Source organism: Oryx dammah, unplaced genomic scaffold (genome assembly GCF_014754425.2).
Source record: "Oryx dammah isolate SB20612 unplaced genomic scaffold, SCBI_Odam_1.1 HiC_scaffold_3, whole genome shotgun sequence".
Classification (NCBI taxonomy): Eukaryota; Metazoa; Chordata; class Mammalia; order Artiodactyla; family Bovidae; genus Oryx; species Oryx dammah.
This window is the reverse complement of record NW_024070187.1, coordinates 40,329,098-40,401,186: the sequence shown is the minus strand read 5'-3', so window position 1 is coordinate 40,401,186 and position 72,089 is coordinate 40,329,098. Positions and strand designations below refer to the sequence as shown.

The window sequence follows — 72,089 nt, the reverse complement described above, 5'->3', positions numbered from 1 at the left end:
TCAAGGTGGAGTGCTCCAGAGAGAAATAAAACTGCTCTCTCCCTGGAGACATTTGATTACATCCCAGGATGCTGAAGTAGAGACCTTCCCCTTTCCCTCCACAAATATCAATTTTTACTTTGCAGAACAAAAGTTGCTTTTTCTGTCACCAGAGGGCAGAGGGACAGATGAGAAAGCCACCCTATATGAGCTCTAAGTTCATAATTTTAGGCTTCCTTTTTAAAGTTACAAACCCCAACATATGCTCAGGGCACGCCTGGCTCTCACTGCAATACTTGGGCATGAAGAACTGATGTAAGCTGCTCTGTGAGTAAATAAAAAAGCCCAATTCCCGACCCAGTGGTCCTGTGTTCCTACTGGTGTGTGTGTGTGTACATATACACCTAGAAAGATGCAGATTACAACATCACAGACCCTTCATAGTTTTAGCAACTATCCAGATAAATCATGGCTAAAAAACATGTTCTTATTTCTATATTCTAGAGGAATTTCTTTGTTCTCCTAGTCTTTGAGTTTCTGTATGGAGGTTCATGGAGAAGGCAATGGCACCCCACTCCAGTACTCTTGCCTGGAAAATCCTACGGACGGAGGAACCTAGTAGGCTGCAGTCCATGGGGTTGCTAAGAGTCGGACACGACTGAGCGACTTCACTTTCACTTTTCACTTTCATGCACTGGAGAAGGAAATGGCAACCCACTCCAGTGTTCTTGCCTGGAGAATCCCAGGGATGGGGGAGCCTGGTGGGCTGCCATCTCTGGGGTTGCACAGAGTTGGACATGACTGAAGTGACTTAGCAGCAGCAGCAGCAGCATGGAGGTTCAAAAATTACAAGGGCTAACTCTTGGGGCTTCCCTGGTGGTTCATCAGTAAATAGTCTGCCTGCCAATGCAGGAGACACAGGTTTGATCCTTGGGTTAGAAGAATCCTTGGAGTAGGAATCGGCAACCTGCTCCACAATTCTTGCCTGGGAAATCCCATGGACAGAGGAGCCAGGTGGGCTAGAGTACACAGGGTTGAAAAGAGTCAGACATGACTTAGCAACTAAACAAGAACTAACTCTGCCATTAAAGGGTATTGGTTCCTGCCTCTGCCTTCACTTTTAAATATTCACTTCCACCATCTGTTCTAATGTTTAACTTAGGTCACACTGAGAAACAGTTTTCTGGAAAGGAAAGAAAATCTCAGAAACATATGTCCTGGTCTAATGGCTCCATCATTATCTGTGAGCAGATACAGAAAGAACTTACTTGCCTCCCTAAAGACAGAAGAAAAACTGGAAAGCTGCTTCATGACCTCTCTTGCTAAGGAAGGACTTGCTGTTCTGAGGCTGTGTCACAGAATGGGTCAGTGTGACCTGACTAGATCCTGCTCTGATTGGGTCCCTCAGGAGATCATGAGCTCTTCTATGTCCCCTTTTCACACCGAAGAGGGAAGGAGGACTTGGGAATGTTATTATATTTATTTCTTAATTCCACAAAACTAAGAAGTCAGTCACACATTTCAAATCCTTAGAGACAGTCCCAGCATTTTGTCTTACCGCAATCTCTGTTCAAGTCCCTTGTCTGGTGTCCTGTCCTTCTGCTACATCTTAAGGAACTCTAATGCAGGTCTCAGGCTCTCAACTTCCTTGCGCTCTGCAAGTGCTTCCCTAAATGTTTAGGCAGGATGTTAGACAAGGTTTCCTTGCATATAGACTTTGATGAGAGGGAGTGTGGGCCTGATCTCTTGAGGGACAAAGTCTTGATAGGTGCTATGTTTCGAGCTCAGACTTTTAAAGAGAGGAAGCTGCCATCTGTTTCCTTATGAAATACCAAAGGCAAAAGCACTTCACTGTAGCAAATATGGTTCATTTTTCTAAAGGCAACACATTTTCACATGGGAAAACCAAATTCCTCCTATTAGTATGACTTTGACCTACTCGTTTCAAAGTAGTCACCTTGGCATCACTGTTTAAGGAACATGTGATTTTGTCCTCTATACAGCAGATGTGGAATTCTTCCCAAATCAACTCTCCTCAAATAGGATTGACATATATTCCCCTGAGGGGGTGGGAAAGAGGACTATATATTGCAAATCACTCTCGGTGAACTTACATGTTTTGCAGAATTCCTCCCTTACTCCTGCATTTGAAGTTAGCCAGGGGCCTTCCCCAGAGAAGGCAATGGCACCCCACTCCAGTACTCTTGCCTGGAAAATCCCATGGATGGAGGAGCCTGGTGGGCTGAAGTCCATGGGGTCGCGAAGAGTCAGACACGACTGAGAGACTTCACTTTTACTTTCGACTTTCATGCATTAGAGAAAGAAATGGCAACCCACTCCAGTGTTCTTGCCTGGAGAATCCCAGGGACAGGGGAGCCTGGTGGGCTGCTGTCTATGGGGTTGCACAGAATCGGACACGACTGAAGCGACTTAGCAGCAGCAGCAGCGGGGGCCTTCCCTGGTGGTCCAGTGGCTGAGACTCCATGCTCCCAATGCAGGGACCTGGGTTTGATCCCCAATCAGGGAACTATATGGAGAAAGAAATGACAGCCCACTCCTGAATACTTGCCTGAAGAATCCCATAGAGAGAGGAGCCTGGCGGGCTATGTCCATGGGGTTGCAAAGAGTCAGACATGACCGAAGCGACTTAACACACACACACACGCACACACTCACACACACACACACACACACACACTCACACACGGAACTAGATTCCACATGCTCAACTAAGAGACTGAGTGTAGCGAAATAAATATTAAAAATAAGTAAAAAGGACAAGAATGTTTTATGCTCATGTTAGCTTATATTTGTAGATTTGGGGAGCTTTAAATGTGTTTAATGCTCAGTGCACTTCATTCATTTTCCCTTTTTCCTGTCTTCAAACCATTTTCCTTTGCATATGTAAATGATGGTTAACTATGAAGAAGACCAAAATAGACAAAGTAATTGCCACTTGTTCCTTTGTCTCTCAGTGGCTTGCTGTGCTATAAATGTATTTAATCTCGACCAAACTGGGGAGGTAAAACCTAATTTAATAGCTATCAATCACAGGCAGCAGGCCTGCAAGAGGAGAAAATAGAAAGGTGGTTCTATTATGCTGTCCTCTCCCAGGAAAAACAAAGTGAAATATTAGACACTCTATCTCTTTACAAGATGCCTTCTAAAGCCTCTATCATGTTACACATAATTTGAAACTCTGTGTATTTCATTTCCACTTATACGCCACCACCCTTATATTAAAAAGTGTATGACTGACATGTTAGCTAAAATATTTAATAAGAATTAAATATGCTGGGCTTCGTTAGAAGGAAACAGAGCAACTTGATACCAAATTCAAATACTAATTAGATAAAGCCTCCCTACATGGAGCTAGGCAGATGCTTCTTTGAGCCTCAGAATAATACTCATGGCTACGCCTTCCAGCCTTCCAATGGTGATACTGTCATCCTGTGTTGTCTGTTAAATCCTTCCAGAAGCTTCTCAATTTATTCTGATTAAAAAGTCAGTGAGACAAGTTCAGTGGCTTACCAACCGGCATGATTTCTCTGATATTATCATTCCCTACATTCCTTAGTGATTTCCTCTGGGCTCATTCTGCCCCCACCTCCCTGGCTTCCTGGTTTCTCCTCTCATATACCAGGTATCCACTTGGAATCTTCACACTGAACATTTCCTGTCCTTGAACACTTTTCTGTGAGATGTGCAGGTGTCTCCCTCACCTCCTTCTGTTGTCACCATCTCAGTGAGGCTATTCTGATCACTCTGCTTAAAATTGAGATCCAACTACCTTCACCGTTCCCTGTCCCATTTCCTTTGCTTTTTCTCTACAGACCTTATCACCATCTAACATACCATATTTTATTTATACACTTTTTTAGAGTTTGCTTCCCTATGCTAGAATTCTAAGGGAAATTACTTTGTTTACTATTGTATCCCCAGACCAGTGACCGATACAAGGTACGCTTGAAATAAACACTTGTTGAATAAATAAATGAATGTACATGAAAGCAATCTGTTCTGCAGAGGCTGTAAGTAATTTCAAAATGAAATTGAGCTTAACAGGATTGGTATAAAGGTGACTTGGGGCAGAGACTAATAACTCTGTGATAAGTAGGTTGAATCACTGCAGGCTGCATTATGCTAGTCCAGACACTTTACTTAACATTCTAATTTTCCCCAACTATTGAACATACTGGTTTTTTCTCAGAAGCTGACATAAGGAACAAGGAAAAGGAGCCAAAGATTCATTCATTCACATATTGATAACTTCTAAGGCAAGGAACAGGGCAGTATGCAAGGCTCTGTGGATATGCTGAATAGGATCTGGTCTCTGTTCTTAATAAGCTCATAGTGTACCCAGGAAACAGATAATAAAACAGTTCATTACAATTCAACACTTTCAATAGTATGAGTGCTATATAAACAAAGTTCTGGGAAAGAAAAGGGTTGATAAGTTGACCTGCCTATAGAGACTTGGGAAAGCCTTACAAAGGAAGCTAAATTTTTGTCTAGTTTTTGTTTAGGATAGTTTCATTTATAAGTAATGGGAAACTCAATTAGGCTTAAGCAATTAAAGAAATATCTTGACTCAAGCAGTAAAAAAGAGCCAGGGGTAGAGAGGATTCAGAGCTACAGATCAGATCTCCACGGCCATCTCTCTGTTCCTCAGGTCTACTCTTTTCCCCATGGCAGCTTCAGCCCCAGGCTGGCTTCTCTCACGAGTTGAAAATAACACTACCAGCACCACCTCTCATATCTGCCTACCCTCCCCCCATGTTATCCACATCAATAGTTGGTTCTTCCCCAACTGCTGAATAAAACTGCAGTGGTTAATCTACCTGGTTCATCTAAAGCCACTGCCCACTGTTTCCCCAGTTATTGTACCCAGGAAATGTCATGGATTAACTGACCTATGTATGAATTCCCTACCCAGCCCTATACCCACTGTCAGAGCAAGGATAATGAAACTAGGGTCTCTGGCTTTTAACAATGAAGATCCATCTTTGAAGCAGTGTTGCGGCTGTTGCTACCCAAACTCGGAGCAGCTACACAAAGCAGAAACCTTGCATAGCAACTTCAACATGCCCTGTGATCTTAAAGGATGAGTAAGGACTTTCCAGGGAGATGGAGAAAAATAATGTTAAAGTTAGAAGGAACAGAATCATCATATGAAAAATGATGAAAATAGAAAACAGCATTCGCCATTATGGGTAAACTGTGTTGGATGCAGGGGAAGATGAAGTGTCTGGAAATTTTGGAAAAACCAAAAATGAGGCTATAGACAGATCAGAATGGCTCCTTTGTGATTTTTAAAATCAAATAAATATATGACAATGATTGATTACCAATAATCAACAAGATATGGAGGCAGTCACAGAAGCAGCAATTAGAGCCCCTATTCTCCAAAAACCATGGAGACAATCAAGTTGTTAACCGGAATCTGAAGTGCTTCATTGCACAAGAAACTGCAGTCAATATCCTGGGATAAGCCATAGTGGAAAAGAATAGCAAAAGAATGTGTGTGTGTACATATACATATGATTCACATTGCTGTACAGGAGAAATTAACAACATTGTAAATCATCCATACTTCAATAAAAAAAAGTGAAGTGCTTCATTGTCAAGCCATAGGTCACTAACTCTCATATAGAGGTCAGATAAAGTTCTTTAGGAACTGGCATATAGAGAAAGATATCAAGGAAGAGGCAAGAATGTGGAGAAACTATGGAAAGTGAATCCGTGTGGAATAAGTGGAAAAGAGCAGAAGACATTCTTTGTGAGAGTGTATCAGGATATTCAGGAGATAAGGTTAGGTAAGCACATTTTATGAACAAAAAAGAAGAGAAAAGGTGCTGGTTGTGTATATAATGCTGCTGCTGCTGCTAAGTCGCTTCAGTTGTGTCTGACTCTGTGCGACCCCATAGATGGCAGCCAATTGGGCTCCCCCATCCCTGGAATTCTCCAGGCAAGAACACTGGAGTGGGTTGCCATTTCCTTCTCCAATGCGTGAAAGTGAAGTTGCTCAGTCGTGTCTGACTCTTCGCGACCCCATGGACTGCAGCCTACCAGGCTCCTCCATCCACGGGATTTTCCAGGCAAGAGTACTGGAGTGGATTGCCACTGCCTTCTCCAGTGTATATAATGAGCAATCATTTAAGAGCTACAGAATGGTAAGACCAAGGGCTTTAGTGTCTTCAGCCCAGACTCTGGACACTTAGTTTCTTTTATACTCAGTTCTCTCATTTACACATGATAACAAGCATTTTCTTCTTCGACAGTCACACAATTAAGAGCTAAGAAAAGCTGAGTATATAAAATGCTCCATGAAGTGAAGTGAAGTGAAAGTCACTCAGTTGTGTCTGACTCTTTGCGACCTCATGGACTATACAATTTATGGAATTCTCCAGGCTAGAATACTGGAGTGGGTAGCCTTTCCCTTCTCCAGGGGATCTTCCCAACCCAGGGATCAAACCCAGGTCTCCTGCATTGCAGGCGGATTCTTTACCAGCTGAGCCACAAGGGAAGCCTCCATACAAATTCTCTATACACAGAGGTAATTTGTGATCAACACATAGAGCTCTTCTGATTTCTCCTCTAATGAAGATGAAAAGAAGGAGGAGGCCCATGATGACAATGAATTAATAGAGACAGGACTTAATTACTCAATCAAATATTGATAGATTTTCCTCACTTCCAAAAGTTAACTTTTCTGCTTTTTTTAATTTGAAAGTTTTATTAAAGTTCACTTTTCACTACCATAGACTCTTTACCCTCTTCCAGCCTCAAGTCATTTGCAACCCTGAATTTTACTCTGTCCAAAACTGAACCCATCTCCCTAAACACCTATGGATTTTAACCTAAGGAAGTGTCAATCACTAAGGTACTCTAGCTCAAAAATGTGGTGTCATCTTTGAATGAATAATTTCTGACAATTGTAGGTTCCACCTTTCATTCCTCTCTCTGTTCTACTGCTGCCCTTCTCGAGGTCACCTCTACTCTGGGAGACTAAAATAGACCCAAGTCACCTCTCAATGTGGTCTGTCTCTTGGCCATCTGATCTTTTTGTCAATGTTACCAAACTGGTACAGCCAAGATGACACCATCATCGTGACATTCCCTATTGCACATACCTACAGGGTATCTGAAAGGTCAGAAAACATAGGATCTATTTATAAACAGTATGCTTTCATTGGTTATTTAGTGCTACATAAATAAGTACCACAAAACTTTGTTGTTCAGTCACTCAGTTGTGTCTGACTCTTTGGGACCCTAAGGACTGCAGCATGCCAGGCTTCCTTGCCCTCATCATCTCCTGGAGTTTGCACAAACTCATGTCCATTGGGTTGATGATGCCATTCAATCATCTCATTCTCTGTCACGCCCTTCTCCTGCACACAACTTATTGGCTTATGATTGTCAACATTAATTATAATTCAGTTTCCTGGGTGTCAAGAATTTGAAAGCAGCTTGGCTGAATGATTTTGGTTCCGTATTTCATGAGGTGGTAGTCAAAATGTTGGTTCAGGCTCCTGTCACCTAAAGGCTTAACTATGAATAAATGACCCACTTTGAAGGTAGTTTACCTATGTGGCTGGTAAGGTAGTACTGGCTTTGAGCAGCAGGGTCCAGTTCCTCTCCATGTGGCTTCTCCATGGAGCAACTTGTGTGTCTTCACAACATGAAAGCCAGCTTCCCTCAGAGATTTGGATGCAAGAGAGAGACAGGCAGAAGCTGTATCCTCTTGACAACTTTGCAAGTCACATAGCAAGTCACTTCTACATTCTGTGGTTAGAAAGGAATCAGTAAGTCCAACCTACATTCCCAGGGAGAGGAATTAAGTATTGCCTTTGGAAGGGAGAACTGTCAAAGAATTTGCAGACCTCTTTTAAAACCACTACCAGGAATATGGTCAATATAATTCTATTCAATCTCCAGCATACCTTTTTAGGTAAAATACCTCTAAATGTAAAGAAATAAGTTCCATTGTTAATCTGAACAAAGTATAGTAAGTATATTATTTTCTTCATGTTTCCTGGCTTATTGAACATGCTATAGTATATTTAGTGTATTTTGGGCTTCCCCAGAAACTCAGATGGTAAAGCATCTGCCTGCAATGCAGGAGACCTGGTTCAATCCCTGGCTTGGGAAGATCCCCTGGGGAAGGAAATGGCAACCCACTCCAGTATGCTTGCCTGGAGAATTTCATGGACAGAGGAGCCTGGCGGGCTACAGTCCATGGGGTTGCAGAGAGTCGGACACGACTGAACAATTAACACACATAGTGTATTTAATGTACTCCAATAAAAGGAGTCACATCAACCACATTTCATGTTACAAGTGTGCTTCATTACTTTTTGTTTCACTCCTGAAAAATATATTCCAGTTCAACCAAGGCTGGTCTTCTCACTCTTACCGTGCTTGTGATTTTTATTGCTGTCTTCAGGGTTTTACTGAGACTATTCTTTCTTCTTCTGTTCTGTCCTTTATACCCTCTTAGGACAAATTTGAGTCTCATTTTTTCTATGACTATCTTTGCCATGTCTCTTTCTATAACAATGCCTGCTCATGGCAAATACTCACTAAATATTTGTTGAATGAACCAATCAATATTAGATTAAAAGATTTTGTTTAATCATTATTCAATGTTTTATCAACTTGTAGTCATTATAAAAAAGCTATTTTACATTATTTTTGTGCTAAGTTTTCAAAAACCCTGTGTCTTTTATATGTCTGTTGTTCATATGCTAAATTTTCATCACAAATACCTGATCTGTATATAGAATTCATAAAATATATACATCAAAAAAGTAGATCCACATACACATTATTGTAAAAATACTTAAAAGTTTTCCAAGAACTAAATTTAGTATCCATTTTAAAGTTTAAATGAAGTAACATAAAAATTAAGTTTCTTGATCTCAATAACCATATTTAAGGTGGTCAATAATAGTATAGGACAAATGACTACCATATTGGGCAGTGCAACTCTAAAATCATAGAAGAAAGAAGCAAATTTGGCATGTTCATGGGCTGTAAACTAATCCTTACTTAGATAAGTGAAAATGTGAAAAGAAATATAGCGCATATCAATACTTTATATGACCAAACTCCAAAAATTAAATATGGTTAGCAACTTCCTATAGCAATAATTAGACTGAGTTTCCTTATGGAAAGATCCATATCTTGCTTGTTACATATAAAATATAATAATTCCAGGTGTAAAATAGAATAGCAAAGTAATTTGGCTTTCATAACATTTCTCAGAAAAAGGATCTAAAGGATTAAATTACATTGTATGGAAACAAATGAATTGAAACACTTGCACCCAAAACAATTATGTTGCAATGAACACAGCAAAACATCTCTTCCAGATACCTTTAAACATCTCTTTTCATGAGAGAGATGAGAACTACAAACCTTCACACCATGAGAGCTATACCTAAAGTCTCCTCCTGAAGCCCTGCTCAAAAATCCTTAGCTTATACTCCGCCAGTTTCTCCTCCTCTCTGCTCTCTTCCAGAAGCTTTATAAAGTTAGTCAATTCAAATACCATTCTTGTACTTGGTCTCTTCACACATTCTCATGGTTAGCAAAACAAGCTATTTCCCCAAACCTGAACAGATCAACACTCAATTTTACCTGCATAGGGAAGACAGAAATCAAGACAAAGGATTTGAGAAGCCTCTGAATGGCAATAGTTTTACACTATCATATTAGTATATAAGGCACATCCTAACTTGTGTTGTTATTAGGTCTGAAAGACACTCATTGCCCTTTAATGAAAAATTTGTATTAAAAATTGCTAAAGATTTTGAAATGGACCAAAACAATTACTGGATATCTTTGATGTCTAAAGATGTTGTCTTATTTTGTTTTGTTTTTTGATTCTATGAGGTTTCTGTGACTCTGTGTTTTGAGTATTTTAAAATTCTGTGAATTATCCATAGAAAACCAAAATCATATCCCAGGGAGATTCTGTTGCTTTTTTTCCTGTGAATATTGATCAGTTTTGCAAGTTTTTCTCTACTAAATAGCTTTATTCCAACATTCTGGATGGCCTATGTATGTATAGTCTGAAAGTCTTCTTATAACTGACTATACATTTTACTCTTTCTCTCCTTAATTAAATTACTTGAAAGAGGAACAGCTTCCTAACAAAAAAATATGGTCTTTTAAAATTAAGTTGTATTATATTGCCTAAAATAAATGGCTGCAAGGGAAATGGAGAGATAAGTACTTGTAAATTTAGAGAACCCAAAATGTAGAAAATGGTACTATTTAAGACTTTCAATTCTGGCATTAAGCTGATATAAACTCTAGCTTTGTCACCAAAAATCTATGTGGGTCTGTTCCAAGTATTTACTCTTCTGACCCTGAGAATAAAAAAACTTTAAAATGTTTATTCACTCGTTGATCCATTCATTTAACCAACAGTTACTGAGTACATAATTTACCCTAGACATTGTTATTGTTAAAGTCTCTGGCTAACATTAGTGAAAAAGACAAGTTTGCTGCTGCTTAGAGCTTGCATCCCCTTGGACAAGACCGGAAACACTTGGTTAAGTTGTTAGGGAATGGCTAGTAGTTATTAACTATTACAATGAGGAAATCTGAACATAGGGAGGGAAGCTGAATTGAATAGGGCGATTATAGATGATTTCTTTATAAAAATGGACATTTGTGGAAAGATCTGAAATAAAGTTCCAGCTGAGCTATTTCAAATTCTAAAAGATGATGCTGTTAAAGTGCTGCACTCAAAAGGCCAGCAAAATCTGAAAAACTTACCAGTGGCCACAGGACTGGAAAAGATCAGTTCTCATTCCAATACCAAGAAAGGCAAAGCCAAAAATGTTCAAACTACTGTATAATTGTGCTCATTTCACATGCTAGCAAGGCAATGCTCAAGTTCCTTCAAGCTAGGCTTCAACAGTATGTAAAACAAGTACTTCAGATGTACAAGCTGGATTTAGATAAGGGAGAGGAACTAGAGGTCAAATTGCCAACATCCATTGGATCATAGAAAAACCAAGGGAATTCCAGAAAAACTTCTGCTTCACTGACTACGCTAAAGCCTTTGACTGTATGGATCACAAAAAAATGTGGAAAATTTTAAAGGAGATGGGAATACCAGACCACCTTACTTGCCTTCTGGGAAGCCTGTATCAGGTCAAGAAGCCACAGTTAGAACTGGACGTGGAACAAAGGACAGTTTCAAAGTTGGGAAAGGAGTGTGTTAAGGCTGTATACTGTCACCCTGCTTATTTAACTTATATGCAGTATACGTCATGCAAAATGTCAGGCTGGACGAATCACAAGCTGAAATCAAGATTGCCAGGAGAAATGTCAATAACCTCAGGCATGCAGATGATACCACCCTAATGGTAAAGAGGGAAGAGAAACTAAAGAGCCCCTTGATGAAGGTGAAAGAGGAGAGTGAAAAAGCTGGCTTAAAACTCAACATTCAAAAAACTAAGATCATGGCATCTGGTCCCATCATTTCATATCAAATAGATGGGGAAAAATGGAAACGGTGACAGACTTTATTTTCTTGAGCTCCAAAATTACTGTGGACGGTGACAATATGCTTGCTCCTTGGAAGAAAAGCTATGACAAATCTAGACAGAATATTAAAAAGCAGAGACATCTCTTTTCTGAAAAAATTCTGAATAGTCAAAGCTATGGTTTTTCCAGTAGTCATGTACAGATGTGAAAACTGGACCATAAAGAAGGCTGAGTGCCAAAGAATTGATGCTTTTGAACTGTGGTGTTGGAGAAGATTCTTGAAAGTCCCTTGGATGATCAAGCCAGTCAACCCTAAAGGGAATCAACCCTGAATATTCATTGGAAGGACGAAGGACTGATGCTAAAGCTCCAATACTTTGGCTACTTGATGCAAAGAGCTGACTCACTGGAAAAGACCCTGATGCTTGGGAAAGACTGAGGGCAGAAGAAGGTTATGACAGAGGATAAGATGGTTGGATGGCATCACCAACTCACATGGAGATAAGTTTGAGCAAACTCTGGAAGACGGGAAATGAGAGGGAAGTCTGGTTCTGCAGTCCATGGGGATGCAAAGAGTCAAACATGACTCAGCAACTGAACAACTAAATAAAGTTAAGATCTGCTATGTAACTGTTCTCCAGGCAGAGGATGTACCATGAGCAGAGCCCAGAGACATGTTAATGAAAAAAAATATATATAAGGAGTTCAGCTTTGTTAGAAAGCAGTGAACAAAGAGTAGGTGAGAGGATCGATTTGTCACAACTGTAGAATTGCAGTCACTCTAAAAATCTACTAGATGCACCTTGAACCAGGGATCTTTTACTCATGCATGGTATTGTAACATCATGCACTGGTCATTTGGAAAATACTGGGTCACAAGAGCTATATTCATTTTTCAAAAGTTGTCACATTTTATTCAGTTCAGTTCAGTTCAGTCGCTCAGTCGTGTCCGACTCTTTGCGACCCCATGAATCGCAGCATGCCAGGCCTCCCTGTCCACCACCAACTCCCAGAGTTCACTCAGACTCACGTCCACCAAGTCAGAGATGCCATCCAGCCATCTTATCCTCTGTTGTCCCCGTCTCCTCCTGCCCACAATTCCTCCCAGCATCAAAGTCTTTTCCAATGAGTCAACTCTTCACATGAGGTGGCCAAAGTACTGGAGTTTCAGCTTTAGCATCATTCCTTCCAAAGAAATCCCAGGGCTGATCTTCAGAATGGACTGGTTGGATCTCCTTGCAGTCCTAGGGACTCTCAAGAGTCTTCTCCAACACCACAGTTCAAAAGCATCTATTCTTCAGCGCTCAGCCTTCTTCACAGTCCAACTCTCACATCCATACATGACCAATGGAAAAACCATAGCCTTGACTAGACAGACCTTAGTCGGCAAAGTAATGTCTCTGCTTTTGAATATGCTATCTAGGTTGGTCATAACTTTCCTTCCAAGGAGTAAGCATCTTTTAATTTCATGGCTGCAGTTATACAATATAAAAAATCACATTCATTAATATTACCACCAATCTCATCGGAAAAGATAGAAGTATTGCAGAACTGCCAAGCTCAGGGTGGAAAATTGGAGTTTTCTGAAATTCTAATTTCTGCTTGAAAACTCAAATTTTATCATTAACTTCAGATACAGTCAGCTGTTTCCTGAAGGATTAGGCCCACTGATCATTCCCAAGAATAATGATAGTTTCTCAGTTGTTCTCTCAAGTAAAAACACTGGCCCTTGTAAAAAGGTGACTAATTAAGCTCACAATTCAATTATACAAGTACCATTTCTTGTGATAAATATACTTAGGTAGGCAACAGAAGTACGGTGTGTGTGTGTGTGTCTGCACGGTCATGTCCCATACTATGGACTACACAGCCCACCAGGCTCCTCTTTCCATGGAATTTTTCAGGGAAGAACACTGGAGTGGGTTGCCATTTCCTCTTCCACAGGATCTTCCTAACCCAGGAGATTGAACATAGTATGCTCAAGAGTTGAGATTTAATAAGTGTACTTATTGCTCATTCAGTACATTATAAACTGAAACTGGCCCACTAGTTCTCTGCCAATGTATGATGGTGAAGAACACAGTGACTACTAAAATGCTTGATGCCATGGCTGAAACAGTTGTTTTACCCACCTCTGACTTTCTACTATTAGTACAAACATCAGCTCAGTCGAAAAAAGCCAGTAACATTTAACATAACTACGAAAACATTTTTGTCTATTTTGTTAATGATAATATTTACATACTCTGTATCTTGGATTAGGAGGAAAAGGCAAAAGAAGGTCTCAGTGTGCCCTTTTATGGAAGTTTTTCTAACCAAAAAAAGTATCTTCACAAAGTTCTCTAAGTTTTCATCTCCTCAGCCACTTATCTGCAAGAGAGGTTGAGAAATGTTGACTTTTGCATAGAGAGCAAGGCCTTTTATCTTTAAGACTTAAAAGATGACAGACAGTAGCTGTGATGGACTAAGACTTCCCTGATAATTAGGTGATGGGATCTTGGGCTGGCCCAACAAACTGTAAGCAGTTTACATGTTTTCAGCTAATACTTGGACTGAGAGTAATTAGAATAATAAAGATAGTGACTAACATTTACTGGCTCTTTTCATGTGTTATACATGATGCTTAGTGCTTTATAGACATTTCATTTTAATTCTCTTGAAGCACAGAAAAGAAAGAAGTTGCTGAGCTAGTAGGTGGCAAAGTAAAGATCTGAATTTGTGTTTGTGCAGCTTCAGAAACTGATCGCTTTACCCTACCACCCCAAGCACTTCCTTGCCTAAGACACTGGGCCCCAGTATTAGAAAAGAAATAACTCCTGGTGTTTCATTAAAACGTTCTAGCTTAGAGGATATAATATCAAAAGTTTCTATTTTTATTTATGAAATTATACCAAAAATTTAATATCTTAAAGTTATTTCATAGTTCAGTTACCAATGAGTTCTGATGTTTGATAAATCAACTGCAATTACCATACGTACTGATCTAATGTTTTACACTAAATCTAAAAATGTTTTCCCTTCAAACAATGTGTATAATTAACTTATTGTTTGGTCTGTACACAATAGCTAGAAATTGCTCTAACACTTTTAAAATATGTGTAACACCTTTTCATATTAGATGGTTTGATCATCAGAAAATTGTTTATATTTTATATATGTGTGCATGTATAGAAACTAAAATTTATTTGTTCAATTGTGTATGAGATTAGGATATTTGGAAATAAAATCATTACTCAAAATCTGAATGAGATTCACAAGTATTTTGAGTTAGGAAGTGAGACAGATACAGATGATATTATACAGCAGGAATACAGAGTCATTCAACCAGAGATATTTACTAAGTAGCTGCTAAGTGACTAGCATTGTTCTAGACTCTGCAGGAACAGAAGAGAATAAACAAATTCCTGCTGTCATGGAGCTTATAATCTCCATGGAGGCAGAAAAGAGTACTAAACAATTTTTTGTTATAGTAAGTACTTTAAAAAAATGAAGAAGGTTGAGGGGGACAGAGAGTGATGGGGCAGGAGGTATAAATTTATTGGGTGATATCTGAATTATCTGGTCCCATCATTTCATGGCAAATAGAAGCAGAAAGAGTGACAGACTTTATTCTCTTGGGCTCCAAAATCTCCGAAGATGGTGATTGCAGCTATGAAATTAAAAGACACTTGCTCCTTGCAAGGAAATCTATGACAAACCTCCATAGCATATTAAAAATCAAAGACATTATTTTGCCAACAAAGATCCATATACTCAAAGCTATGGTTTTCCCAGTAATCATGTACAGATGTAAGAGTTGGACCATTAAGAAGGCTGTGGCATTCTTAAGAAAGTGGCAGCGTGGTGACTTCTTAGAACAACACTTCAGTTGTACAGAGGTGAGAAGACAAGGTTATGGACTAGAGTGACAGCAGTGAGAATCCTGAGTCATAGTCAGCTCCTGGATATATCTTAAATGCAGAGCCAACATAATTCTGGTTGAATGTACATAGACAATAACAGTGGCGTACAGAACCCTGGGGCCTTCCAGTGTCTAAAGATCAATAAACTGTTTAAAAATGGAGCCTGAGAAGGAACAGCCTGGAGGTAGAGTCAAGAACATCTTAGTGAAGCCAAAGGAAGAAAATGTTTCGAGGAGGAGAAAATTATCAATTGTGTCAAATGCTGCTGATCCATCAAGGTGAGAACCAGAAAAGACCACTGGATTTGACAAAGGGGTTTTGTGCATAACCATAGCAATGGAGTGGTACAGACTAAATTCTGATTGGAATGGGCTTATGCATTCATGAATGAGTAACAAGGGATATTGAAGCAAAGGGTTTCATTTCAAAGGGGCACAGGAAACCTCTAAAAGCAATGAGGGGCCTAAGGAAGGCTTTATTAAAAGTAGGATTTGTTATGAAAAGTGAAAGCATTAGTTGCTTAGTCATGTCTGACTCTCTGCAACCCCATGGATTGTAGCCCACCAGGCTCCTCTGTCTATGGAATTCTCCAGGCAAGAATACTGAGGTGGGTCTCCATTCTTGTCTCCAGGGGATCTTCCTGACCCAGGGATCGAACCTGGGTCTCCTACATTGCAGGCAGATTCTTTACCACCTGATCCACCAGAGAAGCCCTAGGATATGTTGTAGAATGTTCATATGCTAATAATCTAGTGAAGAGGGGAAATGATGATGTAAGAGAGAATAGGTACTTCCTGGAGAGCTAAGGGGATCCACAGAATGGGTAGAAGAGTAGCTCTAAGATCCAAGCCTGGCTGTGTTTTATCTGAAACTAAAGAGAGAGCCCCGCATAAATGGATGCAGGGGAGAGACTGGCAGGTGGGACTGTGTGTGCATTTCATTATGAAGTTCCACTGCAGGGCTAAAGACTTTTAGAAACAGCAGCAAAGGAAGAGGAAGAGAGTTTTCTTTCTGTCTGCAACGAGCTTTGTTAGGAAACCAGCATAAGAAGCTAGTCAGCCCAGCTACCAGGAGGCGCTGGGGGATTGACAAGGCCTATTAGCCATTTAATGCTTTGGTTTGCTCTATGAACAGAATTCCATGATGAGATATTCCTGTTTGATATGACCATATCATATTCATGACTATGGTAATATGAAGAGACAGAGCAGTGGATGAGAATTTGCTGTGATTCATTTACTTTTCAGGGAGGAAATAACCACATGTGCTTCCATTGAAGAAATATGAATTTGCAACCATGAGAAAACTATCTTTTTTGAATAACTCTGCTTTCTTAAAAAATGTAGCCTTTGGATTTGGGGAAACTGAAGTAAATCCAGAGAATTCATTTAGCCAGTGAATATGAAGATGACATATCATTTTTTTCCCCTCACTCTGCATTCCAGAGCAGTTAAAAAGATTTCCACTGTAAGTAACCTGGAGAATAAAGTATATGCTTTTTAAAAGATGAATTACATCAAAGACCCTTTAATGCCTCATTTTAAATTAACAGGTCATTTCTTGCCTTTTCATCCATGACATGCTACAGGATCCTTTCCATGCATGTGGAAGTGTATACTTTGAGGACAGTAAAAATCTGTACCATTCTTTCATTATTAAGGTATCAGAGGCTGGAGGTATAAATAGCATGAGCTTCTGAAAAACAAAGACCTAAAATCTACCTTCATCAAAGGACTACCCTCATGCCTGTCTAGCACCTTTATTTTCTGGAACTTGCCCTCCCTAGAGAAAGGCCCCAGAATCTTGCTAAATTATATAATGAACCCATGACATAAGTATAGAGAATGAGGTATGAATTAGCACATCAGACTCATTTTCACTGGTAACCTGGTTTTACAGTGTGCATCTCATTGCCATAAGTAAAAGCAGACAGGATCCTGTGTGCCTTAATTCTCTGCTGCCAACCTTTCTTAAGTATACTAGTCTAGTTTTAAGAAACTTAAAATGATTCCTTTTCTTGCTACACTCACATCTGAAATGGGCAAATGGTTTGTCTCAAGTTCAGCAGACCCATATCCAACACAGGCAAGTTCACTTGCTGCTGAGTTTTTTGAACAGTGACACCTTAATAGCTCTGCCCCAGAAAAAGAGAAGTGGATGTGTTTGGGGAGCCCCTTGGGTTTCCCTTTGAGCATGGGCATAGGAGATTTGTAAAATGGGCCAGTCCTCACACATCTTTATTCCTTAAAGAGAAAGTCCATGCTTTTCCTGATTTGATAAAGATCTAAATGAGATCATTCTAAGTTGTTAGAAAATAAAGTGAAAATAAAGCTCAGGTATGTATTTTTACTTGGTAGTCTTTGAGAGGCACTCATATTGGAGCATAGAACCTACTGGTTAAATACCCTCACGTAAGGCAGAACAAGCCTGGATTTTAGAGTCAACCTTACTGAGCCCCAGATCCACAACTGTCATCAGTTGTCTAATTTCCCATGTGTCCTCTCACCTATAAAGTCAGGATTTTGTAAAGGTCTTTTTCAGCTCTTAAATTCTATGGATTTGAGGGCTGCAGATTTATTCATGAGCCCTAATCAAGCCAGAACTACTTGAGCCCACTAGACTCCACCCTAGTGTTTAGCTTTGCCCTTAACAGTGCTAGTTTGCTAAACAACATCATTATTATTAGAAAAGCAGAAGGAAAGGGAGGGGGAAAGGAATGGCAAAGGGAAAACAGAAGGAGAAGGAAGAAAATAGGAATTGTTAAGAGGGAATTTTTCTTTTCCAGATGAGCAGTCCCACCCCACCCCAAAATACCTCTCCACCAAGGTCCAGTTCAAATGCAATCTCCTCCAAAATTGACCTTCTTATTCTCTCTGTACCAATGTTATCATGTTTCCACCTCTGTCTGTTCTTCTGGACAGATTAAGGCCTTGGAAACAGAAGTTTGGAGACCTTCTTACCCACTTTCCCCAAGAATACCTTGCATATCTGAGGCACAGGCAGTCCTCTGAGTGACTGGTGAAACAAAGTGAGTGAAACTGAACTCTGAGAAAAGTCTTGTTTAAAATAACTTAGTGCCTCCTTCCTTAATGGATGAATTCCAGGACCTTGGCTTGAAATCAACAGAGAGATAGGATGGGAAAGAAAGGATTTGGAACATCAGCCTGATAAATACCTTGCCTTCTCTTAACTCCTACACAATACCCCGCCTTGCAGTTGTTTGTCTCTGTGCTGTGGTCGCAAATGTCTTTCCTTTCTTCTCGGGCTTTGCTCCACGTCTAGAAATAGCTTGCTCTAGGAGTTAGGATTAAAGTTGTCTGATTTCCTAAATATTGCATGGGACATACTTATACTGAAAAGTTATTTGCTGTTTTCTGAAATTCAAATTTAATGAGACCACCTGTATTTTATCTAGTACTCTTAGATAAGACTCAAGTGGCCTAAAATCCAGCTCCACAAGGCTTCCCAACAATTTATTGGTCCACATAACTGAAGCCCAGGTGGTAATTCCAGGCTTCAGGTGGCACTTAATTTAATATGTCATCAGAAATCCATTTAATCTCTCAGCTTCGGCTTCTACCCTAATGGCTTTATTTTCTGGCTTTCCATGGTGCTAGGTGATTTCTAACAATGCTTGCCTCATATCCTGCTAGGGTCAATCGAAGTGGGTAACAGCAGCTGCTTCCTGCCCACTGGGAAGACCCAGAAGATTCCTCATGCCCACTCTGGATCACATGCCACATCCTGAATCTACACTCTGGCGAGGGCAACATCCTACTCCATTTGTTCAGACCTGGGCCACATGCCCCACCCTTAAGCCCCACTGGGTGTGCCTGGCTGACAGCGGGAGTCATTCCTTACAAAGTAAATTGTGGTGACTTGGTTTTCTTTTCTTTTTTTTTTGAAGGAAAATGGATGCTGGGTGACAGAAGCAAAATAAAAACAAACAAAAACCCACGCACCTCATTCATTATAGATTCCTAAGCCACATAATTATTTTTGAAGAAATTTTGAAACAAGAGACAACAGCAGAAGCTCTAAGCATGAATTCTAGTTATTGAACTAACCCATTCAAGTTGCTTTAATTTTGTGGATCAATTTTCACACATGTAGAAGAAGGAGCTGATAGAAGGAGTAGGTGATTTCTAAAATTTTTTCTAGTCTATTTCCCTATACCAGGAATGGTAACAAGAAGATTATGAGAGAAAAATATACAGAGAGAGGGATCCCTGTGCATCTTATGTGTTTAGGATCAAATTGGGATAGTCGGTATAAATAGAATATAAGTTTTTACTATTTACTCTAGTTAGACCGTTCTCTGCTTTTTGTGGGCTTTTTGTGGCAATTAAAAAAATAAATTTAACTCTATGCAAATCTGCGTGTGATGTGTGTATGCATTAAAATTACTGTTCAATCACTGACACTAAGTTGGTTTTTCTTTTCAGATTAATTTATTAAAAAGGGAAAAAGAAACTGAAATGTCAGAAGAATGATCAAAACTTGTGATTTTATTACAACACAGCATACCATTAAAATGACATAGATCACTTTTGTGTTATGGGATTAATAGTAATTTGTGAGCATTTGAAAGCCCTTTGAAATGTTCAGATTAAAGAAATTAAGTCAGATTTTAAAATCAAATCTAATTACTGGTTTTTCTGAACAGTCAAATGAAGAAAAAAGTCAGTTTTCCTCTTTCCTGTCTTCAGATGTCTTTTAATTTGTTCTCTTACCAAAGAGCCTTCAAGTTCAAAGGCAGTTTTCATCATTTTGGTTTAAACTCGGGGAAAACAGACCTGAATAGACTTGGCCAGACTTAACCTTGACAAAAAAAAAAAAAAAAAAATTGAGTCCGAGAGGCCCAGGCCTTAGTTAAAATTGCGGCTACCTGTAATAAACTTGTGAGGTCTGGTTTTTCAGCCTCCCTTTCTCTAACTTCCCAAATCATCCCTGTGGGGAGTGACCCCATGGTGTGTGTGATTGTGTTTGCTTCCAATTTTTGAAAAGTAGCCTAAGTAACAGCAGACTTGGGCTTTTCTGTACCGAGCTGTCTTGAATAACATGTTATTTTTGTGACTTAATCATGTAGTCCAATGCCTCCCTTCAATGGATTCGTGCAAAGCAGAGACCCCTTTATGGAAGAATGACATGCCCAAGGTCAGAGAGCGATGGAAAATAGAAGCTCCCACCCCTATTTAGACTGACAGCCTCTATTCTTTAAGAGTTAAAGTGAACATCGATCTACTGCCATCTTTAGCTTTTCGACAAGAGCATCAAATTCATTAAAGTAACTCGAGATCATTGGGTAAGGCAGAGGCAATGTTGCATTTTAAATATTTAAACTATTTATGAACTCTGATGATATGATTTCATGATAGAAATGTGAATCTCAATGTTTCTCTCATTTCAAGTGTTCCCAAGATCCTTTGTAATAATTGAAACACCAAGGGAGACTTTGAAATAGATACCGCAGAGCCAGATAGGTTGTTTTCCAGAAGTTGTCCCCTAGCTGTTTGGATCAGTTCAGTTCAGTAGCTCAGTCGTGTCCGACTCTTTGCGACCCCATGAATTGCAGCACGCCAGGCCTCCCTGTCCATCACCAACTCCCAGAGTTCACTCAGACTCACGTCCATCGAGTCAGTGATGCTATCCAGCCATCTCATCCTCTGTCATCCCCTTCTCCTCCTGCCCCCAATCCCTCCCAGCATCAGAGTCTTTTCCAATGAGTCAACTCTTCGCATGAAGTGGCCAAAGTACTGGAGTTTCAGCTTTAGCATCATTCCTTCCAAAGAAATCCCAGGGCTGATCTTCAGAATGGACTGGTTGGAACTCCTTGAAGTCCAAGGGACTCTCAAGAGTCTTCTCCAACATCACAGTTCAAAAGCATCAATTCTTCAGTGCTCAGCTTTCTTCATAGTCCAACTCTCACATCCATACATGACTACTGGAAAAACCATAGCCTTGACTAGATGGACCTTTGTTGGCAAAGTTCCTGCTTTTTAATGTGCTATCTAGGTTGGTCATAACTTTCCTTCCAAGGAGTAAGCATCTTTTAATTTCATGGCTGAAGTCACCATCTGCAGTGATTTTGGAGCCCCAAAAAATAAAGTCTGACACTGTATCCACTGTTTCCCCATCTATTTCCCATGAAGTGATGGGACCAGATGCCATGATCTTCGTTTTCTGAAAGTTGAGCTTTAAGCCAACTTTTTCACTCTCCTCTTTCACTTTCATCAAGAGGCTTTTAGTTTCTCTTCACTTTCTGCCATAAGGGTGGTGTCATCTGCATATCTGAGGTCATTGATATTTCTCCCAGCAATCTTGATTCCAGCTTGTGCTTCTTCCAGCCCAGTGTTTCTCATGATATACTCTGGATAGAAGTTAAATAAGCAGGGTGACAATATACAGCCTTGATGTACTCCTTTTCCTATCTGGAACCAGTCTGTGGTTCCATGTCCAGTTCTAACTGTTGCTTCCTGACCTGCATATAGGTTTCTCAAGAGGCAGGTCAGGTGGTCTGGTATTCCCATCTCTTGAAGAATGTTCCACAGTTTATTATGATCCACACAGTCAAAGGCTTTGGCATAGTCAATAAAGCAGAAATAGATGTTTTTCTGGAAGTCTCTTGCTTTTTCCATGATCCAGCAGATGTTGGCAATTTGATCTCTGGTTCCTCTGCCTTTTCTAAAACCAGCTTGAACATCTGGAAGTTCACAGTTCACATATTGCTGAAGCCTGGCTTGGAGAATTTTGAGCATTACTTTACTAGCATGTGAGATGAGTGCAATTTTGTGGTAGTGTGAGCATTCTTTGGCATTGCCTTTCTTTTGAATTGGAATGAAAACTGACCTTTTCTGGTCCTGTGGCCACTGCTGACTTTTCCAAATTTGCTGGCATATTGAGTGCAGCACTTTCACAGCACCATTTTTCACGATTTGAAATAGCTCAACTGGAATTCCATCATCTCCATTAGCTTTGTTCGTAGTGATGCTTTCTAAGGCCCACTTGACTTCACATTCCAAGATGTCTGGCTCTAGATGAGTGGTCACACCATCATGATTATCTGGGTCATGAAGATTTTTTGGACAGTTCTTCTGTGTAATCTTGCCACCTCTTCTTAATATCTTCTACTTCTGTTAGGTCCAGACCATTTCTGTCCTTTATTGAGCCTATCTTTGCGTGAAATGTTCCCTTGGTATCTCTAATTTTCTTGAAGAGATCTCTAGTCTTTCCCATTCTGTTGTTTTCCTTTATTTCTTTGCATTGATCACTGAAGAAGGCTTTCTTATCTCTTCTTGCTATTCTTCGGAATTCTGCATTCAGATGTTTATATCTTTCCTTTTCTCCTTTGCTTTTCACTTCTCTCCTTTTTACAGCTATTTGTAAGGCCTCCCCAGACAGCCATTTTGCTTTTTTGCATTTCTTTTCCATGGGGATGGTCTTGATCTCTGTCTTGTACAATGTCACGAACCTCATTCCATAGTTCATCAGGCACTCTATCTATCAGATCTAGGCCCTTAAATCTATTTCTCACTTCCACTGTATAATCATAAGGGATGTGATTTAGGTCATACCTGAATTGTCTAGTTGTTTTCCCTACTTTCTTCAATTTCAGTCTGAATTTGCAATAAAGAGTTCATGATCTGAGCCACAGTCAGCTCCTTGTCTTGTTTTTGCTGACTGTATAGAGCTTCTTCATCTTTGGCTGCAAAGAATATAATCAATCTGATTTCGGTGTTGACCATCTGGTGATGTCCATGTGTAGAGTCTTCTCTTGTGTTGTTGGAAGAGAGTGTTTGCTATGACCAGGGCATTTTCTTGGCAAAACTCTATTAGTCTGTGCCCTGCTTCATTCCATACTCCACTGCCAAATTTGCCTGTTACTCCAGGTGTTTCTTGACTTCCTACTTTTGCATTCCAGTCCCCTATAATGAAGAGGACATCTCTTTTGGGTGTTAGTTCTAAAAGGTCTTGCAGGTCTTCATAGAACCATTCAACTTCAGCTTATTCAACGTTACTGGTTGGGGCATAGACTTGGATTACTGTGATATTGAATGGTTTACCTTGGAAACAAACAGAGATCATTCTGTCATTTCTGAGATTGCATCCAAGGACTGCATTTCAGACTCTCCTGTTGAGCATGATGGCTACTCCATTTCTTCTGAGGGATTCCTGCCCTCAGTAGTAGATATAATGGTCATCTGAGTTAAATTCACTCATTCCAGTCCATTTTAGTTCGCTGATTCCTAGAATGTTGACATTCACTCTTGCCATCTCCTGTTTGACCACTTCCAATTTGCCTTGATTCATGGACCTGACCTTCCAGGTTCCTATGCAATATTGCTCTTTACAGCATCAGATCTTGCTTCTATCAGCAGTCACATCCACAACTGGGTATTGTTTTTGCTTTGGCTCCATCCCTTCATTCTTTCTGGAGTTATTTCTCCACTGATCTCCAGTAGCATATTGGGCACCTACTGACCTGAGGAGTTCCTCTTTCAGTATCCTATCATTTTGCCTTTTCATACTGTTCATGGGGTTCTCAAGGCAAGAAAACTGAAGTGGTTTGCCATTCTCTTCTCCAGTGGACCATATTGTGTCAGACCTCTCCACCATGACCCACCCATCTTGGGTGGCCCCACATGGCATGGCTTAGTTTCACTGAGTTAGACAAGGCTGTGGTCCCAGTGTGATTAGATTGACTAGTTTTCTGTGATTATGGTTTCAGTGTGTCTGTCCTCTGATGCCCTCTTGCAACACCTACCATCTTACTTGGGTTTCTCTTACCTTGGACGTGGGGTATCTATTGGATTTGGATATAACTTATTAAACAGAGTATCGAGTGTCACCAAGGGCTCAGCAGGTAAAGAATCACTCACAATGCATGAGATGTGGGTTTGATCTTCCCAGGGTTGGGAAGATCCCGTGAAGGAGGAAATGGCAACACACTCCACTATTCTTGCCTGGGAAATCTCATGGACAGAGGAGACTGGAAGACTACAGACCACAGGGTTGGAAGGATTCAGACACAACAGAGCATACATACATACACACATCAAGTGTAAAGTCTTGTTTCAGATTTAATTTTTAATGATTCCTGACTATGAACACTTGGCTTTGTCTTCTACATTCCTGTAATATGTGCATATTTTATTTAGTTGCCTCAGCTAGAGATTCTAAAAGAACACCTTACAGATGCAGAGGCAGATGCCATGTAAATGTTGTGTTTTAGTTCCCTTGCTGGGAAAATATGTGAAGCTGTATTAGTTACCTATTGTCATGGTAATGAATTACCTCGAACTGAGTGGCTTAAAACAACACAAATTTATTTTTTATAGTTCTGTGCATCAGAAGTTCAAATTTGTTTCACTGGACTAAAATCAAATTGTCTGCCAGACTAGGCTCCTTCTGGAATCTCCAGGGGAGAATCTAGTACTGTCTTTTTTCAGCTTCTAATGACCTCCCACATCCCTTAGTTTACACTCCTCATTACTCCAAACCCTGTTCCAACATTCCAGTTCCTTCTCTGACCCTAAGCCCTTCTGCATCCCTCCTGTCAGAACCATGTGATTACTTGGGCCCATCAAGCTGATCCATACAGGGTCACTCATGAATCTGACAAGACCTGGCTCTACACTTTACTATCAATACAGCAACTTTCAATGCAGTGCTGAATCAACTTTGTATCAGAATCCTCACTTTTGAGATTAGGATAATAAGAATGTATCTCATATGGTTTGGGAAAGATGTGCAATAACAGACAGACAGTATTTATCACCAATCTTTTCCATGGAGGGAATGTGGAATATATATATTAGCTATCAACATAAAACAAAATATCAAAATGTAAAAGCATTTTTCCACTTTGAGAAGTTTTGTATAAGAAGGAACTGAAGTGACAGTTTGTGCAAAATAAACTTCATTTAGACTGAATAGGTAGTTTAGAACTTTGAAATGACTTTAAGTGTGAAATTGAGATGCTTTGAAGGTCACTTCCACCCTTGTGGCATTTACAATGAGATTCTTTGATGATGATGACGATGGCAACAACATATGTGTATATGACCTTCTCTATATATGACTCTCTGTAGACGTTTTCTCTGTACACAGTTTCTAACTCTCATTTACAGACTAAAAATACAAAACAAATCTCCATGTTCAGAGAGCATACTGTATATATTTTAGTAGAACACACAAGTTTTTATTATAGTTAATGTTTTATGTGTAGTAAGTTTCTCATAGAGTAAGAACTTCCTAAATATAAAGATTATGGCTTTGGTTTTTGTGAGGCTAGTGCTTGGCATATAGTAGATGCTGAATAAATGTAATTTTAATAAGAGTGTTATAGCACACAAACCAGTCTATTGTAGGAAAGGAGACCCCTTCCAGGGCCCGAAACTGGGCTCTTGTCTAACACTGGGAAATGAATTGTCTGAGGAGATACATCTGCTGACAAAGCAAGAGATTTTATTGGGAAAGGGCACCCGGATGGAGAGAAGTAGGGTAAGGGAAACCCGGAGAACAGCTCTGCCACATGGCTTGTAGTCTTGGGTTTTATGGTGATGGGATTCATTTCTGGGTTTTCTTTAGCCAATCATCTGACTCAGAGTCCTTCCTGGTGGTGCAAGCCTTGTTCAGCCAAGATGGATGCTAGAGAGAAGGATTCTGGGAGGTGGTCAGACACGTGGCATTGCCTTTTGACCTTTCCTGAACTCTTCCGGTTGGTGGTGGCTTATTAGTTCCATGTTCCTTACCAGGACCTCCTGTCATAAAACAACTCATGCACATGGTTACTATGGTGCCTGGGCAGGGTGGGCGGTTTCAGTCAGTGTGCTTCTCCTAACAAGTCTATTCAGCAACATTAAAGAAGTGCAAGCCAGGACTATTTTTTCAGTTATAGGGGAAAAATAAATCACTGAAACAAAGGAGACTGATTGGTCTATACTGCTAGGAAGCACACTGTGGCTGGTTCAAACCCAAGGATGATCTACAGAGATGAGGAATCTAGACACTAGAATTGGGACTCAGAATCAGCAGGATTCTTTCCATCAGTCTCTTATCTTTTGTTTTATCTGCTTCCCATTGCATTTTGGTATCACCCTAGACTACTCTAGTTAGCCTTCTTTAGTAGTATGGAACATAGAAGTCCTATATTCCCAGGTTAGCAGCCTTACAGAGTAGGAAAGGAGATTTACTTGGGGGTCCATATGAGTAATCCCAAAGAAACACACTGATTGAACATGATTTTTAAATATGTTCATGTCTTTTTATGTATCACTGATAGAAGGAAAATGGAATCCTCTGGTCATCTGGGTCACATGATTTCTACAGCTGTGTATGCTGAGATAGGGAGAAGTTGAAGAATTACAGTAGATTTGTCTCCAAAAGAAAAGAGGAAATGGAAAGAAAAAATAATACAGTAGTTACTATGGTCTATTATAAGAGTTAAGGACTAGCAATGTTTTTTAAATTTAAGATATATTTTTCCTTTTCATGTAATAAAAGAGACATTGCTTTTATGCAAATAGTGGTAATGCTGAAATAATCCACTGTCTCTAAGGGACCACAGATTTTTCTTTTTCCTAAATTTGAAGACTCTGAGACTGTCTATAGGTTCATAAATATTGCTCCAAAAACTGCTCAGTAGATTAAAAAAAAAAAAAAAAACTAGAAATTTGTTTTAAGATAAATTAATCACACTTCACAGAGTAGGCAACTCAAATTTCATTATTTGGTGATTAAATGGATTACCCAGACATTTTGATAAGTGGATGTGGGGCCATATAGATTCTGTAGATTCTGGAAATCTAATGACTAATTCAGTTTAACACTATACTAAGATGCCTTTAAAATTAGGCACTTAACTGTAAAAGAGATTATGCATTAATTCAGTGGAAAAATTCAATTATGGTAGTAGGGAACATGAAAATTTCAACTAAAAAATCCTAAAACAACACTGCAAAGTAAAATAATAATAATAATAAAATTAAAAAAAATCCTAAAGCACTCTAAAGATAACATTACAGCATGAGTCAAATAGTTTCAAAAGTTAAGATTTTGATAAAACTATTAATTCTTAATAATTTGAAAGTCTTGGGGTTCAAATCAATAGTCACCATTGGTCTACAGGACCACTCTGTTTTGTATACCAAGTCAGCATAGGATTCAGGGGCTCACTGGATAAAGCGCCTTCTTCTTCACTCTTTGTGACGGAGTTTTTAAAAAAACATTACAATGTTCTAACATCATATTTTGCATGTAGCTGTCCATTTTCACAGCACCATTTATTGAAGATACTATCTTTGGAACATTCTTTAACATCCTACACAAAAATAAACTCAAAATGGATTAAAGACCTTAATGTAAGACCAGATACTATGTGACACTTAGAGTAAACACAGGCAGAATGTTTGACATAAATCTCAGCAATACCTTTTTCAATCCATCTCCCAGAGTAATGGTAATAAAAATAAAAATAAACAAATGGGACATAATTAAACTCAAAAGCTTCTGCACAGCAAAGGAAAGCATAAACAAAATGAAAAGACAACCCACAGAATGGGAGAAAATATTTGCAAACAATACAACAGACAAGGGATTAATCTCCAAAATTTATGAACTCCTACAGCTCAGTAAAAAACAAAATAAGACAAAAAAAATCAATCAAAAAATGAGTAGAAGACCTAAACGGATATTTCTCCAAAGAAGACATACAGGTGGCCAAGAAGCACATGGAAAGATGCTCAGCGTCACAAAGTATTAGAGATATGCAAGTCAAAACTACAATGAGGTAACCCCTCACATCAGTCAGAATTGCCATAATAAAAAAGATCGACAAACAATAATGGTAGGAGGGTATGGAGAAAAGGGAACCTTCCTACACTGCTGACAGGCATGTAAGTTGGTACAGCTATTATTGAGAACAGTATGGAGGTTCCTTAAGAAACTAAAATAGAGCTAGCACATGATCCAACAATCCCACTCCTGGGCATATATCCAGAGAAAAACACTGTTCAAAAGGATTCATGTACCCTACATTCTTTGCAGTGCTGTTTACAATAGCTAAGACATGGAAGCAACCTAAATATCCATTGACAGATGAATGGGTAAAGATGTGATACATATATACAATAAAATATTACTCAGCATTAAAAAGAATAATGTCATTTGCAGCAACATGCATGGGCGTGGAGATTATCATACTGAGTGAAGTAAGTCAGACAGAAAACAGACAAATATATGATATCACTTATATGAGGGATCTGGGCTTCCCTGGTGGCTCAGATGGTAAAGAATCCACCTGCAATGTGGGAGGCCTGGGTTCAGTCCCTGGGTTGGGAAGATCCCCTGGAGGAGAAAATGGCACCCAGCCCAGTGTACTTGCCTGGAGAATCCCCATGGACAGAGGAGCCTGGCAAGATACAGTTTATGGGGTTGCAAAGAGTCAGACATGACTAAGCACAATACAGCATATGAGGAATCTAAACAAAGTTATACAAATGCACTTATTTACAAAATAGAAAGAGATTCACAAACTTAGAAAATGAAGTTATGGTTACTTACTGGGGTGAATGGTGAATAAATGGGGAATTTGGGATGGACAGGTAAACAGTGCTATATTTAATATAGATAACCAGTAAGGACCTATTGTATAGAACAGGGATCTCTGCTCAATATTCTGTAATAACCTAAATGGGAAAATAATCTGAAAAAAAAATGGATATATGTATATTTTGTATAACTGAATCTCTTCGCTGTATACATGAAACTAACACATCACTGTTCATCAACTATACTCCAAATTAAAAAATAAATAAAAACAAGTAGAGCATCTCATATTGTTATAGCATGACTCTGCCCTTTCTTCCTTTGCCTCTCTATACTTGAATTTCTTATGTAATGTGAACTTTGTTATACATTTTGAAGATAAGACTTCAGAGTTACATTAATTGGAAAAGTATCTTCTAAATCTTTAAGGGGGGAAAGAAAGAAATAAACAATGCAGCACTCAAGGTAAACTACTTTTGTCTTGATTTTAGACCCTGTGATGTGCCCTGCCAATGATAAATATCTATCCTAATGGACATTTGAAAGAAGTTTTCTGATAATGATCTGACAATCTTTTCTAACAAACACATCTGGGATACAGTCATATGTCCACCTACTGATTAAATTTTTCCAGGAAGGAGAGACAAATCTTTGAATAATATATCATCACAACAAATTTGATTTCCTTTTATGTTTATATTTCAGTGACAGGCTTAATACCTAAATCAATGTGTTTAAAAAGAAGCCCCCTTAGTTTTCTTTAAATGATTTATTGCCTCAGTTACATTATTGCTTCAGGTGTAATCAGGAATATTTGTCTTCATGTCACTGCAATGGAGATATGGATAGAATATGCTAATGTGCCTGTCTTTGTATATAATGTTTTATTAGTTTTTTGTTTGTTTGTTTCAGTCTCTTAATTACTGACAGTCATTTAAAGCCATCCATCTTTGTTCAAATTTATGCAAATATTGTAAGTTAATGATGAGAGTTTCAAAGGACCCTGTTTATCAGACTTTATTTTGAGTTTATTAGTCTATTAGTTTGTTCAGCTAAACAAAATGTCTTTCTTTAAAGCTATAAAGCTAAAATTCATCTATAAAATAATTATTAAAAGTTCTTAAGGATAACCATGTGTTTCACATCAGAGTACAAATACCACTTGTGAAATCCAATAACTCTTCAGCCTCCCATTATTGCTTCGGCCTCAATGCAGCCCCCACCCATGTCTTAAAGGACTGCTCAGGAAAATGATAAGGTTTTGTTAACATTTACTCCCAAAATGCCATCTGGAATTTACTGACTCATTGCAATTTAAAACAGAATCCTCATAGTTTACTAATGGTAATTGGAGTTAATGGTATAGAGGTTGATTAACATGCTCGTTGGTACTATAAGAAATGCACCCTAATTATGACCTTAGTAGTTAGCTCACACAATCAAGGCAAAAATTATCACTTAGTTTACAGCTTTGCATATTCATTGTGCACTCACACCTTCACATTTGGGTTACATTGTTTTGTCCTAAAACTCACATAGCAAATTGTTGGAAGTGTTGATGTGCACCTCTCAGCAATATGATGCTGGATTCTCTCCCCATTTACTGTCATTAGCCAGAGTCTTTCTTCATATGCAATATATGAGGAACAGTAGCTCCAGTAAAATATTGGAATTATTTTCCTTAAAATCCAGATTTTTCAGGGACTGTGTTTGGTGGTGAGATTAATGGTACCATCCCTGGGGGCGGACCATTTGTAGGACAGTGGTGAAAACAGACACGGATCAGACTTCAGGCTTTCTAGGGTCAGGGACTGGATCATGTCCACTACGATATTTCCACTGCTTTGCATACATCAAGAACATACCAGCTACACAAGCGGTGTTGACTAGATTAAGAAGAGATATATGCACAGAGGAGGGAAAGTAGTGACTGCAGGGGTCAAAATGAATGACGCATTTTGAGCAGATACCCACAGAATGAGTAGAATCTTTCCAGGAAATAAGAGTGCAAATCTCCATTAGGAATCTAGAAATCTTGTGGTTTTCCAGATGTATTATGTGCAGGGCTAAGGGATGGCATAGAGTGAGGCTGGGATGATGGGGTTGCCAAGAATGTGAAGGCTTTTGAGTGGCATGATGAGGGGTTCAAGTGTTATTTACTGTGTTGCAGAAGCCATCAAAATTGTACTTTGAGGGCACATTCTTAATAGAAACAGAAGGACCAGAGAAGGTTGCAGAACAGAGGATGAGCGCACATACCTCAAAAGGCTCAGGTGGCCACCTAGCCTGAGAAAAATAAGCATGCAGGCTTTATGTTAGCTAAATCCAAATTTGCCACTTTTTTAGTGGATAAATACTCCATTCTCTGATCTTTAGTATCCTAACTTAAAGGGATTACAATACTAATTTGAAGGGTTACTTTTTAAATATTCAATTCAGTTCAGTCGCTCAGTCATGTCAAACTCTTTGCGACACCATGAACTGCAGCACGCCAGGCCTCCCTGTCTATCACCAACTCCCGGAGCTTACCCAAACTCATGTCCATTAGTCAGTCAGTGATGCCATCCAACCATCTCATCCTCTGTTGTCCCCTTCTCCTCCTGCCCTCAATCTTTCCCAGCATCAGGGTCTTTTCCAATGACTCAGCTCTTTGCATCAGGTGGCCAAAGTACTGGAGTTTCAGCTTTAGCATCATTCCTTCCAAAGAAATCCCAGGACTGATCTCCTTTAGAATGGACTGGTTGGATCTCCTTGCAGTCCAAGGCACTCCCAAGAGTCTTCTCCAACATCACAGTTCAAAAGCATCAATTCTTCGGCTCTCAGCTTTCCTTATAGTCCAACTCTCACATCCATACATGACCACTGGAAAAACCATAGCCTTGACTGGACGGACCTTTGTTGACAAAGTAATGTCTCTGCTTTTTAATATGCTGTCTAGGTTGGTCATAACTTTTCTTCCAAGGAGTAAGTGTCTTTTAATTTCCTGGCTGCAATCACCATCTGCAGTGATTTTGGAGCCCCCCAAAATAAAGTCAGCTACTGTTTCCCCATCTTTTTGCCATGAAGTGATGGGATTAGAGACTGTAAAGTACACGGAACATAGTAAATGCTCTTTAAATACTGAGAGAGTATAGGAATGAATTCGTATTAGTAAGAGTTGATACATAAATAGTCCAAGTTTAGAAAGGGCAAAGGATCTGAAAGGACATTTTTCCAAAGAAGATATAAAATGACCAGTGTAAACATGAATAGATGCTCAACATCACTATTAGGAAAATGAAAATCAGAACCACATGGAGATGCCACTTCACACCCACTAGGATGGCTATAATGAAAAACATAAAAACAAATGCTGGCAAGGAAGTGGAGAAATTAGAACCCTCATGAACCACGGTGGGAATATAAAACAGTACATTCACTTTGGAAAAAAACGTCTGGCAGTTCTTTGGAAGGTTAAACAGAGAGTTACCACACAACCCAGCAATTTCACTCCTAGGAATATACCCGAGAAAAATGAGAACATAAGTCTGTACCAAACATACGCGAGATTGTTCATAGCAGCATTATTCGTAACACCTAAAAAGTATTAAACAAATACCCAAATAGCCAAGAAGCGATGAAAATATCAATAAAATATATTACATACAAAGGAATATTGTTCAACAATAAAGAAGGAATGAATTAGTGATAAATGCTATAACATGGATAAACCCTGAAAACAATATGTTAAGTGAATAAAGTCAGTCACAGAAGACTGTATGATCCACAAAATATTATATGAATCTATTTATATGTATTATTTAGCGTAGATAATTCTATGAAGTGCCTGGGGCTGGAGTATTAAGGAGAAATGGAGGGTGACTGCTAGGGGTACAAGGTTTTGTTGGGGGACCAGGGAAAACAAGATATTCTAAAATTGATTGTGCTGATTATTGCACAACTGTGAATACACTAAACACCATTGATTTCACTCAGTACAATTCAAAGGGTGAACTGTATGGTACTTGAACTATATCTCAAAAAAGCTGTTACAAGAAATGGAAAAGTAATATGAGTACTTCAACATGAAAAGTAACATAAATAAATTATCTCATTTACTCATTAACTAAAACTTCCCTATGACAAAGGGACATTTTAAACACCATTTTACAGGCAAGAAAACCAAAACTTAGCGCTACAGTTTGTGGGTGGGACAGCTATGAAATATATTACATATATGCATTATAGCAAATTATAATTATGTGGTATATAATATGCTGCTAAGTCACGTCAGTCATGTCTGACTCTGCGACCCCATAGACGGCAGCCCACCAGGCTCCCCCGTCCCTGGGATTCTCCAGGCAAGAACACTGGAGTGGGTTGCCATTTCCTTCTCCAATGCATGAAAGTGGAAAGTGAAAGGGAAGTCATTCAGTCGTGTCTGACTCCTAGCGACCCCATGGACTGCAGCCTACCAGGCTCCTCTATCCATGAGATTTTCCAGGCAAGAGTACTGGAGTGGGGTGCCATTGCCTTCTCCGATATAATATGCTACTATACTAACAATATATTGTAAAAATATTTTTCTAAATAGCTGTCATCATCATAGTTTTCTCACCTGTGGCTAACTTCCTAGCTCCCCTCATTCTTGCTCAGGAACCTATTCTCAGACAACAAATGGCCTCTCTAACCCTCCCTTCCAGTTCTTTTGTGTACGTAAAAACCCCCATCCTCACCTCAGAGAAAGGGATATACTGACCTCTACTCATTTCCCATTCTGAGTTGTTTCTAATGTCAGTTATGCTAGCTGAGATATTCAGGAGCAGAGAAACTTCATGCAAAAATAACTGTTTAACATATAACACCTGTCTCTAGGAAGCCCTTTAACAATAGCTGGCCTTTTTAATGCTTATAAGTACTAAGCATTTTTTTTAAATGATATGCCTTTACTAAGCATTGTTTTACTTAATCATTACAACAAATTGATGAAGAGAGAGGTAAGGTGACCAACTCATCCTTGTTTGCTGGGGACTTTCCCATTTTAGCACAAAAAGCCATGGCTCCAGAACTGCTTTAGTGCCAGGCAAACCAAAATGCTTGGTCATCCTGGAGAGAGGATTCACATGGACTAACCTTCTCAACAAGGAATTTGACAGTGCGCATTGTTCTTCTTTAAAAATAAAATGAAAGTGTAACCTCTAACTCTTACCCCATTTACAAGTTATTTTTGATGACATATCACTTGTTGATTGGATTACCAAGCTTCATGAAGAGAGGCTAAAGACATTCTCTGAATAGTAACCAAGTGTATTTTAGGATACATCAACAAAAGAGTTGATAGAGTAATTAAGCAGACCTGAAATCTGGTGTAAAATATAATTACACGTTCCATAGAAACTTTTATATTGAACCAAAGAAAAACGTCTCCTGTTTAAAATGTCAAACTGATCATTGTTCCTTATTTTTCTCTTGGATGTAGAGTGACATTTCCATGAACGCTCATTTCTGGTTTAGTGATACAGAAAAACACAATAGCTATTACCAATTATTTAGTTCCTACTGAGCTGTCCATAAAGGACTTGTGAAAGCAGTGGCATCAATTGATATTCCTTCCCTTCCTCTTTTGCCTGCTCTATTTAAAGATAACATAGTCTGAGTCTTGGTATGAAATTAATCTTCAGGCTCTTGTCTCCAAAATGCAATTCCTACATCTCATACCAAAGAGAAGTTATTTCTCTTTGGGGTTTTCCACTAAAATGAGAATTTAAAGTTTAAGATGTATAAGAGAGGGGTGGGTGTGGGTGTGGGTGTGGGTGTGGGTGTGTTCAGTTGTGTCCTACTCTTTTGTGACCCTATGGACCATAGCTGCCAGGCTCTTCTGTCCATGGAATTTTCCAGGCAAGAATACCAGAGTGGGTTGCCATTTCCTCCTCCAGGGGTAGTGTCTAGGAAATGAGCTTTCTGAATATTCTTTTCTTTTTAAAGTTTGTATAAATTATTTTTTGAAGATAATGAGACCAGATGGACAGGTGCAGTGGTAAACTAGTTGCCTGCGTATACTTGTCAGAAGGTAAGCGGTCCCTCCAAAGATATGTAGAGTATGTAGCATGATGTCTAGCTCAATAAATGTTCAAGAAGTGATAATCTATCTCCCCTTCCTCACCTGAGGGATGAAAGAAGTACATAGAACTCGGTACTCTGTGTTGAAGCTATTAAAAAAGTAGGATTCTTGAAGGTAGAGACAGTATTTTTTTGTTGTTCTCATTTTAATTTTTCATATTACATACTTTAAATATCACAATGCCTTATTATTATCATTTTATACAGTCAACATTCATTTATTTATTTTAATATTTATTTTTTATTTTACTTTACAATTCTGTATTAGTTTTGCCATACATTGACATGAATCCACCACGGGTGTACATGCGTTCCCAAACATGAACCCCCCTCCCAACCCCCTCCCCACAACATCTCTCTGGGTCATCCCCGTGTACCAGCCCCAAGCATGCCCATATCCTGCATCGGACATAGACTGGCTAAGTATTTCTAATCACTGCAGCCTTGGAATTGCGTAACAGTGTGCTCAGACACATTTTATTATTAGGAAGGCTTAGACATATTAATTAAGGAATGGATTAATGAGTTTCTATGTCGAGGTATATCTCACCAGAGGGAATTGCATGGTTTCCCAACAAGTAGTATAGAAGATACAAAGAGTACTTCCCCTCATTTTTTAAGAAAATCACTCATAAATCTGGTAGAATATAAATAGCAGTCAAATTGTAATCCTAACTGTGGTCCAATTTAGGGACCAGGTGATTGAGAGCAAACAGTGGAACGGAGATCATCTCTCTCATGTACTCTTTGAGGAGCTTCAAGTCTGTTATGGGGGGAAATTCATTGTCTCAGCAGTTGTTCAATTTCCCATTATTGTCTAAGAGGGGAGTCGATTCCATTTCAAGGATGAAGGAGGATACAAGACCATAATGAAAAAAAATGCAATTACATACAAACCACCAGGTTCTGAAGAGTTAATAGTCAGCTTCTTTGTTGTTTCTAGAGCATCTGCTATTAAAAAGTCATTCCCCAAAATTTATGCCATCCATTATAAACTAAAACACAGTTTGAGAAGGAAATTAGAGTATATTCTTTCCTTGGTTGACAAGTATTAGATCATCAAGTTCCGCTGGCATGGTTTGTTCCAGTTCTCCCAAAGGTGTGTATACTTTATTCCTTATTCGAGCCAATTTTTATGTGCCCAGGAAAATTATGAGGGAATGGGGAAAATTGTTTAGTGATATTTGGAATGAAATCATTTTTCCAGAAGATTCTTTAAAATCTAACATTCCATACATAAATCCTGTGACATCTGATTGCAACATTTCTGGTTAGTGTTATCCAGCCCTTGACCCATCTAAGCACCCTCTCTAACCTCCACCATATCAATCCAGTACTTGATGATGATGATAATGAAAAACATTTACTGAGCACTTGTTATAAGTTTGAAAGCAATCTAGATACATTAAATATGTGAATCATTTTAATCTTCACAACCATCCTATAGGTTCTAGCATTGGTCCCTGACGGAGATGGAGAAACTGAGTCTCAAAGAAATCAAGTCAGTTGCTTGAGGTCGCCTCCTATGAAACGGAAATTCAAATGCAGGCATTCTAGTACAGGAGCCCACCCTTCTTACCACTACACTACATGCCCTTCATTCTGGTGGTCTTATTTCCTCTAGGCCCAGTACCCTTTAGGGAGCCTCAGACACTGGTAGAATGTTGTTTACCCAACTCCTACACCACTCCATCCAGTTCCCTGGTGGCTCAGAGGATAAAGCATCTTCCTGCAATGCAGAAGACCCAGGTTCGATCCCTGGGTGGGGAAGATCCCCTGGAGAAGGAAATGGCAACCCACTCCAGTATTCTTGCATGGAGAATCCCATGGCAGGGATTCTGGAGGAGCCTGGCGGGCTAAAGTCCACGGGATCACAAAGAGTTGAACACGACTGAGCGACTTCACTTTCTTTCACTTTCACTATCTTTTAACCAGGAGGGTCTGGGTATCTATCAATGATGTCCCAGCAAGCTCTGCTTTATTATGGCATTGAAAATGTATGAAGTTTATCTTCAGGAGGGAGCCAAAGCACCCCTCCTAGTGCTAGGAATAACCCAGTAAATTGGTATAAATTATGTTGCAGATATATAAATTAATGATTTGACTGTAGTCTATTTCACCTCTCCTTCCCACCTCTACTCAGGGAGCTCAGCTACTTAAAACAAAAATTCTATTACCCCTGAAACTATTTCTATGTGATAGGGACATGGCCAGTTATTGTCATCTATAATTCACAGAATACTTTCTATGGTTAAATGCCTTTCTCAGAGTCAAATGACAATGCCAGTTGGCAAATCCTTTGGATCAATTCCTGTCCCTTTGGATCACTATGATTTGTGGACAGACAAGAAATGGTCAATGCATTATAACAGACATAGACTTACCAACCAACCACATGTTATTACCTGTCAGTCTGGGATGGGGTATTACTGATGCTTCTATCTTCTTATACCCGGGGATTAAATGTGTCTCTACTCTCTAGGCATGGTTCAAAATTTTCCCACTTTTTGCTGTTTTATTTTAAAGACAGATGATGTGAATTTACAACCAGAGTGAGTTTGAATGACATTATTCATTAAGCACATATTTAATAATTACAGTGTGCCATTGCTGTGTTTAAAATGGATAACCAACAAGAACCTACTGTGTAGCACATGGAACTCTGCTCTATGTTATGTGGTAGCCTGGATGGGAGAGAGGTTTGGGGGAGAATGGATACATGTATATATATGCCTGAGTTCCTTCACTGTTCACCTGAAACTATCTCAGCATTGTTAATTGGCTATACACTGATAAAAATGTTCAAAAAAAATTTTAAAATAATTACAGTGTGTCAGTAACTATGCTGAGGAGAGGAGAGGAAAATAGATGAGTCTCCTTTTCCATGAAGTTTTATAGTGTGGAGAGAAGGGATAGAGGAAAGTCAGGGCAAGCACTTAACAATGTGGTTTAATATAAGTTCTATAAAAAAGAGATAAACAAGAGTCATATGATGGATATCACCATGGAAGAGCAGGAGGAAAGTGCAGTTAGTTAAGTTAGAGATGACTTTTCTGAGGATGTAATGTTTCAGGTGAGACCAGAAAGATAAGGAGATGGACATGCAAAAACCTGATGGAAGAGTATTCCAGATAAAGGGAAGAGCAAGTTTGTTCCTAGTTCAGTTCAGTTCAGTCGTTCAGTTGTGTCTGAATCTTTGCAACCCCATGAATCGCAGCACGCCAGGCCTCCCTGTCCATCACCAACTCCTGGAGTTCACTCAGACTCACGTCCATCGAGTCAGTGATGCCATCCAGCCATCTCATCCTCGGTCGTCCCCTCCTCCTCCCGCCCACAATCCCTCCCAGCATCAGAGTCTTTTCCAATGAGTCAACTCTTCACATGAGGTGGCCAAAGTACTGGAGTTTCAGCTTTAACATCATTCCTTCCAAAGAAATCCCAGGGCTGATCTCCTTCAGAATGGACTGGTTGGATCTCCTTGCAGTCCAAGGGACTCTCAAGAGTCTTCTCCAACACACCACAGTTCAAAAGCATCAATTCTTCAGCACTCAGCCTTCTTCACCCCTTGACATACTCCTTTTCCTACTTGGAACCAGTCTGTGGTTCCATGTCCAGTTCTAACTGTTCCTTCCTGCATACAGATTTCTCAAGAAGCAGGTCAGGTGGTCTGGTATTCCCATCTCTTTCAGAATTTTCCACAGTTGATTGTGATCCACACAGTCAAAGGCTTTGGCATTGTCAATAAAGCAGAAAGAGATGTTTTTCTGGAAGTCTCTTGCTTTTTCCATGATCCAGCGGACGTTGGCAATTTGATGTCTGGTTCCTCTGCCTTTTCTAAAATCAGCTTGAACATCAGGAAGTTCACGGTTCACGTATTGCTGAAGCCTGGCTTGGAGAATTTTGAGCATTACTTTACTAGCATGTGAGATGAGTGCAATTTTGCGGTAGTGTGAGCATTCTTTGGCATTGCCTCTCTTTGGGATTGGGATGAAAACTGACCTTTTCCAGTCCTGTGGCCACTGCTGAGTTTTCCAAATTTGCTGGCATATTGAGTGCAGCACTTTGACAGCATCATCTTTCAGGATTTGAAATAGCTCAAGTGGAATTCCATCACCTCCACTAGCTTTGTTCGTAGTGATGCTTCCTAAGGCCCACTTGACTTCACATTCCAGGATGTCTGGCTCTAGATGAGTGATCACACCATTGTGATTATCTGGGTCATGAAGATCTTTTTTGTACAGTTCTTCCATGTAATCTTACCACCTCTTTTTAATATCTTCTCTTAGGTCTATTCCATTTCTGTCCTTTATCGAGCCCATCTTTGCATGAAATGTTCCCCTGGTATCTCTAATTTTCTTAAAGAGATCTCTGGTCTTTCCTATCCTGTTCTTTTCCTCTATTTCTTTGCATTGATCGCTGAAGAAGGTTTTCTTATCTCCTCTTGCTATTCTTCAGAACTCTGCATTCAGATGCTTATATCTTTCCTTTTCTCCTTTATTTTTTGCCTCTCTTCTTTTCACAGCTATTTGTAAGGTCTCCCCAGACAGCCATTTTGCTTTTTTGCATTTCTTTTCCATGGGGATGGTCTTGATCCCTGTCTCCTGTACAATGTCACGAACCTCATTCCATAGTTCATCAGGCACTCTATCTATCAGATCTAGGCCCTTAAATCTATTTCTCACTTCCACTGTATAATCATAAGGGATTTGATTTAGGTCATACCTGAATGGTCTAGCGGTTTCCCTACTTTCTTCAATTTCAGTCTGAATTTGGTAATAAGGAGTTCATGATCTGAGCCACAGAAGAAGTAAATCCAGCAAGCTCTTGTGGAGAGACAGGAAGCCAGTGTGGCCTGGGATGGGAAAAGGCGATGGAGACTGGAATTATAGGAAGTGTGAGAGGTAGGCATGTATTAGATCACAAGGAGCTTCACAGGTAAGAAGTCGTTTATTTACTTACTTGTGAGTAATGTGAGAAGTCCCAAAGGCTCCTTAAAAAGGGCAGGCCTTACCTAATTGGGTTTTTGAAGGCTCTTCTGGTTGTTGCGGTGGGACAGGGTAATATAGAGCAGGAATGAAATCAGTGAAAACAAACTTTAGGAACTTGCATCAATCTAGATGAAGTATGAGGATATTTTAACCACAGTACAGTAGATGAGCCTATAAAAGAATCAGCAAATATGCCCAGAGGGACTTGGAGCAATGCCGGGTGTTCTCCTACTTGTCCTCTGTGCTCTGCACACATTCTTGTCTGTACTCTTTTTCTGAAACACACCTCTACCCTCTTTCTTGCCCTTGTTACTTCTCCTTAGCCTTCAACCTGGGTATCAGTTTATCCAGGGAGTCTCTCCTAACTCCCAAATTAAGATGAGTTATTTCATAGCAATGTACACTGCGCCCCCCTGCCCCACCCCGGCCCTTATCATGAAACTTACTGTCTCTCTGTGTCTTTGTTTATCTGTTTCCCATGAAACTGTAAACTGCATGAAGAAAGATCCACAGCTTTGTCACTGTAATTAGTTTGCTCAAGCTGTCATAATAAGATATCACAAATTGGGAGGTTTAAACAACAGAAATTTATTTCATCACGTTCTGAGACTGGAAGTTCAAGATCAAAGTGTCTGCAGGTTTCATTTCTTCTCAGACCTCTCTCTTTGGATTGTGACTGGTAGCCTTCTTGTAGCTTCACTGGCCTTTCTCTTGTTCTGGTGTTTATTTTGTTGTCCAAATTTCTTCTTCTCATAAGGACATCTGTTATTGGATTAGGCCCTACCTTTATAACCTCCTTTTACTTTATTTACCTCTTTCAACACCCTATCTCCAAATTCAATCCACATTCTGAGATCCTGGGAGTGAAGATTTCAATATATGAGTTTTGGGGAGTACAGTTCAGCCCATACTAGTCATTGTTGTATACTCAGTATCTGGGACATTGTAGGTACTTAATAAGTATGTGTTGATGAATTTTATCTTAGTTTTTAATTATTATCTTAACAATAATTATATCAGCGGGTATATGGTATGGCAATATCTCATTTACAACTCCAAGAATATTCATTCCTGGATGATCTGGGGTTTGAACCATAGGTCCAGCTTTTCAATAAATAAAATATTAAGTGGCAATAGGCTTTTTTATTACCAAGATTCAAGGATTCTTGTGGGTGAAGATGTTACTAAATCCTGAAGTCTTCCATTAATGCTCCATTTTTAGAGCAGGTTTCTAAGTTTGAGCATTGGTCTATATTTTGAATAACAGATTGAACCATATACTCTCACACCCTGAGAATGCATCCATTAACTCTACTGACACATTATAATTTTAATTTACTTTGAACTCAGTTGCATTTATTCATATGGTCCTTTTCGGTCATTATACTCATCCTTTGAACCTGCCAGTATAAGCTATGCATGCATGCTTAGTTTCTCAGTCTTGTCTGACTCTTTCAACCACAAAGAGGACCCCGTCTGGGTCCTCTGTTCATTGGATTCTCCAGGCAAGAATACTGGGATGGGTAATCATTCCCTTCTCCAGGGAATCTTCCCAATCCAGGGATCAAATGGAGGTCTCCTGCATTGCAGGCGGACTCTTCACCATCTGACCCACCAGGGAAGCCCAATACAAACTATAGTGTTAGTCACTCAGTCATATCTTACTCTTTTAAAAACCCCATGGACTATAGCATGTCAGGCTCCTCTGTTCATGGAATTCTCCAGGTAAGAATACTGGAGTGGGTAGCCATTCCCTTCTCCAGGGGATCTTCCTGACCCAGGGATCGAACCCAGGTCTCCTGTATCACAGGCAGATTTTTTACCACTGAGTCACCAGGATAGCTAATATAAGCTATATTTATATCCAATTTTCAGTCTGGTGATTTCTTTATAATATAAATCTGGTCAGATCATTGCCCTGCTTAAAACTCATCTATGTTTCCCATTGATCTTCAAATGAAAGCCATAATCCTCACCGCATCCTCTGTGATGCCCTGGATGTTCTCATTTACCTCACCGGGCTCTCGGCCTGCCATTCTCTGTCCTGTCCCTTGATCATTCCAAGTGTTACCGACTTTTAGCATGTGCTGTTATCTCTGTCAGGAAATCTGTCCTTTCATCGTTCTCATCCTACATTCATCTAAGGTTACGCAACATTTCCTTAAGGTAACTTTTTGAAATATTGCCCCTTCCCTCAAGCTACTGCTGTACCATCTGGTCTGGGCTCCTTAGCTCCAGCTAATTCTCCTTCACCCTTTACAACACTGTGATTCTTTCAATTATTAACTTGATTTATTAATGTTTAATAATTATCAGTGTTTGACTAATCATGCCTCCATGCTAGATGGTCAACACCACATGGGAGTTTCTGGGTCTCTTTTTGTTCACTGCTGTATCTTCAGGACTTATCTATTTGGACAATTAGTTGGTGCTCAATGAACAGCTATCAGCAGAAAATAAATCTGGCAGCCATGGAAACATTAACTTACTCATTGGTAATTCCAAAATGGTAAGAAGATTGAAACTCCAATCTCTCAGTTCCATTGCACTCTCTGATATGGTTGTAAGTAGTTAATTTGGGAGAGAGTGTGAAATCTAAGTAAGATTTTAAAACTAAAGAATAAATCAACTATAGTGAATTCAAAATTTTACTTACCTGCCCTAATCCTCAACTCAAGAAGAAAGCTCTACCACACAGACACATGATTTTCCCCCAGGTTTACATTTTTCTTTTATCTTGTGGGGTGGGGAAATAAGATGAATGAAATTAAAATTCTTAGTGATTTCAGTGACAAATTTAAGTAACTTTAAAATATCTTAGTGAGAATAATGTAAATTTATTTTCTATGTACATGAATCACACAAAAATGCCAAGGACTTTTAAAAGCTAAGGAAAAATTCTACTTGGAGTACACATGTGTACAAATGACAAATCTAGCCCCAAGATAGCACGAGTCATTGCTAATCATTACAAATCTACTCTCTGCCTGCAATGCTATGAAAACTATCCATTTCATGTTTCCTTCCTCCTGAAGAGATACAGAGATCTTGAAAAAGTAAAATAAAAGCTTCAAGCTTAATTGGGTGACAGTGAAAAGAGCAGAGAATTATTGTTTAAAGCTGGGTTTTCAATAAAGCCAGTGGGATAGCTGGGAGAAATGACATCATGTACCTTCCCCCAAGCTGACATTTAGTTATTAATGAATGTTCAGAACACCTCTTAGTTGTTTACTTAAATTCACTGCCAAATCTGTAGACACTGACACGGCAGATCTCACCCACAGCCCCCTTCCACTACCAGTAAACAAGAGCTTTGACCCTCAGACTTAAAGGAGCAGAACAGCAAACACACTGAGCTTGCATCCAAAGCTTAACATGGCTAAGGTTAGAACAGGCACCTTTTGCCAAGTTTATCAAATGCCCCTCTCTGCACTGTAAAAATCAGTGGGCTGTCCCTCCAGTCAATCAATGTTATCTGTGTATCAGCAACACAAAAAGGAATATGGTACATATGTGACTGGTGGGGGAAGGCACTGAATGATGGAGAAAAGTGGATTTTAGAGATTATATATGAATGAAATAGATATGTCCAGTATGGTAAACAATATGTGGTTAATCTATATCTAAAACTTTAACTGTTAATTCAAGTTAAAAAATGTCTTCACTCGTAACAACTTGGTCAGAGTAAATTTTAAGATGTTCCATCTTAGCATTTTAGTGAATCATTCTTGGAAACCAGTTCATCAGTAATCATCAAAAAAAAAAAAATCCTCAAATTAAAAGTTATCTATACTTTACCTTAGATGTAGAAACAGTATTCAGAATCCCTCAATACCCAGCCCCCCCCACCACTACACACAGAAGAGCTGACAGAAAAACTAATTTTTTTCTAGTTGTCGAGGCTATCTCAATAAAGTACTTAAGATGAAAGTAAATAAAACATTCACACAATTTGATATTGGCTAAACAGAACAGAATCCATCAATATTTTTATAGTATCATCTAAGGAATTTATTCAACAACTATATATGCAGCACCTCCTGTATACTGGACAAGGAGATATAAGAAGCACATGGTGTGGTGGGATGAGTTTAGGTTGTAGGGTCAGGCAATTTTACAACACAGGCTCTGCCTCCTTCTAATTCTGTTAATAGAGAAAAAATCATGGCCCTCCATTGTCTCATCTGTAAAATGGGAATAATAACCGTATCATCAGTATTAACGATAAACATGAAAACATTATGTGTACAAGGAAAGTTCCCTGTGCTTGGCCATAGATGATCCACAATTAGAGAATTGTCATTTTCTCTTCTTAGGTACTATGATGCAGTGAAGACCCTGTCCCTGTGGTCAAATAGATTTATAATCAGGAGGGGGAAGGGGAAGCAGAAATACATATTATGATATGAAATGCAGATGCAATAGTAAAAGTATACAAAATTTTCACAGAAGCCCAAGCATGATCCTTCTGAGTGGATTATATAAGAAGAGTTAAGGTGGTTGGGTGGGTGTTGAAGAACTGTCCCTTAAAGGAGGAAATAGTTAAATACGTATTTACCATCTGCTGTGTACAAGGCTGTATGCCAGGGTGTTATGAAAGCATAAAAATGGTTTATGAGTTGTTGGTGTGATCATAAATTGGTATAACCACTTAGAAATTAGCGAGGAGGAATGTAGTAATATTGAAAAAATGTGTGACTCAGTGTCAATAAGCAGAATTTCCTCTATAGGAAGTTGACCCTAGATAACAATAAAAGGAGACTCAATGCAGCATTTTCTGAAGTGTCTGCTGCTGAAGTGTCAGTGAGAGGCAAAGTCACTTGAGGATTTTGAATAGGTGAGTGACACAATATGACTTACATTTTAAAAGAATACCTCTGACTACCTTGAGAGTAGGTTTTGCTGAGTCTCCAAGGACGTCACAGATAGACCAGTTAAAAGAATGTTTAATAATGCAGATTAGATTGGTCCAGTGTGATAACAGTAGAGATGGTGAGAAGTAGATGGATTCTGTATAGACATTTTGAAGATAGAGCCAATGATATTGTGGAAAATTCCTAAAATTCATACAATGACATTATTCAGCAGTTAAAAAGAATTGGCAGACTGATAATCTAAAGATTCTAGAAATCTCAAAAATAAAGTTGAATACCAAAACTAATCTATGCAATAGTACTAATCTGATAGAATCTCTATGAATCAAGAAACCCCTCACAGTACTATATATTCATAGACACATGTCTATATAGATGAAAAATGGATTATAAGGATAAACAATAAATACATCGAGTGGTCTTACCTATGGGCAGAATAGAAAGGGGGAAGAAATTAGACTGGAGGAAAGGATAAAAGGATGATTTCAACTATATGTATTGTTTTATATCTTGAAAAAGATTGAAAATTTGTTAATAAATATAACATGGGCAGCTGTGTAGTATGTACACAAGTAGTTTGCCACATTTCTAAATTTAAGGAAATTTAAAGACTATAGAGATCAATAAGGCTAAATCTTTATAAATACTTAAGGATCGATAAATACAAGGCAATTCATCTGAAGACATATCTGGAAATTATTTCTAAATGCTATGAGGGTTGAAGATGTGACCTGATCAAATGTAATCTGGAGGGGCAAGGACAGATGGTTTCAGGCGATTAATAAATATTTGGTAGTATTTCAAAAGGTAAAGGGAGAAGGCAATGGCACCCCACTCCAGTACTCTTGCCTGGAGAATCCCATGGACGGAAGAGCCCGGTGGGCTGCAGTCCATGGGGTCGCTAAGAGTCGGACACGACTTCACTTTCACTTTCACCTTTCATGCATTGGAAAAGGACATGGCAACCCACTCCAGTGTTCTTGCCTGGAGAATCCCAGGGACAGGGGAACCTGGTGGGCTGCCGTCTATGTGGTCGCACAAAGTCGGACACAACTGAAGCGACTTAGCAGCAGCAGCAAAAGGTAAAAATGCAAAAGAGTGATTCTGTCAAACAAAAACAAGAGGAAAGACAGGAAATCACAGGCCAACTTTTGGAAAGAGCCTTGACTTTCAGTTTATAGAATCTAGACTCAACTGATGCAGATTCTATACCCACATCCTCTAAAAGGAGAGAGCTGACTTCCATCACTGTCACGAAGAGATAATATTGTACAACAATTTTTTTTTAATGCATCCATTGGAGTATTTTTATTAGAGGAATTTATTATGGTTGTAGACACCAGGAGATACTAGAAAATAAGACATTAAAAGTGACCCACCTTCTAGAATAATGAAAATAAAAGCAAACACAATAAATAAATAAATGGAACCTAATTAAACTTTAAAGTTTTTGCACAGCAAATAAAAATATAAACAAGAAGAAAAGACAACCCTCAGAATGGGAGAAAATATTTGCAAGTGAAGCAACTGACAAAGGATTAACCTCCAAAATATACACACAGCTCATGCAGCTCAATAACAAAAAAACAACTCAATCAAAGAATGGGCAGAAGACCTAAACAGACATTTCTCCAAAGAAGACATACAGATGGCCAAAAAACACACGAAAAGATGCTCAACATTGCTCCTTGTTAGAGAAAAATCCAAATCAAAAATACTATGAGGTATCACCTCACACTGGTCAGATGGCCATTATCAAAAAATCTACAAACAATAAATGCTGGAGAGGGTGTGAAGAAAAGGGAACACTCTTGTATTGTTGGTAGAAATGTAAATTGATACAGCCACTAGGGAGAACAGTATGGAGGTTCCTTAAAAAACTGAAAATAGAACTACATATGACCCAGCAATCCCACTACTGGGTATCTACCCTGAAAAAAATCATAATTCAAAAAGACACATGTACCTCAGTGTTCACTGTAGCAATATTTACAATAGCTGGGACATGAAAGCAACTTAAATGTCCATTAGGTTGCTTCCATGTCCTGGCTATTGTATAAAAATAGAGAGGGAGAGAATGGTGAAAGTCACTCAGTCATGTCCCACTCTTTACGACCCCATGGATTATACAGTCCGTGGAATTCTCCAGGCCAGGATACTGGAGTGAGTAGCCTTTCCCTCCTCCAGGGGATCTTCCTTCCCAACCCAGGGATCGAACCCAGGTTTCCCACATTGCAGGCAGATTCTTAACCAGCTGAGCCACCACGGAAGCCCATGGAATATTACTCAGCCATAAAAAGGAACAAAATTAGGTCATTTGCAGTGATGTGGATGGACCTAGAGTCTGTCATACAGAGTGAGTTCCATACAGAATGAAATCAAAGAGAAAAATATCATATATTAACACTTATATATATGGAATCTAGAAAAAAATGGTACAGATGAACCCATTCGCAGGCCAGGAATAAACACACAGACATAGAATAGACATGTGGACACTTGAGGGCAAAGGGAAGATCAGACAAATTAGGAGAGTACTACTGCCACGTATACTCTACCATGTGTAAAACAGATAGCTAGTAGGAAGCTGTTGTATAGCACAGGGAGCTCAGCAGGGTGCTCTGTGATAACCTAGAGAGGTGGGATGGTGGGAAAGGAAGAGAGATTCAAGAGGGAGGGGATCTATGGGTATATACAGCTGATTCACTTTGTTGTACTGCAGAAACGAACAACACTGTAAAGCAATTATACTCCAATAAAAAATAAAAGCAAAAAAAAAAAAATAGCACTAACTTTTTTTATTAACCAAGGAGTAATGTGAGTTTCTACTAGGTTTCAGTTTAGTTTAGTCGCTCAGTCGTATCCGACTCTTTGCAACCCCATGAATCGCAGCACACCAGGCCTCCCTGTCCATCACCAACTCCCGGAGGTCACCCAAACTCTTGTCCATCGAGTCGGTGATGCCATCCAGCCATCTCATCCTCTGTCGTCCCCTTCTCCTCTTGCCCCCAATCCCTCCCAGCATCAGAGTCTTTTCCAATGAGTCAACTCTTCGCATGAGGTGGCCAGAGTACTGGAGTTTCAGCTTTAGCATCAGTCCTTCCAAAGAACACCCAGGGCTGATCTCCTTCAGAATGGACTGGTTGGATCTCCTTGCAGTCCAAGGGACTCTCAAGAGTCTTCTCCAACACCACAGTTCAAAAGCATCAATTCTTTGGCGCTCTACTAGGTTTAAGGTAAAATAATTATGTGGTAATTTGGCAATCATCTTCAGGAATTTACTAACAAGTGTAACTGGAGAAGGCAATGGCACCCCACTCCAGTACTCTTGCCTGGAAAATCCCATGGATAGAGGAGCCTGGAAGGCTGCAGTCCATGGGGTTGCTAAGAGTCGGGCACGACTGAGCGACTTCCCTTTCACTTTTCACTTTCATGCATTGGAGAAGGAAATGGCAACCCACTCCAATATTCTTTCCTGGAGAATCCCAGGGACAGAGGAGCCTAGTGGGGTGCCGTCTATAGGGTCGCACAAAGTCGGACACGACTGAAGCGACTTAGCAGCAGCAGCAAGTGTAACACAGGCAGACTAGCAAGTGTAACCCAGGCAGCAATTCAAGATCAAGTTTAAAGCATGTTGAATACTTGGAGCAAATATTTCAACAAGCTAGTTAAACCAGGCTATTGATGCCAGTGTTTTCCTGCTCAAACAAATATCACCACTCCCATCGCTACCACCACAAACAAACTCCCATCTCTCAGTGAAAACCAATTGTTCAGCCTTGGGTGCTGCTGGCAAGATCAGCCATCAAATTGAATTCTGGGACTGTGAGGTACTATAATTTAGAAGTCTGGTTTACAGAAATTAATGGACAGTGCACAATTCACTTCTCTCTTTCTCACCAGTTCCCCAGCCAGAGGAGTTGTGATGTGCTTTCAAGGGCATGAAAACTGATTGTGCCACTGTAGCTTTGTCTCAGTTTCTGAATCTTTATGTCCATGTGGCATTAATTTATCACTTCCTTTTATGTGTGGTTAATATTCTGACAAATTGCTTGATGAACTTGAATGCTAACAACCAGCAATAAGGCAGAATGAGGTACCAATTCTTCGCAATGATGTGGTGCTTGTAACATCAGACTTGAGTTTTTCTTTTCCTCCTTCAGCAGATCCTTTGTACAAAAGGATCTGATACAAATATTTTATTTCCATAAAGTATCTGTATACTTACTGTATGCTTACTTAAACCTTGTTGATAATTAATGGACCGGGGAGCTAGAAAGCAGGAATTTTTTAATTCTTTTTAGTAATTATCCCTGTATTTCTGTCACCATTTATTTGTCACAGGTGGACTTCGTCTATAAATAGCTCTGTGAAATGATGGACAGTTTTTAAGGCTCGTTGGCATGGAATCAATACGTGGCAAAAGGCACCATATGAATCAATTACATTGTCCCTGGCAGGGTTACCATGGAAGCTCTAGCTTTCCAGTCTATCCTACTTCTTCTGTCTGGTAGTATTCTGCATATCTTTAATTAGAATGGATGCAGTTTATTTAGTAATGGAAAGCTTACTTGAGGGAGTTCTGTGAAGGTGGTGTCAGACAGAATTCAACCAGCCATGCATATTCAGAGAAGACTAATGTGAAAATGCAAATGATTCCTCTAATTCCTTTCTTTAAAAAATAGAGGCTCTCCTATCTTGGAAGGTAGCTTCTTTTGATGGTAAAGAAATTACGTTTGATATTCCATCTTTACTTAGACACAAAACAAGCAGTGTTTCCTAAAATAGCCTCTTCTGCTGTGGATATAGTAATCTGCTGTATGCGTTTATTCAGTTACTCTGGCATTTCTCAGTGTTAATGTTGCCTACAACAGCTTTGCTTTGGATGTAAACCACAGGGCCAAACAGGAATAATTACTGAGTCTCACTGTGCTCCTGGCCCTGTGAGGAGATAAACACACACACCTGTTCTTTAGGCATGAATGAACATACTGAGGGGAGGGAGGCAGAGAGGCAAATCTAACACAGAAATAAGCTGCATGGTGCAGGCCTACAGGAAATGCTTAGGTAAAAAGAGGGAGAGCCAGAAGTCCAGCAAGACAAGGCAGGTGGGGACAATTAGAACACAGTTTACTGAGGAAGTGATTTTGAAGGACAGGCCGTAACTGGCTAGCCAGGTGAGGTGGTGGAAGGACAAATGGCCAGAAGGAAAAATGTTTGAAAAGGCAGGGATTCCTGAAAGACCAGGCTGTGTTTGAGAAACTACCGAGAGACAGGCGGAAAGAATTGGAGAAATGCTTTGTGTGATCTAACATCCAAGCTGGACATGAATCTGAAAAAACTTGCATAATCCTGTTCTCAGGTCTTCAGTTTCATTTTGAAGGTAGGGAAGCATTTCTACCTTAGGGAAAAGTAACATGTTGCTGTGTGGGAAGAAGTAATCTAGTTTTAGCAAAATTGTGCAAGTGGCAATTTTTTGGGCAATGTTATTATCTCAAACTCCTGGAATGGGTTGCCATTCCCATCTCCAGGGGATCTTCCCAACCCAGGGATGGAAACCCAGTCTCCTGCAGATAGTAAAACCCGGCTCTTTACCAGATGGTAAAGAATCTGAACTGCTGGCTCAGATTATTTACCATCTGAACCACTAGGAAAGCCTCCTTTTCATTATCTCAAACTCCTTTAAAATGAATTTTTACCTATAACAAAAGTTTTGAAAGAAGAAAAGATAAATTGTACAATAATTTGGAGAGAAGATATATCTGTACTTTTAGTGAAGAGTACACAAATTTTTTTCCCTGAGGTATTGAGATATTCCTGAACAGAAGCATGAAGAATCAGACTGATTTCCAGGAGATGATTTCCAGCCATGAAAGTAAAAGAGCTTGCTCCTTGGAAGAAAAACTATGACAAACCTAGACAGCATATTAAAACACTGACAAAGGTCTGTCTAGTCAAAGCTGTGGGTTTTCCAGTAGTCATGTATGGATGTAAGAGTTGGACCTTAAATAAAGCTGAGTGCCAAAGAATTGATGCTTTTCAACTGTCGTGTTGGAGAAGACTCTTGAGAGCCCCTTGGACTGCAAGGAGATCCAACCAGTTAGTCCTAAAGGAAATTAGTCCTGAATATTCATTGGAAGGACTGATGCTGAAGCTGAAGATCCAATACTTTGGCCACCTGATGCAAAGAACTGACTCCTTGGAAAACACCCTGATGCTGGGAAAGATTGAAGGCAGGAGGAGAAGGGGATGCCAGAGGATGAGATGGCTGGATGGCATCACAGACTCAATGGACATGAGTTTGAGCGAACTCCAAGAGCTGGTGATAGACAGGGTAGCCTGGTGTGCTGCAGTCCCTGGGGTCACAAAAAGTCAAACACGACTGAGCAACTGAACAACCAGGAGATGAGACACCATGGTAAACTTCTTGGTTTTAGAATCCTTTCTCACTCAGGGGGAGATATGATTCAGTGGGTGAAATACCTTTTGAATGTGAGAATTTTTCACTGCCCCGCACTCTTATTGTGAAGGTGAATATTAATAACTCTTATTTAATTCAGTTAATAAAATTCTCTACACTGGACCGAAGAAGCCCTATGCATACACTTCCCATGTTATTTTTACCGCTGTGCTGAGAGCATTGTTAGTCCTTCAGCTTACAGATAAGAAACTCAGGATCAGAAAATAGAAAGTAATGGCCAAAGATCAATAGGCCACCCTAGTTCAGAAGTGGTGAACTGGTATTTCAGCGCAGGCTATTTTTACTTCGAAGCCCTATTCTTATTCCACTCGGAGGGGCTCAGTTCCCACAGACATTCTTGGATGCAATCAGGCACCCGTGTACCACCCTGTTAGATTATGAGACTCAGGGTGGGACAGACTGTGAAAGCGAACAATAAACATAAAAGTTACATTCTGTGGTCTTTATGACTAATGTACCTTCAGAACTGCTGCCTTGAATACATGAGCAACCCATTTGCAAGCTGTTGGGACATTTCAATCTGCATGAAGTTTATACACACTCCTTAAATTAACACACTAAGTGCTTCTGGTTCCCCATTACCTCTGAATTCTGTGCCACTTCTTTTGTGTGTACGATGTTTAAGGGGAAAAAATGAATACAAAATAAGCAGTATTTCTTCTGTCATTAGGGTACCATACAATCCTGAGGTAAACATGTCATGGGCAAGTGGTTCTATCTCACTTACAAAAGGAAATAACTTGATGGCATAAATAACTCCACAAAACTATCCATGATGGTGCTCACTAGACCTTCATGGTGAGCAGCCTGGGGCTCTCTGCTCAAGCCCCTCCCCAGGCTGCACTCCACTCCCAAGAAGCGAAAGCCAATACAGTGCAACTGGGGTGACCAGTGTCTCCCAGGCGTCAATCTGATTCATGGGGAATGACAAACGGGCATTAATGGGATGCCTCATTTTATGCAAGATACATTTATTATCCTCATGTCAATAATGAAAAGGCAACTCCCAGATGAAAATAAGCTGTTTACACAACAATCTATTAAGGTATCATGTACATACTGTAAAATGCACTAATTGTTGCTTTCATATTTTTTTAACCTTATAATAAGCTTGCCAGTCAAGGTTGGTCACACTGAACTACATTAGCAAGCATCCCCTGAGTATTTTTAATATCTGTGCAGCAATGCTTTTTCATGACTGACTTATATCATCCTTAAAATAATCCTGAAAGGTATTTATATCAGTACTATTAATAGTACTGGTTTCATGCTAAAAATGAGAAACCAAACCATCATAAAGGTTACATGACTTGCCCAGAGTTATGCTGAACCAGAGCCTGGCCATGGACTTCAGTCTTCTGGCCTGGTATCCCTTGATCTTTCTCTTAAGTCACACTGATACCAAGATGACATGAGTGTGCAATGTCATGGTAGTGAAGCAATTCCCCAAAGGATACCCCAGCATCTGTTATCAAAAGAAAAGAATATATATGCTGAAAAGAACAAAACACTAGATGTTCATCATACAAGCGTCTAGGTCCCCCAGACCATCCTGACTACAAGTTGTATTAAACCGGCTATTCTATCTCTACTTTCCAAAATTTCACCAAAAATTTCTCATATCACATCTTTGTACTTTAAGGATGTTCTCACAGAGGTATTTGCTACCAGGAGAATTGCCCTTCAATATAATCTGTTTAATGAACCATTTTATTCAATACATTAAGACTAATTAATGGAGAAATTATGTTTAAATTACTTGTTATGCCCAATAATCTGGTAGGCTTGCATTCACTTAAACTGAGTCTTCTCAACACAACCATACAAAGTACAATTTTCAGAAGTTAAGTGTCCCTTATACCCAGGAATCTGTCAACTTGAGAATGAAATTTATTTTGCAAACTTGATTAAAGCTGTCATATTTACTCCTTAACATTTTGGGAGAGCTGGTATTTATTTTGAGCTGAACATAAAAGCTGATATCTGCCTGATAACTACCATCTAGTTGTTCCCCTGGTGGCCCCTTAAGATTTGTTTAGTTCAAATTCCTTCTAGTTTTCTTTGTGATCAAAGGGTGACATTTCATGAATTTACTACAATCCAACGTCCCTTTTGACAAAAATTCTTAATACTGAGAGTTAAATCTGTTATCATAAAACCAAATCAGTTTCTCTTCCCACTTTTAGTGGCAGACAATGGCCTTAAACAGAATAGAACCTTATGATTACATTTTAAAAGCCTACTTGCTATGATCTTTAATGCATAAACCAGAACAGAGTGATAATTGAGGCAGTTTCTCGGGAAATCAAGGTATATATTTCTACTGAACTGGAAATCTCAAAAAAAAAAAAAAAAGAACTCTGTCCAATTTGATTCATTAAGCAGACATTAACTTTAAAGAAACGTAATTTTAAGATAAAATTAAGGTACACGTAGGTAGCAATTTATTGTGATAGGTGAGACTAAAATTCTATTTATCATTTGGGTTTCTGGTAAATGTGAAGACTCCTTCCAAGACAGGCAATGGTACAATGCATGTCCTTCTTGCTGAATCTAACACACTGGTGCCTGCTGTCACATTCAAATAACTCTCATTATTGAGAAATGACCATCAGTCAGACATTCTTCTGAAGCACTGAAGTTTGTTCCTAGCCTATTCGAATTCATAAAAAAATGAAAATTTGGCAGCAATATGGAGATAGGCATTGCATTTATTTAAAATGACACTTTTTTTGAATTACTCATATATCTTTCCATTTCCAAAGCTCAAACTTCCTAATTATTAAATTTTATTAGAGCTATTTTGACCTTTGTATTATCTCAAGAGTTAGTCTACATTAAACTGTTATAAGCCTTGGCCTTTTAGGTTATGAATTTGCATATGAGATGAATATTTAGATTTATGTAATATAATCAGCCTCCTGAAATCACAGTACTTTCAATCATATTTCCTTCCATAACAATCCTTAAACCTGAGGCCAATCTCTGTTATACCCTCCCAGCTCCCAAGATACTGCACATAGTAACAGCTAACCTTTTGTGAAAATTTACTGTGTACCAGGCACAAAAGTAGTATTTCATCTGTATTATTCAGTGTAACTCTTCTTACGAGGGAGGGGCTGTATTATCCCTAACTTTTGTAAGGGGTGACTAGAGGAAGAGAAGTTAAGTATCATGCTCAGTTTCCCAGGAAGCTAACTGCAGAGTCCTCCAGATGTAGTTCCTATGATCCAGGCTTTCCCCAGAATGGCCTGTTATCTACTGGTTTCTCATACACCAAACTCATTCTCATTCCAGCTCATCTCCAGTAAATTCGTGAAACCGTGATGTGTTGACATTCTTCCTTAGAATGTTCTCTCCTTCACCCTCTCATTTTTTCCAACCCTATAAATGCCTCAAAGCTCAGCCACAGTCTCACCTTCATCGTGAAGCTCATTCCAGTCCCCCCCCCTTATTTTTTTAAAGACCCCCATTTCAAAAGGACAAAGTCCAAACCTCTGAGACCGGTATGGAAGATCCTTCATGATTTGGTCCCTGCAACACTCATATCTCTGCTTCACTAAGCCTTCCCTGTCTCCTGAAAATCAGAAAATTTTTCTGCTGTCAGCATACTTGGACCTCTTTCCTGCTTCATTTTTCTCAATAGTAATTAGAACAGAGGTTTTATAGTTTACTGTATTTTTATATTTTACTTTGTAAAGAACTTATCTTATGTAAGTATGTGTTACTTTGGGTATCTTTCTCCAAAGGAATAAAGTCCAGACAGGAATTTCAGTCTGTATCTCTTAGGCTTCATATATCCAGCATCTAAAAAAGCCCCTGGCACATCACAGACCCTCAATAAGTAGTCCTCAAGTGAATACTGAATTACCCAAAGTTTCTAAATACATCACATGGTTTGATTTCCTTTGGCCATTTTTCTTACTACTTCCAGTGCCTTGAATATCCTTTGCTACTGGTGTGCTCAAGAATACCTGGTCATCACTGAAGACTCAGCCTAAAGGCTTCATTTTTCATGTTAGAGATAACTTGGGTTAAGGTCTCCACTCTTTTCTCCTGAGTGTATACTCTGGGCAGATAACTTCATTTTTCTCAACCTATTTTCTTCATTTGTAGAATAGAGATAATAGTTCTTATTTCTTAGGGTCATCAAGATAATTAAAGAAGATGGCAAGTGAAGGGCCTATGCACTTATCTCAGTGCTTGACACATTATAAAATTCCAAATTATTAATCATTTTTTTCCATTCCTGACTCCTCTGCACCTAAACCCTCATAGAATTAACCATTCCACATTTATCACACTTATGTCATCATGTCCCTATTAAAACACTAGATCTTGTAGAGGGCAAGAAGTGTGTTTTATTCATCTTTATAGGCTCAGAACGTATAAAATTCTGAATGCTAATATTAATAACCATCATTTATTGAGTTTAATTTTGTACCTATACTGTGCTTAGAGGGTTGAAACATTGTATCATTGACTCTCATAATACCTCATTGAAGAATATTTTAGAAAAGACTCAATCAGATAATCTTGCTTTCTCAAGGTCAAACAATTAGTGAGTGGTAAAAGTAGAATTAGAAGTGAAGTCTACCTAGCTTAAAACTTTGTTCTGCATCACTTTTCTACAACCAGAGTGGATGGATTGATGGATGAGTGGGTGAAGAGGCAAATGAAGACTGTTCTTAAACATTCCAAGTTTACACTCTTATCTTAATATATAATCTGGAGCACATACAGATTGCTGCTGCTAAATCACTCAGTTGTGTCTGACTCTGTGTGACCCCATGGACTGCAGCCTACCAGGCTCCTCCATCCATGGGATTTTCCAGGTAAGAGTACTGGAGTGGGGTGCCATTGCCTTCTCCCACATACAGATTATCCTACAGCATTTCACCAATTAACCACACAGACACTAGAGTATTTTCTCAGTTCTTCTTTTCATCTTAAAACTACAGGATAAGGATCACAGTTAAATTGACCCTATATGGGGCTCCTTTCTTCTTTAGAAAAAATTGTCAACTTATTTAGGAATGGTATAGGAAGTATAATACCATTAGTAAATGTACAGGCTCTAGTACTAGACTGCGTCACTCTACTTGACCACAGCATTGACTACCTGTGTAATGTTGATCGAATTATTTAACCTAGTATCCACAGCTGCAAAGTGAAGATAATATTTAAATAATAATGGGCTTAGTAAAAATGGTTGAATTAACACATGTAAATTGTTTAGACCAGGTCCTGGCTTATAGTATGTGTCTTATGAAAATAATAATTAGACTTAATAAAAATGGTTAATACATGCAAATTATTTAGAACAGGTCCTTACAGTATGTGTCTTATTATATATTTTGCCTAATTTTCCTTTGGATACATTTTGTTAATGCATCTATATTAGACATGCTTTAATTACAAATAATTTTAGATATCACTAGGAGAAGCAGCTTTAACCACAAATATGAGCTTTATTCTTTTGTATTGTTCAGTCAGACCACTGCTACTGTAACTCACCATGCTTTTTCTTTACTGAAAACTTCTAAAATTCTAGTTTTTCTAATAATACTCTCTTATATATTGTTTCCATTCATCACCCTAAGCTCAGCAGGTACCACTACCCCAATCAAAGTGGACCTTACAGATTCTCATACTGGCAGTAAAGGAGCCTGGATTCACACTCACATCTTTCTGAATTCAAATCTGGCCTTCTTTACAACACCCAGGCTGACCAGTTTGAAATGGCATTTTATCTCAGCCCCGGAGGAGTTTAGGGTTAAAAATGTTTTGATTTCAGAATCTCTGCTAGTTACAAACAAAAGCTACAAGCCTGCTTGTATATGGAGTCTTTGGGGACTTGCTGGCATTTTTGCTATCTCAGATCAAATGTAGCAGACATGGAAAGATGTCAGGATTGTGAATGTTCCCAGTAGACTTGGTGTTTACAGCCTTGACTTTGCATATGTAGACTTAAAATTTTCCTGACAGGTAAAATGTAGTTCTGCATCTTCTTTTGAAATGAATTCCTACAGAGGTGCATTTTCACTACTCCAAGCTCCTCCTGGAGCCCAGTATTTTTATGATGTGTCTAGTTTCTCAAACAGTTGCCCTGGTTGGGGAATGATATTTGTATGTGTGTTTTCTCTGAGGAATGATTGAGATAAAGTCAACTGGAACCGTCTCTCTGCTCTCTCTAATTCTCATCCCCCCAACCTCGGGTAAATACCAGGGACAGTGGAATTGGGACTGATCTTTTTCCCCGCCTCACCTCTAGACTTAAGGCTTATGTATTGGAGAGCAAAAGTGGGATTTTCCTCAACCTCATGATAAAATCAGTCTTTTGTAGTTCAAGGGCTAGCTATGTAACATACCTTACATCACTTTTCTTGAACTACGCAGCCCACGTACTTTCTACACTGTCTTGCATTGTAGTGTCCTGGCCATGACCCTCAGAAGCTTGAGCTCTCGAACCTCAGGGAGTTCCTTGTTTTCCCTCTGGCTTTGCTTTCCCTCCTGAAGACAAGGCTACAAGGGAGATTTCCATATGAGGTAGACACAATTGCATGAATGGCTGAAATATGGCAGGATTCATGATAACTGCATTGCAATGCAGCATCCCCTGCCAGTTGTGAGCTAGAGTGCTTTAACATGTTGAGACAGGGGTGCTGCTGCTGCTAAGTTGCTTCAGTTGTGTCCGACTCTGTGTGGCCCCATAGATGGCAGCCCACCAGGCTCTGCCGTCCCTGGGATTCTCCAGGTAAGAACACTGCAGTGGGTTGCCATGTCCTTTTCCAATGCATGAAAGAGAAAAGTGAAAGGGAAGTCACTCAGTCGTGCCCGACTCTTAGCAACCCCATGGACTGCAGCCTACCAGGCTCCTCCATCCATGGGATTCTCCAGGCAAGAGTACTGGAGTGGGGTGCCATTGCCTTTTCCAAGAACTGGGTGACTCTTTGCCAAACCAACCATGTTCCTTCTTTGTCACCTCTGCATTAGCTGGTTGAGCATAAAGTATTCACCAACAGCATTCAAACCTTGTACTTTGAAGGTGCATTTAAGCATTAAGAGAGATAGTGACTACATTTCTCTTGCTATGTGTGGAAAATTCAATTCCTAAGCTTCAAATTTATTGCTTATATCAAAGGACTGTCTATTCATGATAGAATGGTTAAGCAACCTTTGAGAATATGAATATAGTTAGGTATTTTACACCAGACAATCACTGAGGCTAGGCTCGGGCAGAATGGTCAACATGAGAAAAATGATAACAGGATAATCTGCATAAAAATTAACATCTGTAATTTCAGATATTTCAGAATGTGGGTCTTCTTGAGTTTGATGGATATGAGCTAGTTAAAACTGAGGTATGAATGTTTCCTTAATGAACACAAATACATTATCCAGATCTCAGGCTTCAAATTATTGCTAATCTGAATAATTTATATTCTGAAGGTGTTTTAGATAAATGTTCACTGCCAAGGTTAATAACACCAACAGAAACAGAATAAATAGCTGTTGGGTGAAAGAACAAAATAGAGTAAGAAACAAATTGCAGATCGTTTCAAATCAGTTCTAAATATGATTGAGAAAATACAACTGCTTGAGGAAAGGTTTTAATTTTTCTCAATATAATGCAGAAAATAAAGATAGTATTTATTGATGTATTTGAACTTTAGAGAGAGTCATGATAGTTCTTGGCCCCAAGCACTTGAACTTTCCCCTGTTGCTCACCATAAAGTCCAAACCCTTAGGAGAACAGTCCTTTCTCCTTTGGTACAAACTACCTTCCAGCTCCCTTCCATCCTGGCACTTCTGCCAAACTTGGTGTATAATTAATTACCCACCATCTTCTTTTGCTGTGCTATCTTACATCCATTTACAGTGTCCTTTCCTGACTTGGTCCTTTGCAAAAGCCTCATACCCTCAAAGTCCAACACACACATTTTTCCCACCTCCCAAGATAAATGCCCCTGACCAATAGCACTCTTCATACTATAAAATCATCTACCTTTTATTTATATGAATCTCATTGTCTAATGTTATTTAATTCAACTAAAATTTTTTGAAATTTATTGTTATTGAAGGACAATTGCTTTACAGTATCATGTTGGTTTTTGCCATATATCAACTTATGGCAGAAAGTGAAGAGGAACTAAAAAGCCTCTTAATGAAAGTGAAAGAGGAGAGTGAAAAAGTTGGCTTAAAGCTCAACATTAAGAAAAGTAACATCATGGCATTTGGTCCCATCACTTCATGGGAAATAGATGGGCAAACAGTGACAGACTTTATTTTGGGGGGCTCCAAAATCACTGCAGATGGTGATTGCAGCCATGAAATTAAAAGACGCTTACTCCTTGGAAGGAAAGTTATGACCAACCCAGATAGCATCTTAAAAAGCAGGGATATTACTTTGCCAACAAAGGTCCATCTAGTCAAGGCTATGGTTTTTACAGTGATCATGTATGGATGTGAAAGTTGGACTGTGAAGAAAGCTGAGCACTGAAGAGTTGATGCTTTTAAACTGTGGTGTTGGAGAAGACTCTTGAGAGTACCTTGGACTGCAAGGAGATCCAACCAGTCCAAAACCACTCACATCTCATCAGGTATCTAGTCTCTGGTCTCAAAATGATGGCCAACAGGAGAGTACTTCGAGCCGTGAGTATTTACTTTCTGATTTGGGAAATCAGTGTAACAGCATTTAGGGTCTCTGTAACTATATCCTTGCTGCTGCTTGCTGCTGCTGCTAAGTCGCTTCAGTCATGTCCGACTCTGTGCGACCCCATAGACGGCACCCACCAGGCTCCCCCATCCCTGGGATTCTTCAGGCAAGAACACTGGAGTGTGTTGCCATTTCCTTCTCCAATGCATGAAAGTGAAAAGTGAAAGTGAAGTCGCGATATCCTTACAGGTTCCTAAATAATATGGAGAAAGAATGGAGACAATTCCTAATTATGCACTTCCACTCCCAAAGAACACATTTTACCTCAGCCTTCAGGTGAGAGGGCTACCTCAAGTTTGGTCCCTCTGTGCTCTTTCTGTTCACATGGAGAGTGATGATAGTCAAAGCCATCACCTTTGAATTGCAAAGACCAGAAAGTACATATCAAAAAATCAGTAATGATATTTTACAGCACAGCTTGCAACCAAGAATTTGAAAAGTTCAATTTTCTCATTTCCAGAAGAGCTATATAACTTGTAAGCATAATGTGGATTTTTATTTTACAGATGAAAAATGTAGGCACCTGGTGAATTTCCTAATGCTAGTGCTGTTGGTGATAAAAGCAGGGTGACAAACACTCCTGGTTCACTGTAGATATATTTATCCTAAAAAGTCAGGCCCCACATGGCTAGGGCAAGGCTTGAGAAGCACTGTTTTTATTCACAGTGGTGGGGAGTTTGGACCAGAAAGTAACCCTGACATAATGCTCAGGAGAGGGCTCAGAGCTACAACTTGAGTGTTTCCAACTGGGTAGTAAATGGATTAGGGAGGGCTGCAGGGATGGGACAGTCTTCAGAGTGCAACACTCAAGGATCAGAGGGACTGGAAATATGAGTATAATACGAGAAAACATGGAATCAGATGGACAAGCATCGAAATAAGGGCTTCACCACTCACTAGCTAGTAAGCAAGTTCTCACCAACTACTGTGTGGTCTTCTTGAGCAAGCTGCTTAACTTCTCTTGCTGCTGCTGCTGCTGCTGCTGCTAAGTTGCTTCAGTCGTGTCCAACTCTGTGTGACCCCATAGACGGCAGCCCACCAGGATCCCCCGTCCCTGGGATTCTCCAGGCAAGAACACTGGAGTGGGTTGCCATTTCTTTCTCCAATGCATGAAAGTGAAAAGTGAAAATGAAGTCGCTTGGTCATGTCTGACTCTAGCGACACCATGGACTGCAGCCTACCAGGATCCTCCGTCCACAGGATTTTCCAGACAAAAGTACTGGAATGGGGTGCCATTAACTTCTCTTAGCTTCTATTTAATTTTCAAAAAGCAGATTAAAAAAGAAAGAGAACCAATGTCAAAGAACCAAAGAGCAACTGAGAAGATTCAGTGAGATTTCACACACACATATATATAGTGTTTAGCACTTTAGCTCAATAAATGCTGGCTGTTATTACTATTATCGATTACAATAAAGTAGGTGAGGGTGAATAACAGATACAAGAATTATTTCTTACACTTTCTTATACATTTTACTTGTTCATATAGTTCATTCTTTAATCCCTTTGTGATTTTTAGAACATGAATCACTTACAAGTGGGGAAAAAGGAAAGAAAAGTAGAATAACACAATTCAAGAGACTTCAGTGTTTGAGATCACAGCCACTTTAAAAGCTGTACTTAGTTCTTTCGATAAAGTAAACTTTGGTGCAATTCCAACTCAAATCTTTTTAGGAGCCAGACCATAAAAAGAGGTAATATTTTCGAATATTAACTGTCTTATTGGCCCTCTCTGGGTAAAGTCCTCTGTAGGATGGTTTGTAGATGCAAATTTCAGGGAGCAGACAAGAATAATGGCTAACACTTCTTGAGCATCTTTACATGCCAGATAATGTTTGAGGCATTTTTAAGGAGCACTGCACCCAGTCCTACCTACCTGAAGCCAGGACTATTATACTAATTTTATAGATGGAGAAACTGGAGCATTCAAAAGTGAGTGAAACAGCTAACCAGTACTGGAGGAAAGTTGCCAACTACAACATCTGACCCAAGCGTGTTTGACTTCAACATTAAGCTTTCCCTTCTTCCTGTCCAAAGTATCCAGGAGAAACATGGAAATAAGTAATTTAGTAAGTGTGAACTGCAGAGTATACATCTCCCTAAAGCAACTAAGTAAGATGAGGAGGAGGATGAAGAAGAAAGGTGTGATGGCCAAGAAAAACATACCTTTGAGCCAGTTTCCACCTCTGGGCTGCCAAGGTCCAGCAATGGATGCTGATTTAAAGCAAAATTTAAAAGATTTACAGACTTGAAACTTGAGAATGATCCTGGAGAATACTGAAACTTGGCCCTCGACTTGAGAGAATGTGAGGATAATTGTTTTTTTTTTTTTTTAACCAAAACCTTATAGGCAGAGACTCATAGTTTCAATTCAAAAATTCTGATTCATTTTTAGACTGCTTCACATATATTTATATGATTAACAATATTATTTTGACTATATTTTTAACAGAAAGGAAATGGGGTTTATACTGTGAGGAATTTTTAGAAACAGCTATCTTCTTTTTCTTAAAGGCTGTGATGGAAAACACAACAAAGTACATGGAGAGGGTTCATTGTTAAGGAAATCCATTAGTTTAGAATGTATTCTTGTACTTTTGAAAGGTAATTATGCACTGACTAGGAATATTTTCTGGACCAAAAAAAAAAAACCACACAAAAAAACTAACAAAATTTTCTTCATAGCATGTCAATTCTTCAAAAAGAAGGCCTCAAGAAAACAAATACCAAAGTCAATATTCTTTTAAAGCTTTGAATGACTTTTACTTGGATAGATAAGCCTTTTCACATCTCTTTTTGAAACCAGGTGAGACATAAACAAATTTATTGTGAAAATGTTCTGATTTTTTAATATACTCAGGATATAGAGTAATTAATCAAAATCATTTTATTGCTTATATTTTGTAGTAAAGTGAAATAAATATAAGATTGTGTTCAACAACTGTAAAGATTAGATATATTTTAATTCTAAATTCTGAAAAAAGAGAAGGGACTAAACGGTGGAGTAGACGGACCTTGAATTTACCTCTTCTCATGAGCACAGCAAAATCACAACTGCTGAACAACCATCGATTTTATACACACACACATACACACACATAGATACCTAGCAAAAAAGTGTGTGTGTAAAGGCACAAACCACAACAAAACAGTAGGAGAGATGCACTTATATAATAAATTCCCATATCAAACAGTTGGGTGACCCACAAACTGGAGAACAATTATATTACAGAAGTTCGCCCAGTGGGTGTGAGAGCGCTGATCCCTATGTCAAGCTCCGCAGCCTATGAGCCTGGCCTCAGGAGGGGAATCCCCCAGAGTATTTGGTTTTGAAGACCAGCAGGGCTTGACTTCAGGAATTCCATAGGATGGGGCAATCAAGATTCCACTCGGACACACACAAGACCTTACGCACACCAGCACCCAGAGCAAAAGCACTGACTCCATAGGTGCCTAAACCAGACTTACCTACTAGTCCCAGCACTGCTAGCCCCACTCACCACATGAAGCTCTGGTGAACACCACAACATAAGTTCACACAGCCTGATCTATTTTCAACACCTTCTTCATAATAACTGATGAGAGAGGTCTGGATGGTCACCTACTCTGGGCCAGCATTACATTAAGAACCTAAAATGTATTTTTGAACTGGAGTGGTACTCAAGCACCTGGGACCTTGGGATGCCTGTCATCCACACCCACATCAAATCATGGCCAAAAGCATGAAGGAATTTACTGACATAGTTGAAAAGGCCTTGATACACCAAGAAACAACAAGCATGCGCTGTACACAGAGACACTTTGGATTCCTGCAGAATCAAAGGTTATTGGTGGTTGTTCACATCGTCAGTGGGAAACTCACTGAACACGGTTTTGTAAACTTACATCTGTGGTGTGATCAAGTTGGACAATATAGTGATTGGTAATGCTGAGAGTCGCAATTAGTCACAGGTAGGATTTCATCCTGTGGGGCTATACCATACATCAGTTCTTTACGATGTGCATGACAGTCACCTGGGGCTCTTGTTACACCTTGGATTCTAACTCAGCACATAGGAGGTGGGGCATGAGGCTCTGTATTTCTAACAAGCTTCCCTAACAGGCTGAAAGCCACTGATCCTTAGACTATACTTTGCCTAGCAAGCCCACAGACCTTGTTGACCCAGGTTCAAAATGGAAAAATGATAATAGTTGACTTACTTAGATCTAAGTCATGCGTGTAGCTGGCATTAGAAACTTCCAGCCAAGGTGCACGATTTTATCAGAAAAAACAATCATTCATGGAGGAAAAAGACCAAAACAGAATGCTCACTCTGAGTTTCAGAGCATGTGGGAGACGGAGCTGGGGGTTGAGAGGTCTGGAAACTCATACAGAAATCAAGAGAGGGAACAAATAGGCAAAAGTCATAGAAACAGCAACAACATTGTTCAACTGAATAAATAATCCATGTTTGAAAAGCAGAGAAGAAGGTAACCTGGGGTGTTTGAAGTCAGTCTGGGGAATGCCACCCCCAGAAAACTAGACTCACCTGCACAAAAAGGCAAACTTCAAGGTCCCCAACAAGGAGCAATGAAAGAAATCAGCGCAGGAAAACCAACTCTGTCACAAATGTCCAGATGGCAACCAAACAGATTCCCAGATATGGGAAGTGAACTTACCTGCTCATCTTCAGCTTCCAGAAGGAATCTTAGCAAGGGAAGTCAGTGTGCTGGTCCCACAGGAAATAGCACATCCCTCAAGGAATCCAGGAAAGGATGATGTACGGGAGTTGGAAAACTCAGCAAAGGCTCAGCTCTGCTCCCCACACCAAATCGCCCTCTTACGTTTATGTCACGTGACACGCACGGACCGTGAACCCATGAAAGGCCTGTATTCCTGCCTACCTACAGGGCACAAAATCAACACCGGTGAGTTAAGTGCCTCTAGCTGTGAACATATGCAATCGGTTCGAGGCACGAGGCACGCATCACTCTGGTAGAGCCCCGAGTCTCAAAGTGAGGTCCTAGATCAGCAATATCAGCATTACCTGGGAACCTGTTAGGAAATTTAGATTCCCAGCCTAGCTTGCTCCCAAACTACCAATCACTCCTGTGGGGGTGGCACCTTGCAGCATGTGTTCTAACAAGCCCTCCAGGTAATTCTGATGCAGGCTCACTGCAGTAGTTTATTGAAAGCTTGGTGAATAGATAAGGCAGGTGTGGCAAAGGACAGTCATTATAAGCAGACTTGATAATTTGCTTTTAAAAGAGCTATATGGAAAGATAAAAGCCTGTTACAAGGAGAGGAAACCGCAGTAGAGATTATGTAAAACAGTAATTAATAAAATACGCTCAGTGATCAATAATAACAACAAAAACAAAGTGGATGAATGTAAATTGTAGTAAAAAATACAAGTGGAAATTTAATAGCAGGCATTAACAATTTTTGCCTCTTCAGTTCAGTTCAGTGGCTTCTTATTTCACAGCAACATAAATGTGTCTACTGGTAAAGATACAATTAGGAATTTTCAATAATCTGTATGTCTCTTTCAAACATATTTCTCCAGCATGGTAATGGAGACAACCTTAGGCTCTTTGGCCAAGGTAGTCCTGTGGTATAAATATATTTAACAGTGTATCCATAAAAATTGCTAAAAATACCAAACTCAAAATATATGTCTTCAGAAAGTCACATAGTACAGTAAAAATGAAGGTAGGAATGTGTATGGCATTTTTTTTTCAGATTCAATTTTACTTCCCTGGTGACCTTATCAATATAGATAATCCCAGCACCACATATTTATCATCTCCCAAACAAATATTATTTCTACCCCTCTATAATTTTCTGTTCTTGTTCCCCTCTGAAAACTCCTGCTTTTCCTTCTTCTGGTTCCTTATTTTAGAAATATTATCACCAACATCTGTGTGTTGTCCCAGACTAGAAACATAGGCAACATATTTGATTCTTCTAATCCTTTTGCCTGTTGCTCTTTTGGATTGATTTATTAACTCTTTTGTTTGTTTTAAATATTAAGGATACTAGCTCTTATCTGTGCCCGGAGAAGGCAATGGCAACCCACTCCAGTACTCTTGCCTGGAAAATCCCATGGTCAGAGGAGCCTGGTAGGCTGCAGTCCATGAGGTTGCTAAGAGTCGGGCATGACTGAGCGACCTCACTTTCACTTTTCACTTTCATGCATTGGAGAATGAAATGGCAACCCACTCCAGTATTCTTGCCTGGAGAATCCCAGGGACAGAGGAGCCTAGTGGGCTGCCGTCTATGGGGTCGCACAGAGTCAGACATGACTGAAACGACTTAGCAGCAGCAGCAGCAGCTCTTATCTGTGCTAGGTAGGTGAGTATGTTTCCCAGTTTATGGTTTACTTTTGTTTAGAGTATTTTTGTGTGTGTATTATAGCTGTTTTAAATTTTTATGTGTTCAAATCTATCAGTTTTATGTTTCTATATAATCATATTTATCAGTAATTTTCTTTATGGCGTCTGGATTTCATATCAAGTGTAGAAATATCCAGGCTATTTTATTCAGTAAATATAATCACAGGCCTTGGACTGAAGAACTTTTCAAAAACTTGTTAAGATACTTGAAACTTGAAATCTGAAACCATATTTTTGCTGCAGAAAACAAGATAATTGCAAAATATAAATAACTAAATATTTAACTGGTATTTACAAACATGATATAATATCAGCTCATTAATTACTAAATTTAACATTCAGAAATATATTTTTAAAAGATACATCCATACTTTGCTATATCCTACCTGAATTTCAGTGACTCTTATTTCATCCATTTAAATTCCTTCTGACTTTAGCTAATTTCAAGCCTCCTTCCCTGGAAGCTCTAATGGTAAAGAATCTGCCCGCAGTGCAGGAGATCGGGTTTGACCCCTGGGTCAGGAAGATCCCCTGGAGAAGGGAATGGTTATGCACTCCAATATTCTTGCCTGGAGAATTGCATGGACAGAGGAACCTGATGGACTACAGTACATGGCGTCGCAAAGAGTCAGACAGGACTGAGCGACTAAGCACACAAAACAGGTTTCTCCAACCTCTGGGATCTAATGCCTGATAATCTAAGGTAGAGCTGGTGTGTTAATAGACATAATGTCACAGTAATGTAATATGCTTGAATCATTCCAAAGCCATCGCCACCACACCAGTCCATGGAAAACTTGTCTTCCTTGAAACCAGTCCCTGGTGCCAAAAAGGATGGGGACCTCTGTGACCTAAAGGACCACCACAGCCTCCTAACTGGTTTACCTGCCATAAATTTCTAGGTTTTCTAAGTCTAGAATTTTCATCTTAAAACAGAGGTCAAATTATGTTATTGCCTTCCTCATAAATGCCAAACTTCTTAGAATGCCTGTCAAGGCTTTGTATTTCAAGGCTTAAATCCAGCCTCTCTGCTTTTGACTCTCTGTATTGCTTCTCTGAGCCAGGAGACAATTCTTTCTGCATTCCCTGTGCTCCCCTGCCGCTGTTACTGTTTCCTCACTCTGCAGTGCCTTGCCTTCTCAGTTTACCTGGAATCTTATGGGATCCTCAAAGCTCAGCTTACATACCACCTACTTGTAGTGCTTTTCCTGATCCGTCAACTTCCTCTTCCTCCTCCCCAAACCCAAACACCTTGTAGGTGTGTGTGTGTGTGTGTCCACCTGCCATGGTGTTTATTCATCCTTCTAAGTTCCTCCGAGCAGGAATCTTACCTGTACCCTTGATAGGACTGATATGGTATCAACAAAATGCTCATTGAATCAAACTCCTTAAAAAATTAATTCTGACTTCCCAACAAAGCACCAGAGGAAGAACCCCACAGCCAGAAGCTGCAGCATGGAACTCCCTGGCTGGAGATTCATGTCAATCTATGCCAAAACCAATACAGAATTGTAAAGTAAAAATTAAAAATAAATAAATAAATTTTAAAAAAAATAAAAAAAAATTAATTCTGAAGAAACATCAGTTTAAATTTTGAGACAGAGGTTACCAGAGTAGGGCTCAATAAATATTTTTAAATCAGTGGATGGATGGTTGAATGAGTAAATGAATCTATAATGCAAACTCTTTGCAAATTCGTGTTCCTGTATAAATTAGGTTATGAATTAAATCTGAGCCTTTTTTGCAGAATTAAATCTCATTGTCTTTATTTTCTTGATAACTCAGTGTTGGTGACTGGTAGAAGAATGACCAATTTTCCAACTTTTATCCCTTCATCTAAAGTAAATTGCATGACACAGAAGTGATTCATTCATCTGATTTCATCATGGTATCCTTCAGGAAATGTTTGAACCCCAGGATCAATTTGATTGCCAAGAACACTATTTCATATGTGTGTGTCATGAGCTGATAATGTTAAAAAATCACAAGAATAAATTTATATTACTGCAAACAGTCTCTGCAGATGTTTCACAGGTCAATTTCCTTCAACACAATGGACACTTTAAAGGGTCTTGAATGTTTACAGTGGTATTTTATATGCTTTCCTGATTTATTTTTTATTATCTGAAGAGAGAGCCAGGGCACAGTGTTTGCAGAATAATAATTCTCCTGAAAAGTTTATAAATACTTATGCCCTCTCTGGGGGCTTCCCAGGTCGCAACAGTGGTAAAGAATCCACCTGCCAAAGCGGAAGATGTAAGAGACATGGGTTCAATCCCTGAGACTGAGAAGATTCCCTGAAGGAGGGCAAGGAAACCCACCCCAGTGTTCTTGCCTGGAGAATCCCCTGGACTGAGGAGCCTGGTCGGCTTCAGTCCATAGGGTCTCAAAGAGTCAGACATGACTGAAGCGACTGAGCGTACATACACAACAGCATGCCTTCTCTGACCTTAATTTGTTCACCTTATCTGTAGTGATTAAGATTGTCATATGCTCATCTTTAAGAAAAATAGAATAAAAAGTGCTTTTCGAACTCACACCTAAAGTCAAAGCAATTTATGTTAATTTGCATTGCTGCTTAACAAAGTACCATACCATGGAGGCTTTAAACAGAAATGTATTGTCTCACAGCTCTGGAGGCTGGAAGTCTGAGATCAGAGTGTCAGCAGGGTTGGCTCCTTGGTGGGCTGTGAGGGAAAATCTGTTCCATGCCTCTCACCTGGCTGGTAGCTTACTGGCAATATTTAACTGTACTAGCTTTATAGAAGCATCACCCCTATTTTCTTTAGTTTTCTTCATATGCCATTCTCCCTATATGTGCCTCTGTGTCCAAATTTCCCCTTTTTATAAAGTGCCCATGGGCTTCCCAGGTGGTGCTAGTGGTAAAGAATATGCCTATTAATGCAGGAGATGTGGGTTCCATCCCTGGCTCGGGAAGATCCCCCAGAGAAGGAAAAGGTAACCCACTCCAGTTCTTGCCTGGAAAATCCCATGGACAGAGGTGCCTGACGGACTATAGTTAATGGAGTCATAAAGAGCTGGACACGACTGAACACACACACACACACCTGCGTATACACACCCCAGTCATAATGGATTAAAGCTCGCCCTAATAACTTCATCTTAACTTGATTACTTATATAAAATTCCTATCTTCCCATGATCTTCCACAGTCAAAGATCATGCCCAGACAATACTTGCCACTTATATAGTGTGGTCAGTGTTGCAGACTTAATACTGATATTAAAACTGCAAGATTCAAAAATTCAAAAAAAAATTCCTATCTTCAAATAGAATCACATTCTGAGGTGCTAGAGGGTAGAACTTCAACACGTCTTTTTTGGAAAAGATACAATTCCACTTAATACACCTTTTAAAGGGAAATGCCTCAGGATATTACAAAAAGAACAATGTTTATCATATACCAGGCACTTTAGGTTATTATGTTCAATCCTTTGACAACCTGATAAGGTAGCAGTCATCTCCATTTCAACAAATAAGAAATCTGCCGTTGAGAAAGATCAAATAATTAGGGTAAAGACACCCACTAGTGAAGGACCAAGATTCAAATCCAGGCCGAAAATCTATATGCTTTTACACTACCCTGTCTTTACAGAATATAGCCCACATGAGCAAGGCTTTTCATATAATAATTCACTGTTATCCTTCCAGCACTTAAAATAGTGCCTGGCACAGAGTTCATTCACAAATAAACATTTGTTGAACAAATAAATAAAAAAAGTTAACTGACTTATTCACAAGTGTTTTCCTCATTGTAAGATGGAAGGAAGGCGAGAGTTCTGATGCTTGTACAGTAATGGAAACCTGTCTAATATGTGGCCTTCCCACAAAATGAAAAATGTCATCATGTACCATCATCAATCAGTTTTAAAAGTGGAGAGTCTTTATTTTCTATAAGACCCTCAAACACTGGCTCCTATCAGAAGAGATGTATATAATACATTATATTTTAAAATACACACACACACAGACACACACACTTTATGATGGAAATATAGCCTTTACCCGATATGTGATCCTCACATGCTACAAAAATCCAGCCAGACAATCATGGTTTCAGTGCTTAGGCTATTTCAGAGAGCTTGTGTATCACATACATGAATATTACTTTGAAATAGAGAACCAATAGTAAGTGCCTGCTCTTGAATTTAGTTGGCATAATTTCCTTGTCCAGTGATGAGTGGACTGGAAAAAATGCAAAACAAGGTCAACTCACCTTGAAGATAGAGGAAGTTGCTATAAATATGAAAACAATAAAACATTTTTTTAGTCTGAGATGGATTTTAATGATATGAAAATTAAAATATATTAATCATATTGAAAACCCGAAGCCAATATCTGGTAGAATTTAAGATAAATATTTTAAGAAAAATCATTGGATAAAAGAGCTGGCAATAATATAAATGTTATAAATATGTCTATGGAAATGCTTTGTAGCAGTAATAATGAAGTTGAGAGTGAAAGAATGAATATGAGAAGGTAGGATTTACTTTTCTTTTTGTGGTCCAGATTTTAAGTGCTATTTTTTTTTAATTGAAATATAACTGCTTTACAATATTGTGTTAGTTTCTGCAGTTCAGTGACGTGAATACAAAATATGTGTACCTATATCTGCTCCCTCCTGAATCTCCTTCCACAGCCCCATTCCCCCACCTCATCTAGGTGGCCACCCAGCTGCTCCCTGTGCTATACAACAGGCTCCCGTGAGCTTTCTGTTTTATATATGGAAACAGTATGGAGGTTTCTTAAAAAACTAAAAACAAACTACCATGTGACCCAGCAATCCCATGACTGGACCTATATCATGAGAAAGCTATAATTCAAAAAGACCTCAATGTTCAGGCTTCCCTGGTGGCTCAGATGGTAAAGAATCTGCCTGCAATGTGGGAGGCTTGGGTTCGATCCCTGGGTTGAGAAGATTCCCCTGGAGGAGGGCATGAAAACCCACTCTGGTATTTTTGCCTGCAGAATCCCCAGGAACACAGGAGCCTGTGGGCTATGGTCTATGGGGTTGCAAAGAGATGGACATGACTGAGCAACTCACTTCAGCACAGTTCACAATAGACAGGACATGGAAGAAACCTAAGTGTCCATCAACAGATGAAGGAATAAAGAAGATGTGACATGGTGCATATATACAATGGAATATTACTTAGTCATAAAAAGAAATGAAGTTAGGTCATTTTTAGAGATGAGGAGTTACTTTTATTTTTTTAGAAAAATGTATTTATATTTTTATTTTGACTGTGCTGGGTCTTTCTTGCTGGGCTTAAGCTTTCTCTACTTGCAGCAATCTGGGGGCATTCCTTATTGCAGAGCACGGGACTCTAGTGCCTGGGTTTCAGTAGTTGTGGCACACAGGCTTAGTTGTGGACCACCATGTAAATTGGAGGAGTTACTTTTCTTAATGATCCTAGTGGGTATCATGTCTGGTATTACTTTTGCTGGCACACTTTATTCAAATACAAAGTTACTTTTTTTTTTCCCATTTGAAGTTATTTTATAAATAAGTTGTTGTTCAGTCACTCAGTCATGATTGACTCTTTCAGAATCCATATATTGCAGCATGCCAGGATTCCCAGTCCTTCACCATCTCCC

At 39.3% G+C, this 72,089-nt stretch overlaps 1 long non-coding RNA gene across 1 annotated transcript; it reads left to right on the top strand.

Annotated features, from left to right (window-relative positions):
- Positions 1 to 37,847: 37,847 nt before the first annotated feature.
- On the top strand, positions 37,848 to 40,557 carry LOC120861977. The gene is made up of 3 exons (XR_005720668.1): positions 37,848 to 38,191; positions 38,685 to 38,690; positions 39,839 to 40,557. It is a non-coding gene; the product is annotated as an uncharacterized LOC120861977 (long non-coding RNA).
- Positions 40,558 to 72,089: the final 31,532 nt, after the last annotated feature.